At 34.7% G+C, this 72,089-nt stretch overlaps 1 protein-coding gene across 1 annotated transcript; it reads left to right on the top strand.

Annotated features, from left to right (window-relative positions):
- The first annotated feature begins 32,190 nt into the window (after positions 1–32,190).
- On the top strand, positions 32,191–34,914 carry LOC145094660 (uncharacterized). The gene is made up of 7 exons (XM_079032766.1): positions 32,191–32,341; positions 32,959–33,047; positions 33,343–33,456; positions 33,530–33,807; positions 33,873–33,987; positions 34,410–34,482; positions 34,751–34,914. The coding sequence occupies exons 2-7, from the start codon at positions 32,988–32,990 to the stop codon at positions 34,786–34,788; spliced, it is 678 nt and encodes a 225-aa protein (XP_078888892.1). The 5' UTR covers positions 32,191–32,341; positions 32,959–32,987; the 3' UTR covers positions 34,789–34,914.
- The last annotated feature ends 37,175 nt before the right edge of the window (positions 34,915–72,089 follow it).

Below are 72,089 nucleotides of genomic sequence, written 5' to 3'. Positions count from 1 at the left end.
GTGGAACACTAACTCTACTGGAACGTCTAAGAGGTAAGGACTCGTCAATCGATTCAACAGGAGTTTCCTCCTTGGATTGAGCGTCAACATTAGAGGTTAATTCATCGTTTGATTCTTGAAGCTCTTCAAGATCAATTCTTAAGGCATTATCCACAAGATTTCATCCACCCTATCTTTAGGGTTTCCTCAGCCTACTTTGCAACTATCCAATAATTACAATATCAGTCCCCTAGGTTTAATTAATATCTTTTGATCATAAAAATAATTTCTTAATTAATTCTTGACCAATATTAATTAACCAATATGATTTCTATTTTAATATATTATTTATATAATACATTAATAAACCATAATAACCTATTTCTCTATAATTCATCCAGTCAAGTTTCTCTAGTGAAGACAACCCAAAAGGACCATGCTATAATCGGGTTAAGTACATACCATATATAGTTATGGGCTTAGACACCTAATCCAACATTAATATCATAATAACTTATATTTGTTTCAATTCTAGCTCGTGGAGAGTTAGAAGCCAATGCCATTTTCACTCTATGTCCCCTTAAATGTTTAACCAAACGATATGCACCTGGTAGTGCTTTAAGTTTGCACCATCTAATAATTAGAATAATAAAAAAAAAAAACTAGATTAATATTTAGTCTAAATAAGTCAAACTTAACAACAAAGAGTGAGGCTATTAGTCATTACTGATCAAAGAACATTAGAGAAATTTCTGATAGCAAGTCTTCTTTGGATAAAGGAAGCTCATAATCCTCCACAATAGCAACTCCAGCTTCTATAGGTGTTTTCCCTATAATCTTATGAGCTTCTCTACCATCCCATTTCTTCTCATACTTCACTAAATAAACTTTCAAACTTCACTCACAATTTCATTTGTCAATATAGAGCTTTTTAACTTCCATCAACATACATGCATCAGAAAGCAAAAAAGAAGCAAACAAGGTAATAAATCGCCTACTTTCATAGAAGCTTACCTGTATTTACAAGAGTTCCATCTAAGTCAAGGATCACACATGAAACCAATTTCCTTAGGGAATTCATCATCCAATTTATTTGTTAGAATCAGAACTCTTCCAACAAATTTTAGGCTTGCATTTACAAACTTTTGCAATACCAATAGAGCTTAGTTTAGATGTGTGTGAAACTTTAAGCAAGTTACAAGGAAAATGAAAGCATAAAACTCCTTCAACTAGCAAGTTATTCAAAAATCAGTTTAATGGTAAGACTTCAGTGCCCAGATTGAAAGCTACATATTATAGCACACAAAAGATGCTACAAATTGAAAACTACAAAGACAACTACGATTACATGATATTATAGCACACAGAAAGAAGAATAGGCACTAAATATACCACTTTCAGAAATTAGATAAATAAATAAATAAAGTGATGCTAACCTTCAAATGACATTTCTTGATGCTAACTTCAGAGCCAACTTGAAAGAAAACCTTAAATTGTGATTACTGGCACTGAGAATGGTCGAATGAAGCCCTAGAGAACGATATGTTGCCAAATTATTTTATGCGAATGTGAAGATGTTGCTAATTTATTTCCGATTTGGAGGGCAATCAATTGATATGTAACCAATTTTCCTGCCTTCCGTATAGATACGAGGGCAAAATAGGAAGACGTATGGCAGGTCTTGAATAGTTGAATGGAATTTTAAAAAAATAACAAATAAATAAATAAGGATACCCTCTTGAATGAAGATATACTTTCCTTACTACAACCAAACACACATCAAACAAATGATTTAGGGATAATGTCATAAAAAGCCTTAATTTTGCAAGAAAAAATCGGTTTTACCCTCTGGCGGGTTTTTTGGGTCGTTAATGCCGCATACTTGTCTCATTTTTTGCGTTTATGCCAAATAACCGGTTGCAAGAGGGTTTACCGGTTACCCCTCCATTGTAGAAGACTTTTTCCTCCGTTTCTTAACCCCATTACCAAACGACGAAGCCGAGTATTTGAAGAAGAACACCAAAAAAATCAGATTTCTACACCAAATGACAACGTCAAAACCAAATTCAAGCTAGAGCGGCACATCAAGAAGGAAAAATAGAGAGATAATCTGATGTAGTTGTGGTGATATTTTCCCGATTTATGTTTCACGCACTCCAGAAAACCCAGGACGAAAGTTTCGTGGCTGCCCTAATTACCAGGTAATTGTTGTGATGTTTTCCCTAATTATGCTCTCTCTACTATCGTCCCTTCTTTACGTAATTTTATTCTTTTTTTTGTAGGATGAAGATGGTGGTTGTGGTCATTTCAAATGGGTTGATGAAGAAGAAGACGAATTTAGGGATTTTAAGAAGCAATTGAACCTTCAACATAGAGATATCGAATTTGTGATGTTGCTCAAACTGATTGCAGGGCTGCTAGTGAGTATTTTGGTATGTCTTGTTGTTGTGGTTATTAAGATGTAAGTTAGATGAAATGATAACAACTTTGTAGTGTAGTTTATTACATTGGTAGATGTATTGAATCTGTAAAAGTTTGAATGTTGCAATAGTATTAAAGTTTGAATAGTTATGATCTATTTTATGAATGGTTTTGTGAAAATAGTAACTACACATTTAACAGAACGCAAATGCAAAGTAAGATGCATAAAATGGTAATCCAATCATACATACTTATAAAGCTAGCATTTTTTCTTGAATCTCATGCATTTGAAACCCCCATTCTTTTTTCCTTTCACCACATTCATTTGAAACTCCCATGACTTTTCAATTTCTTTATAATAATAATAATTATAATTTGGTAATTAGGTTAAATAAATATCAAATCTAAAGTGTATTCATATAGAAACTAAATTCCAATATTAAAATAATATCTTTAATTCTATTTATAAAATTATGTTTTTTTAACTTTTAACATATCATACTTAATTTATTAGTTTTAATATATTGTTGAATGTAAACCATTATCATTTTAAAGGTATAATTTTTGAACAATTTGTATAAAATACTTAAATTATTAATTAAAATATAACATTATAGGCTCAACTTAAATATAAATTTTATTTAACTTAAACAACCCAAAGATTATTTTATAAATAATTAAAAGTGATTAATTGTAGTGTCTTTCTAATAATGATTGTAAGTTGGTTAATAAGGTTAAATAAATATCAAACCTAAAGTGTAATTATAAATAGACTAAATTTAAATTTTAAAATAATATCTTTACTTCTATTTATAAAGTTATGTCTTTAAATTTTAACATATTATACTTAATTTATTAGATTTAAAATGTTGTTGCATGTAAACCATTGTCAGTTTAAAACTATAATTTTTGAGCAGTTTGGACAAAATACTTAAATTGTTAATTTAAATATAATATTACAGTGTCAACTTAAATATAAATTTCAGTTCTACTAAAAAAACCAAATAATATTTTGTAAATAGTTAAAAGTGATAAATTATAGTGATAAATGCAAAAACTAAATTGTAATATCAGTTTAACTAAAATATTTCCTAAATATATTTATATAATCGATAAAAATTTTCAAATAAGTAGCTTAAAAAGACTTATAATAACAATAGTTAAAAATAACTCTATATAAATGATTATATTGTTACCTTTAAAATCAAAAAATAATGTTTGATGTTTTAAATAATTATAATGATAGAAATTAAAACATTAAGCAAACATAGTTTAAAAAATTAGTTAAAAATAACAACTATAAATAATATTAAACCATATATAATATTTAATTTTATTGATGTGTAACTCGTGAGTAGAAGTCATTCAAACGATTGAGATTATGACGTTATAATAGATTTATATATTATCATACAATTCAAAATAGTCAATATATTATATCAAATTAATATACGAATTATTATATCAAATTTAACAACAACGTTAGTGTTATATTTTAAAAAATATATATTTGTAAAGACTTCAACTATATTGGTGTTTCTGCGCATTACAATGTCAACTCAAATATAAATTTCAGTTCCATTTAAAAAAACAAAAGAATATTTTTTAAATAGTTAAAAGTGATAAATTATAGTGATAAAAACAAAAACTAAATTGTAATTTCAATTTAACTAAAATATTTCTTAAATATATTTTCATAATCGTTAAAAGTTTCCAAATAAATAGCTTAAAATAACTTACAATAACAATAGTTAAAAACAACTATATATAAATGATTATATTATTAGCTTTAAAATAAAAAAAACAACTATAAATAACATCAAATCATATATTATATTTAATTTTATTCATGTGTAACTCGCGGGTAGAAGTCATTTAAACGATTGAGATTAAGAAGTTATAATAAATGTATATATTATCATATAATTCAAAATAATCAATATATTATATCAATTTAGTATATACAAATTTAACAACAACGTTATTGTTATATTTAAAAAATCATATATTTGTAAAGACTTCAACTATATAGGTGTTTGCGCAACGCGCGGGCATTCACCTAGTGTGCCAATAATGGTAAACATATTCACCATAACACAAATGGGAAGTAAGATGCATAAATGGTTATCAAAGTTGACAATACTGGTAAACATATTCAACATAACATAAATGAAAATTAAGATCCTTATATGGTAATAAAAATTGACAACAATGGATAACACATTCATCATAACACAAATAAAAGGGGGTGTATTAATTGCATAAGGTTTTTTACATTTCACTAATTCGTAGCAGCCATCCAATTGTATCCAAAAGCCTAAATAAATTATCAAAAAGGAAACCAAGTTTATAACATAAAACAAGTGGATGTATGCTGCATTTAGTGGGTGGAATGACAATAATATTTAGCAAAAAAGGATCCATCTGCGCGTGTTTACCTTCCCAACTACACCCCCAAAGCACTTAACCAACTACTCCAACCTAACTGGATTGTTAGCAGATGAACCACCTCTATTTTTGTCAAACACTGTATTCTTCAACTTCTGCAAAATGATCCTTTCAGAGGGTTTTCTCAACTTTGTCACTCCAGGGACATCGCCATGACCTTCATCATCACCTCCTTCTTGTTGTTCACCTTCATCATCACCCAAGTGACCATCACCACCTCCTTCTTTTTGTTCACCATCATCATCAACCTCAATAATAGCATCATCAACAACACCATCAACATCATCAATAATAAAATCATCATCATTATCAGATGGATGATCCGACACATCTTCTATATAATGATATTGATAATTACATAAATAAGTTAAATTGGAAAAAAGTAATGAAAAACAATTACTAAAAAGTAATTTCTTACCAACTCAACGGGTGACATGTCATCTAGTTCCAGTTCTACCTCTTCCACACCTTCAATTTCTTCCATGTTATATATCCTGCTTCCAACATCAATGCAATCTATTCAGCATCCAACTTTACCTTATCTACAAGGAAATCATCATCATCTTTTCCATCATTAAACTCAACATTGGTTACATCTTCATCATTACCCCCATAATCTGATTGAGTAGCATCATAGGTTTGTGATTGTTGTTGAAAAATATCATCCCCTAATATTTCGTCCAGTCCCTGCTCAACCTCATCAGGTACTTTGTGTAGCTCTAAACCAACCCATGGAAGCAAAACATCTTCTTTTCCAACATCAACCACTTCAACTTCTTTAGCAACTCATTGAATCTGTCACACCCCAAAACCAAGAACGGCGGAAACGTTCTGGGGTGGAGGACGTCATGTACAGTATCACAACAATGTAAAGTAGCAAACAAGCAACAACATCATCCATTGCATTAATAATAGAATTATTATACAAGTGTATTCTGTCAAATTTTGATAAACACTAAAGCATAAATCAATAATGAAAGATGGGTCTTGAACAAGCTCCATCTTCTCTAGACCTTGCATCGGTACTTGTCTATGTTTGACCTGAGGATACAAGTTATTTTGAAAGAGAGTATCGGCTTGAAAGCTGGCGAGATCATAAGATGTTAGTGTATTAATATGTATGTAAGAATTTGTATGAGTAATGATTTTAAGTATTAGGAATGTATGTAAAATAATTGTACACATTGAAAAACCCTAGAAATCCCTATGATTCCTACTAATATATAAGGGTGTCTTCTACCAAGACTTAACTGATCTATATGTAGTCTTCTACCAAGACCTAACTGCTCTAGATGTAGTCTTCTACCAAGACCTAACTGCTCTGGATGTAATGGGAGAATGAGATAGTACTATGGTGTAGTGTCGAACTACGACCGTACCAATTACCTAAAGTCTAGGGTAATCTTGTAAGTACTGTAGCATTTGTAACAAATAACTACATTGGTACTCAGCTTCCTTATTTGAGTAATAAGGTATAATGTGATGTCTAGATACTAGGCTATACGCTCCCATATCAAAGGGATTTTGGGACCTACTCACGACCCCTGCATGTGTGCAAGTCGTGAGCATCCACATTACTATGACCATGTATACTCGATATAACTATCACAATTACGTTATGATTCATCAGTATAGTTAGATCCTGAACTGGGTCCATGCTATAGCACCTAATGACATCTGTTCTATGTATATGTAAGTGTACTCGTGTAAGTGTGATCTATTTGATATAGTGTCTAAGTCCATAACTTTATTTGGTATGTACTTGATCCGACCCGACATGGTCCATTTGGGTTGCATGGCATTGCAATACTTGGATAGACTAAATGAGAGAATATGGCACTTATGATTATTAATATATTATAAGTTCTAACATATTAATAATAGTGTTATTTAATTAGTATTGATCAAGTATTAATCTAGTATTAATTTGGTGATCAAAGTGAGACTAATTAAATAGATAGGGTTGATTATGACAATCATCAATTCTTTTATGGTGGATTAATGATCCATGGTTTATGGGTTATGGATGTAACCATTTGGAGCTCCATGGATAGTCCATGGGAGTTACAAACCCATGGGTCATGAGAAATGAAGAGTCATGACAATTATGGGTCTTCTTAATGAAACCCTAATTGTGACACCACTATAAAAGGAACCCTTTGGCTAGCAAAATGGTGACCTAGTGTTACAAGAGAGGGCATAACCGATTTTGAGTGATAGAAGTATTCTCCCAAGTTATTCCAAGTTTTGTGGTGTTGTGTGAAGCATTTGAGGCACAACATTTGGGGTGCTAGGCTCACAAAGTCTTGAAGGAATCCAAGCAACAACAAGGTATGTATTTCTACTAGTTTTTATGTTTCATATATTCCCCATGCCATGCTAGTTAGGAAATAACCTTGAAAAAGAAATTTGCATGTATATAGAAAAAACATAGATTCAAGGTTATTAGGGTTGCATGTACACTTAGGAAGTGTTAGAATGCTCAAAACCCATCAGTGGTATCAGAGCCTAGGATTGTTTTCTGTATACTTGATGTAAAACTGCTTGAAAATCATAAATTCTGCTCACTGTCGACTGGACTCGCCGAGTTCATGGGGAGGACTCGTCGAGTCCATGTACAAATTCATCCTACTCGTCGAGTAGGATCATGCACTCGACGAGTAGGTGCATGTTGGGCAGTCTCTTCGTGTTTTGTTGCTGGAAATGGATTAAAATCATTATCCCAATCTGTTTTGGACTTGTAAAAACTGTTTTCAAAATGATAATGATTATGTTAACCCATTTTCACATGACTTTTATCAATTTTCAAGAATTGTATATGTTAATATGATTCATGCAATTGCTTGGCATGAATTTGTGTTCTTATGAGTTTTTAGAAGATCATAGGAATTATGTGTAACCTCCATGTGTGTTTAATTCATGACCTTAATTGTAATGATGGTGTTCATAACTTGTCCTCAAGTTATGGATAACCAAAAGTCACTTCTTTAAATTATGATTAAAGAACTAAAGAGGTTTCATAAAATGAAGAGTCTTCATTTTTATGAACCATTAAAACTCATAAGTTACAAATTGAAGAGACTTGGAATAGTTTCAATTCTTGCCCCCAAGTTTGGAATTTGAAAAGTCTTACACTCTAATACTTTAATTCCAAATTAAACCTTAGATTTTTAAAAAGTTTAAAAATCAACACTTATACTATTATTATAATTTTATTATATAGATATGTATAAGAATATGTCGTTCTTACCGTTAGTAGGCCTCATTCACGAAGTCGGTCTATAAGGGGGTATAAGGTTGTTGCCTATAAAATGGTGACTTAATGAGTGTCCACTCTCACCCACCACTTCCTTGATCGGTGGAGGGTCGTTAGCCGAACGGGTAGGATATGACTTTAAATTCTCATTAAAAGTATAATGAATTATAAAGTAACTATACATTATAAATTCCCAATCTTAGTTACTTTAGGAAAATGTGAATTTGGTGCTAGCCCATAAAATTACACTTTGTACCTTACCAAGTCGTTAGTGAAGCGTGTGAAGTTAACCGACACACTAACATGGACTAGTAAGAGTGGCAAAGGGTAACTTGACTTTATTATAGATCGGTAGAGCATGTGTGGTTAACCGGCACATCGATTAGGTAATATTGTTAAGGGTACCAAGTCAATTTGTATGGTTATTCACACCTTATTTGTGATCCTCAGCATCCCAGTCACAAACTTGAGAGGGCGCATTCGAGATTCAAACATGCCATTGAAAAGTTCAATGTATCTCAAAAGATCTAGGAGTTTCAAAACCAATAAAACCTAATAATAAAATATTTCGTCTTATGGTGGAAATTGGTAAATCATCATTTACCTACCTTCAAATATTTTATAGTGTGGATTACGGCATCCCTCTTCCACCTATAAATAGTTTGGTGGATCCTAGCCTTAATATTTCATTTGGGTGACTTATTAAGGACTCTTAATCTAATGAAACTTATTTTCCTTTTATTCCAGATGTCTTCCAATAACGCTGCTGGCTCAAACCCGACAGACTCCTTTTCCCTAATGAACTTGTGTGGTAAGGTCATCTTTGATGGATCCAACTTTAATGAGTGGATCAGAAACATCAGGATGATTACCCGCTATGAGGACAAAGAATATGTCCTTGACAAGGAGCTTAAGGTTGTTAATGAAGCCACTGCTACTCCAGAAGAGCTTGCGGAGTTGATTGCACATGAAAAGGATGCCATCAAGGTGTCCTGCATCATGATGGCCACAATGACTCCGGAACTCCAAAAATCTTATGAAGATTTCTACCCCTATGAGATGCACCTAGATTTGATGGAAAGGTACCATCAGAGCGCGCATCAAGAGAGGTATGAAATCATTTCCTCCATGATAACCGCAAGGATGAAGGATGGTGAACCCATCACCGGTCACTTGCAGAAGATGCAGAGGTTCGTTGACCGGTTGCTAAAACTTAATGTTGACTTCCCTGAGGAATTGGCGATTGACATCATTCTCCATTCCTTACCTCAAAGTTATGATCAGTTTCGTATGACTTATCATATGAACAAGGAGGAAGTCACACTTAGCAAACTTCAAGGACTCTTAAGGACAGCTGAAAATGGCCTTAAGAGTAAAGCGGTTGCTACTTCTACTCCTTTAACAGCCCCTGTTCTTGCAATTGGGCAAGGGAAGGGTAAGAAGAGGAAAAGCCCTTCAAAGAGTACCAAGGGTAAGACTCTTGATGGTTCCTCGTCAAGTGGGACAAAGAAAGGTCCCATTACTCCTTCTTCGAATCCAAAGGAAGCACAGTGCTTCTATTGCCAAGATAAGGGACACTTCAAGCGAAGCTATGCCAAATATCTGCAAGATGTAAAGGATGGGAAGGTTAAACCCACCCATGCAGGTATTTACACAATATTGTCTAACAACTTATCTAATGCTAATTCTTGGGTGCTTGATACAGGGTGTGGTATTCACATTTGTACTGATTTGCAAGCACTAAGAAGAAGTGAGCAAGTGGAGCACGGGAAGATAAACTTAGTCATGGGCAACAGGAAAGCATCACATGTTACCAAGATAGGAGTTTATTCCTTATTGCTTAATAATGGGTTAATGTTAGATTTGAATAAGTGTTGTTACTCGCCCGAAATGGCGAGAAATATTATTTCTTTTCATGGCTTGTACAAACAAGGTTTTACATTTTCATTTGATAATAAAAATGGTGTTATTAATGTTTATTACAATGATGTATTTTACTTTAAAGCAATACCTTGTGATGGTGTATATGAAGCTGTGAATGTTGTAGACAATTTAGGAAATAATGTGTTGTATATTGATTCTTCTGATAGCTTGGACAAAGCATCCTTGTGGCATTGTCGTCTTGGACATGTTAACAAGAAGCGCATAGGCCAACTCCAAAAGGCTGGAGTCTTGGAATCATTTGACCTCAAGTCAGATGATAGTTGTGAGTCTTGTTTACTTGGAAAAATGACAAAGTCACCCTTCATAGGTACTTGTGATAGGGGTGAAGGTTTGTTGGACCTTGTACACACGGATGTGTGTGGGCCCTTCAGAGTTGCTACAAGGGAAGCTAATCGTTATTATGTGACTTTTACTGATGATTACAGTAGATATGGATATATTTACTTAATCAAGCATAAGTCAGAAACCTTTAAAAAGTTCAAAGAGTTTAAGCAGGAAGTTGAGAATCAATTGGGCAGGAACATCAAGATGCTCCGATCCGATCGGGGAGGAGAGTATCTTAGCATTGAGTTCCTTGACTATCTTAAGGAACGTGGGATTGTCTCACAATTGACACCTCCCAGGACACCACAGTTGAATGGTGTAGCTGAGAGGCGCAATCGAACCCTATTGGATATGGTTCGTTCCATGATGAGTCGAGCTTCGTTACCAATCTCTTTCTAGGGGTATGCCTTAGAGACTGCTGCCCATATCCTTAATCTAGTCCCTACTAAAAAGGTTGCCAAAACACCTCACGAGATGTGGACTGGGAAAGTGCCCAATTTGGACCACATCAAGATTTGGGGTTGTGAAGCTTTTATGAGGCGTGAGACTCATGACAAGCTTGAGCCCCAAAGTGAGAGGTGTATTTTCATCGGCTACCCACAGAGATCCTTTGGTTACCTCTTCTACAGACCTAGTGACAATGTGGTCTTTGTAGCAAGAAGAGGAGTCTTTCATGAGAGAGAATTCATAAGCCAAGGGGACAGTGGGAGGCAAATTGACCTTGAAGAGCTTCAAGAGTCAAGTGGTGAAGGAACCTCAAATGCTGTCAGCCAACCTGAGGAGGAAACTCCTGTTGAACCGATAGATGAGTCTGTACCTCCAAGACGTTCCACTAGGGTGAGGAACACACCTCAATTTTATTATGGTTATCACATCACCACTGAAGGTGATACATTTATCAGTGATAGTACACTGATAGATTTGGATGAACCTAAGAATTATAAGGAAGCCATGGCAGGCCCTGAGTCTGAGAAATGGAAGGAGGCTATGGACAACGAGATTCAGTCCATGTATGACAATCAAGTTTGGAACTTGGTTGACAATGTACCAGGTCGTAACACAGTTGGGTGCAAATGGATCTTCAAGAAGAAAGACCGACATGGATGGGAAAGTACACACTTATAAAGCGTGACTGGTTGCGAAGGGCTTTACTCAAACTCCGGGAGTTGACTATGATGAGACCTTCTCACCAGTAGCTAAGATTAAGTCTATTAGAGTGTTGTTATCCATAGCTGCATTTCATGACTATGAAATATGGCAAATGGATGTCAAAACCGCTTTCCTTAATGGGAAGTTGGCTGAGGATGTTTACATGGCTCAGCCAGAGGGTTTTGTCGATCCAAAATACCCTAATAGAGTGTGTAAGCTTGAAAAATCCATTTATGGATTGAAACAAGCATCTCGCAGGTGGAATCTTTGCTTTGATGAGAAAGTCAAAGAGTTTGGCTTTTCTAGGGGTGAGGATGAGTCTTGTGTGTATGTCAGGGCTAGTGGGAGCTTAGTTAGTTTCTTGGTGTTGTATGTGGATGACATAATTCTCATAGGAAACGACATCGCAACCTTGCAGGAGGTTAAGGCCTGGCTTGGGAAGTGTTTTGCTATGAAGGACCTTGGGGAAGCTGCCTATATCCTAGGGATAAGGATATTGAGAGATAGGAGTAAGAGACTAATTGGACTTAGTCAAAGTACTTATGTGGATAAGATACTGAAGAGGTTCAGTATGCAAGATTCCAAGAAAGGAGAGTTACCAATCCAGAGTAATGCCAAGCTAAGTAAGACTCAGAGTCCGAGTATAGAGGCTGAGATAGATGAGATGAGTCAGATACCATATGCTTCCGCTGTGGGCTCGATCATGTATGCTATGACCTGTACTCGCCCTGATGTAGCCTTTGCTTTGAGCATGGTCAGTAGATATCAAGGGAACCCTGGCAAGGCACACTGGACAATGGTAAAGAACATTCTCAAGTATTTGCGGAGGACTAAGGACTGGGTCCTTACCCTCGGAGGCAGTGATGACTTGAGAGTTTAAGGATATAGTGATGCTAGCTTTCAAACTGATAGGGATAATTTCCGCTCTCAGTCAGGCTGGGTCTTTATCCTAAATGGAGGAGCAATTACTTGGAAAAGTTCCAAGCAGGAGACAATGGCTGATTCGACTTGTGAATCAGAGTACATAGCAGCAAGCGAGGCAGCAAAAGAGGCGATATGGCTAAAGAACTTCATCGGAGACCTTGGAGTTGTGCCAGCTATAAAGGAGCCAATGGAAATTTTCTGTGACAGTGAAAGTGCAGTTGCTTTAGCGAAAGAACCAAGAGATCACGGGAGATCTAGGCACATTGACAGAAAATACCATTTTATCAGACATAGAATAGAAGAAGGACTCCTCGTGGCAAAGAGGGTATCATCAGATGAGAACCCGACAGATCCCCTCACGAAGGGACTGAGCAGGGTTAAGCATTTACAGCATGCAAGGTGCATTGGGCTGAAGGATGATATTAGTTTCAATAATTAGATTCCTGAAACTTGTAAAATGTAATTGACATTTGATGATAAATAAAAGTTGTTATTTATTTATGAGTAAGGTGTTACTATCTTGTGTTGATTGTTTACTATGTTTCAATTTTGCATGTTTTTACTTCCAGAATAATCATGTTATTATTCAAACCATCCACAGTCGGTCAAACTTTGGAAGTAAGTATTGATTCAAGACTGTCATGAATTTGGCTTGTATGATTTGTCTAAAGTGCTTTAGACAATGCAACGGTTGCTACAACATTCATGAGTACTCATAAGGGCTGAGTATTGGATTCAACCCACGCTCACTTGCATCACTTCATGGAATTTATCTCGAGTGATCGTGAGACGATAATATCATATAAATCTTCAAACCTAGAGATATGAGTTGTTGACTATGAGTTGGTTATTCATTGATTGTACGAAAACGCATTGGTAACTCAATGTTATAAAACGTGCCTTTGTGAGTAATTCAACGAGTAGTTAGTACAAGCATATCAGTCAAAGTTTATCTGTTCCTTCTAGAAATAGAAGCGATATCTGGGCCCCTCGATGATTTGGTTTTAACCTATGTACCGGGCCCGGTCAGAACCTAATTGATGTGTTCAATTTAGTTCTACGTCGAAACAAATCGAAGATCGAGAAACAAATGCTGGACAATAAGTAAGACCATGTTCCATGTGTTTGTCCGGCTGATATCATGAGAGCAGAGGATTATATGATCACTTATCTTAAATGGCGTATCATCATCATCTCAGTTCCAAGAGACTTTGAAAGAGCTACGATTGCTAGTCGGATTTTGAAGTCATATTTGCAAATATAGTTATTAGACTTATCCAAGTGGGAGACTGTTGGATATAGTGTCTAAGTCCATAACTTTATTTGGTATGTACTTGATCCGACCCGGCATGGTCCATTTGGGTTGCATGGCATTGCAATACTTGGATAGAATAAATAAGAGAATATGGCACTTATGATTATTAATATATTATAAGTCCTAACATATTAATAATAGTGTTATTTAATTAGTATTGATCAAGTATTAATCTAGTATTAATTTGGTGATCAAAGTGAGACTAATTAAATAGATAGGATTGATTATGACAATCATCAATTCTTTTATGGTGGATGATGTGTGTAAAACCCATTAGTTTTAAACCTACTTTTAATTATCAAATAACACACAAAAGGCAGTGAACCTATCAATTGTGGTATAGTTCAAGCAAGTAGGGTATCGAACACAGGAAACGACAAATTAAATACTAAAACCTAATTTATCTAATTTAACTAATAAGTAGGGGTTTTCTCTAGTTTTACAAGACTAGAAACTTACTAATTATTACTAACTTAAACTAGAAAACAAAGACTTGACTAGATTCAATAACGGAGAAGTACTTCTATTTAGTTCAACTTAATTGATCCTATGGTTGATTTCAAGGTAAAAGTGCAATGGATTAATTCTTTTGCTAGTTACCGATTCAATTGATTAATTCCGTATTCACTTCATTAATCCTTAGCAAATAAATCAATTTAAACAATGGCCAGTTGTCTATTTCAATTAAATTTACTAGATATAATATTCGGGTTAAGTTAGACTTGCAATAGCTAATTAATTTATCTTTTAATTAACTTCTTGTTTAATGGTCATCTCACAAGCTTGCACATAAATTTACTTGATTTTCTTATTAATCCTAGTTTCATGTTCATTACACTAGACATATGACTAAAAGTGTTCACCAAGCATATGAGATTGATAACTAATAGATGTTCATGCTAATTAATTATCTCCCTATTAACAGAAAATCAATTATCATTCATACACAAGGTTCTTTAGCAAGCTAAAATAACTAAATTAACCAACATAGAATTAATCCTACCAAGAATCAAACCATATTACCAATTTCGTATCCCTAAATAGAAGTTTAAAGAATTTAGCTCATAACTAAGGTAAATAACAGCAAACAAATAAGTTCAAGTTGCTTAATCATGTTGACAAAACAAAAGAAACAAATAGAATGGTGGAATTATGCCTTAATTACTCCCGGAATTGGATTCTAGCTTCCTTGGTCGACTTCTAGGGTTCTTCTGGCTTCTTATTCGCAGCTAAGCACTTCTGAGTCGTCCCAGAACTTCTTCTTCTCGATCTGTGGAATAATCTTTAAATAAGCGGTTCGACTCGTCGAGTCAAGTGGTGACTCGTCGAGTCCCTCTCACATTCTACGTATTGCGATAACTATCTGGGCTCCCGAGTCATTATCCTTCTGATTCCTCGACCGGACTCGTCGAGTAGATACATGACTCGACGAGTAGAAGCTTCTTTTTCAGTGTTTTCCTTCTTCATTCCACTCTCAATCTTCTAACCGCTTCTCTTGCTTCCTTTTACTTCCGAGCTTCATTTTTGGACTGAAAAACATAATTTAACACTTTTAAGTACCTTTTGTCCATAATATGCGATAATTTAGCTAATATATGAATAAAAAACTATACTAAATACACACTAAATATGCACATATCAAAATACCCCACACTTGTCTTTTGCTTGCCCCCAAGCAAAACTGAATTTTAATCATATTAGAATTATGTATAACAACTCCAATCTAACCCAGCCATTATGCCAAGACCGCAACGCATGTATTTGTGTCTAAAATTTTTCCTAAAGAACCCCCCATATTCCAAATACTCACAATCCTCATAAACATTCACCCACTCACCCCGAACTATGCTCATTTTATGCAACCCTCCGAATCCATCCGCAGAAAACCTCTTTACCCTCAAGGTATTTTTAATCGAGCAACCCAAGCATACATATTCTAGAAAATTACAATTTATCCGATACCACTATGGAATTCTTTGAATTCTTCACTTCTTCGATAATTTCATCTTTGATGTCTTTGAATTCACCAACTTGTACTAGCTTTTGGTATCTTCAACTTTTTTTTTGATTTTTGGAATTTTGATCTTTTGATCTTCACTTTGATTGCTCCAAAATTCTTACAACTCTTCTTGTAATTTTTTCTCTTTTTTTTTTCATGTATTTCTCATTTTTTTTTTTCACTCAAATCCCTACATGCTTAAGCAGGGGCGCTCAATCTCAACCTTTATTGGCTAATGATAAAAATTTTCCTGGATACATTTCAGGTTTAGGCTGCTAAACATATTGCATCCCTTAGGCCGAGCAAGGTCGTGTTTTTGTCTCATGATTTCACTAGAATAAGGAAGCCACAAATGCACTAGAACGTATATAGGCTCAACTAAACATTTGAGTCTTCATGTAATTATTAACACAATTCTAACATGGAATCCTAATTTTTACCAAAATTTTCTAATTAAATCCTAAATAATACTTTTGGTATGCAATTTTTTTTTTTTTTTAAATTGACTATTATGTAACCAACCCCCTACCCCACACTTATGTAATGCAATGCCCTCATTGCATATGATGCATGATAAAGAACAATAAAAATAAGAAGAGAATTGGAACAAACTCCCCTGGGATAGCAGTCGATAGGCTGATCACTACCAATTTAAGCTCCAACTTCAATCAACTTTAGACATGGTAACATCTCATCCATGCCTTGGGTGTCAAAACTCATGTGGGTCGCTCCAAATACGCGGAAATTAGTGTAAGATCTTCAAGAAAGGAAATGGAAGAATAAGTGAGCAAGTGGGACCAGTAGCAGCATCAAATCAGCAGTCCATCGAGATAAAAAATGATCGACTCGTCGAGTCTTATAGTGGACTCGTCGAGTACCAGCGCGCCTTCTCAGAATATGTAGAAATACAAGGCGACTCGGCGAGTCTGCTTAGTGCACTCGTCGAGTAGGCCACTGAACGAAAAATCTTGGTATTTTGCAACTGTTTTAGCTTCTAAAAACTTCGTTAACCTTTCCTCTCATTTGGACTCAATTGCTCATACCCCCTAGGACCGGACTCGACACTTTGACGTTAAAAACTCGCTTCCTTGACTCGCTCTTACTCTAGAAAACATCCATGCTTTACATCTCTAACCCATCCTAAATAAGCAAGCATAATTCAATCCTGAAAAATACTAAAGCAAACAACCATTAATCTTAAAATCTTAAAGCATACACACCAAATAAAAAAAAATAAAACAAAACAAAACAAATTAAAATTGTTTGATTAAAAACACAAAAACATCAATCTTCATCTTCCTCATCATCATTAGCGGCTCCACTTCCCCCGGCTCCGCTTCGTCTAGCAGCAATCCTCTCATCCCAAGACGGAATGAATGGGTAATTCCCACCATCAATATGTGGAATATTGAAGTGGTCAAAAAGTCGAATGTGGGATTGGTTGCTAAAATTCAGCCCTCTTGCCAATTGATCCTGCATCCGCCTCATCTCTACATTGTACCAATCCATTGGTACATCTTCATTTTCGACCGGAATCACTGGCGGCTCGTCCTCCACATCCCGTTCTCTTCTCGATCTCACCCTCCTTCCCGGTGCATCGGGACCAACAACGGGGTCATTAGGGGTGTAAACGAGCCGAGCCGAGCCCGAGCCTGACAAAGCTCGAGCTCGGCTCGTTTAATTTGAGGAAGCTCGAGCTCAAGCTCGAGCTCGATTCGAGCCTTAAAATGAAGCTCGAGCTCGGCTCATGAATAATTTAGTGGGCTCACGAGCCTAATCGAGCCTAAACGAGCCTCTATGTGTGTGTGTGTGTATATATATATATATATATATATATATGTGTGTGTGTGTGTGTGTGTATGTATGTGTGTGTGTGTGTGTATATATATATATATATATATATATATATATATATATATATAGAAGCTCGTTTAAGCTCGTTTAGGCTCGCGAGCCCATTAATTGAAGCTTGGCTCGAGCTCATTTAATAAACGAGCCTCATATTTAGGCTCGAGCTCGGCTCGGGCTCGTTTAATTCGATTTCGAGTCGAGCTTTTAACGAGTCGATCCCGAGTAGCTCACGAGTAGCTCGGCTCACTTACACCCCTAGGGGTCATCATTTGGGATGGCATAATGGCCACCACCATAGTCTTCAATTATCTGCGCTCGTCGGAAAAGAATGGGATTAAACGGGGGTGTCGGGATCATTGTCATGAAGTTCCAGGCTCCGCGGTTCATCAACCCGAATGAATTCGCCAATCGAGTGACAAACATTCCTCCATTGATACGGGATGTTTTGCGATCTTTGACCGCACCCTCCGAAAGGTATGAAGCAATACACCATGGAATGTTGCAAAAGACGCCGGGTGTTATTATGCTCCATAAGTAGAAAACATCAAGGTTGGAGACCTTGTCATCGTCTTTCCTTTGGTTGATGGTGGAGGAAATAAGGCGGTGAATGAGGCGGTGAGTCGGGGATCGGATGCTCCCTTCTTGTGCAGACTTTGGGATGTAGACTTTGTTTCCTATGGTATTCCACCAACCCGTGCTCGTGACTCCATCGGGGAACGCCATATGAGTGTTTGCCAAGAAAGCCCGAAAGATGTTTGTTGTCACTAAGGGTTGATCATAGATCCCTAGTCGGCAGGCAAGGTCCACCACCGAGCATTGACGATACTCGCCCCCAAGACAAAAAGTAAAGCTCGTCGGGTGATACACATCCACTCCCCCGGTGAAAGATACCGTGGAAAAGAATTCTAAACATAGCTCCAAATAAACCGGTTCTTGAATACGGAAGACCCGGCTCCACCCATCACACACCATGCTGTTGCCTTCATGTTGGAACTCCTTCAAAAGGTAAGGAGCTAGTTCTTCTTCATAGCTAACGCTCTGCAGCCATTCCCAATCAATTCTGTTCGGTACATACACCTCCTTCTTCTTAATATCGGAGAGCTTCTTCTTCCACTTCCTCATTGTTGAAGGGGATTCAATTTGCGGGAAGTTTAACCATGGAAACTCCCCTTGGCTACCAGTTGAAGATTGTCCTCTTCTGAACATGATTTCTGCAAAATAAACACACAAAACCCAGAATATATAATTAAAACTGGAAGGTTTCTGTAAATCGACTGGACTCGTCGAGTCCATGCCTGACTCGACGAGTCGCGTAACCTGCACGAGTCAGTCGACGGGTCGCATGAAATTGGACCTTAAAACTTGTAATTTCTGTCAAGGGTTTTTGTTCAAGGACTTCCTACTAAGTAATAAGGTCAAACTAAGCATTCAAAACAACAATATTCATGAAAAATCGAAACCCTAGAATTTCATTATTTTTCAAAAACGGGTTTTTTACATGCAATTGCAGGCATAGATGGCCTTATACTCTCATTTTCTTTAGAAATCAAGAAGAAAGTTGTTACCTTTTGAGTTTAAACCTTGAGAAATTGAAGAAGATTTGAAGATTTCTTTGAATGCTTGAGAGTGTTTGCGAATGGGGGTACCCGGCGAGTGTGATGTTGAAATTGAATTTTTAGGGTTAAAACCCTATTTACCAGATGTAAAAGTAATTTCGAAATTAATTTTTTTTTTCTGTAAATAAGACCGACTCGTCGAGTTGTGGTTAGACTCGCCGAGTCTGGTCGCGAAGTTAAATGCTTTTCTGGAATCCATGTGGACTCGTCGAGTCGTGGTCAGACTCGGCGAGTCATTTAAAAATTTGCATATTTTTCAAAATTTTTCTGTTTATTATGAATCATTTCACCCCACACTTAGGCTATGCAACTCTCAAGCAGACATGCCCGATGATTTAGAAGATTTAAGAATAAAAACGAATGGAAAATAAAACGAAAAATAAAAAGAAGACTAAAAAGTAAAAGAAAGCAAACTCTATTGAACGGGTTGCCTCCCGCCAAGCGCTTCTTTTTGAGGAGTCATTAGCTAGACTCCTTCCCATTTACGTTTTGTCATCTTCAAGCATCGGGAATGTACGCCTCACTTTTTGTGGTTTATACTTGGTCTTGTAGGCGTAAATCTTTTTCTTGTAAGCCCTCTTCAATTCGTCTCTTCTCCTTTTCATTGCTTCATCTTTAGCTGCTTGGGCTTTCCTTTTTCTCTTTTTCTGCTTTACCCTCTTCTTTTTCACCAACTCTTGAACATCTTTCTCTTTAAATTTAATGACTTCATATTTCATGATGGTCCGTGCTCTAGGTTTAGTGTTGAATTGGTGATCAGCTTCTTCCTTCCTATCCTTTATTCCTGCATCCTTTCCCGTGCTTAACCCTTCTCCAAATGGCATCGTATCAATGCATGCCACATTGGCGTGTTGCACCTCCATTCCTTTTTCCTCTTCTGCCAGTTGTTCTTCAAAAACAGTAACTGAAACCAGGGTATGTGAAGGACTATTCACAAACAGATCAGCTTTGGTCAAGTTTCTATCCAGATCGACTGGACTCGTCGAGTCCATTATGACGACTCGGCGAGTCGGATCGTGTTCGATCACTCCTGGAGTGTTTTCTGAGTTGGCTTCTTCCAGTAGCTTTTCTAGCTCCTCCAAGTCTTTGTTAGCATCTTCAACTTCTTCAAAGTGTACTGTGAACTTACTTGGGTCTTCTTTTAGTAAAATTTCAAGCTCTTTTTGTAATACCTCATCATCCAATTGGATAAATGAGATCTCTTCTCTCTTTTCTTCTTCTTGCTTGACTTCTGGAATAGCTTTAAACATCACCGACTCATCTCCCACTCTTAATGTCAATGTAGACTCACATATGTCAATTAGGGCACACGCGGTGTTTAAGAATGATCTTCCCAAAATAATTGGTATTTCGAGGTCTTCTTCCATTTCCACCACCACGAAGTCTACTGGAAAAATAAACTTGTCTACTTTGATAAGGAGGTTTTCACAAATGCCTTGTGGATTAATTATCGTTTTGTTTGCCAAATGGATTCTCATATTTACCGGCCTTGGTGCTGGTAAATTTAGCTTCTTAAAGAATGAGTAGGGCATCATATTGATGCTTGCACCTGAATCAGCCAATGCTCGTGTAGAAACTTCATTACCAAATTGGCAAGGAATTACTATGGTACCCGGATCACCCTTCTTCTCAGGCAGCTCACTCATCAATATCTCCGCGACTTCAGCCAAATCCTTCCTAGCAGCAAAAAGGCCTTTAAGCAAGTTAAAGTATTTAGGAGTTTGGAGCATTGTTTCCACAAATGGTAAATTGACTTGTAAGGCTTTAACATGCTCCATGAAGGTTCTATAGGCTTGAACTTTTTCTGCAGGCATGGCTCTGGTTGGGTATGGCAAAGGAGGGTTGTATGGCTTTAGGAAACTGACAGTGTCTTTATTCCCGACTGGACTCGTCGAGTCCATGAGAGTGACTCGGCGAGTCTGGTCGGGTTTTTCTGGTTCTGGTTTTTCTTCCTTCCCTGCCTTCTTCTTGGAGACTCTTAGTGTTTCAGTAAATTCTTCTTCACTGCTGGAGGTTATTACGCTCACGTTCTCCTTTCTTGGATTGGGCTCGGTGTTGCTCGGAAGTTGACCCGGTCTTCTTTCATTCACTTGATGTGCAAGCTGTCCCAGCTGTTTCTCAATGTTGAGAATGGAAGCTTGCTGATTCCTCAGCATGTTTCTGGTTTCTTGCATTGCTACATCGTGATCATTATGTCTTTTCTCGGACGCGGTTATGAATCTTGTGAGTATGTCTTCTAAATTTGCTTTCTTTTCCGCCACCGGCTCTTCCTTTTGATAGAATCCCCTCTCCCTCTGTTTGTATTTCTCCTCCTTAGCCTTTTTATACTCTTCGTATGGGAGCCATTCCTTCTTGGGCTTCCTCCAGTCTTCATCGTATCTGTCGCCACTGGAATAAAATACTTGAGCCTTTTTATTTCCATTCCCGTCTCGATCACATTCCTTGGTAAGATGGGGGCCGCCACAATTTTCGCATCCTACCCTAATAGCATGGATCGTTTGATCCATTTTCGTCATTCTTCGGTCTAGGCTATCGAATTTAGCTATTACTGCCGCCATGCCATCGTTCACCGAGTTTACTGCTCCACGACTCACTTCATTCCTCGGATTGTGGTATTCTCTAGAATGCTTAGAGAATTCTTCAATCAATTCCTTTATTTCCGGAGGTGGCTTTCGGGTGAGCGGGCCTTGTGAATCGAGTAGTTGCCTTGTAGTGACATTAACTCCATCATAAAAGATGGAGACCTCCTGTTGGCTATTTAGATCATGGTGTGGGCAATTTCTAAGTAGGCTCTTGTACCTTTCCCAAGCTTCATAAAGAGATTCTCCGGGTTGTTGCTCGAAGTTGGCAATGGCTTTCTTTAGCTTGGCTATCTTGGAAGGTGGGCAGAAATGGTCAATGAACTCTTCTTTCATTTTGGCCCATGTGGTGACCGATCTGGGAGGAAGTGATTTTAACCAATCTTTCGCAGCGCCTTTAAACGTGACAGGGAGCATTCGAAGAAGTTGGGTCTCGCGTGGAACATTAGGCACGTTGAAGTAGTCGGCCACATCATTTACTTCGTCCAAATGCTTGTAAGCGTCTTCATGATCTCTTCCGTAAAAAGGGATCTCCTTGAGTTGAGCGAGAATATGGCCCTTTAGCTCAAACGTAGCGGTTGCGGGAATTGCGGGTTGCACAAGTCCCGGCCCGGTGTCATCACGCATCCTTTTCTTCCACTCCCCCATGGGGACTTCATCGATGTTAGCCATAGTGATAGCTAACTCTTCTTCGGAATCGGTCTCGTACTCGCTACCTTCGTGAATTGGTTCTTCAATTGTTAATGAGGCACTGGATACTCCTGATTTGCTGCCTTTCTTCTTGCTGAAAACGGATTTCAAGTTCTTGAGTGGTGAGTTCTTTGAAGTTGCGGTTTCTCCTACGACTTTTCCCTTGCTTCTCTTTAGTGCGGATTCCGGGTCTTCCAAAGGTGGTACTAGAGGTGTGTCCGCTCCTCGGGTCATGAAACAGCTAAAAAAAAACGAAACAAAAGAAACGAAACGCGTAAAAGGAATAAAAACGAAATAAAAAAATAAAGACTGAAACAACGATGGACTCGCCGAGTCTGCTCGAATGCACTCGGCGAGTTCAAGGCAAAAACAGAAAATAAATATTTCTAGTTATTCTAAAAACGAAATTTTATTAAAACTAAATCTACTTACTGATTTGCTTTATAAATAACTTTGTGTAAGATAAATCCCACACAAAGGATCGATTAAACTAGATTTTACTATTAATTTTAGAACCGTTCCCCGGCAACGGCGCCAAAAACTTGATGTGTGTAAAACCCACTAGTTTTAAACCTACTTTTAATTATCAAATAACACACAAAAGGCAGTGAACCTATCAATTGTGGTATAGTTCAAGCAAGTAGGGTATCGAACACAGGAAACGGCAAATTAAATACTAAAACCTAATTTATCTAATTTAACTAATAAGTAGGGGTTTTCTCTAGTTTTACAAGACTAGAAACTTACTAATTATTACTAACTTAAACTAGAAAACAAAGACTTGACTAGATTCAATAACGGAGAAGTACTTCTATTTAGTTCAACTTAATTGATCCTATGGTTGATTTCAAGGTAAAAGTGCAATGGATTAATTCTTTTGCTAGTTACCGATTCAATTGATTAATTCCGTATTCACTTCATTAATCCTTAGCAAATAAATCAATTTAAACAATGGCCAGTTGTCTATTTCAATTAAATTTACTAGATATAATATTCGGGTTAAGTTAGACTTGCAATAGCTAATTAATTTATCTTTTAATTAACTTCTTGTTTAATGGTCATCTCACAAGCTTGCACATAAATTTTCTGTGACGGTGAAAGTGCAGTTGCTTTAGCGAAAGAACCAAGAGATCACGGGAGATCTAGGCACATTGACAGAAAATACCATTTTATCAGACATAGAATAGAAGAAGGACTCCTCGTGGCAAAGAGGGTATCATCAGATGAGAACCCGACAGATCCCCTCACGAAGGGACTGAGCAGGGTTAAGCATTTACAGCATGCAAGGTGCATTGGGCTGAAGGATGATATTAGTTTCAATAATTAGATTCCTGAAACTTGTAAAATGTAATTGACATTTGATGATAAATAAAAGTTGTTATTTATTTATGAGTAAGGTGTTACTATCTTGTGTTGATTGTTTACTATGTTTCAATTTTGCATGTTTTTACTTCCAGAATAATCATGTTATTATTCAAACCATCCACAGTCGGTCAAACTTTGGAAGTAAGTATTGATTCAAGACTGTCATGAATTTGGCTTGTATGATTTGTCTAAAGTGCTTTAGACAATGCAACGGTTGCTACAACATTCATGAGTACTCATAAGGGCTGAGTATTGGATTCAACCCACGCTCACTTGCATCACTTCATGGAATTTATCTCGAGTGATCGTGAGACGATAATATCATATAAATCTTCAAACCTAGAGATATGAGTTGTTGACTATGAGTTGGTTATTCATTGATTGTACGAAAACGCATTGGTAACTCAATGTTATAAAACGTGCCTTTGTGAGTAATTCAACGAGTAGTTAGTACAAGCATATCAGTCAAAGTTTATCTGTTCCTTCTAGAAATAGAAGCGATATCTGGGCCCCTCGATGATTTGGTTTTAACCTATGTACCGGGCCCGGTCAGAACCTAATTGATGTGTTCAATTTAGTTCTACGTCGAAACAAATCGAAGATCGAGAAACAAATGCTGGACAATAAGTAAGACCATGTTCCATGTGTTTGTCCGGCTGATATCATGAGAGCAGAGGATTATATGATCACTTATCTTAAATGGCGTATCATCATCATCTCAGTTCCAAGAGACTTTGAAAGAGCTACGATTGCTAGTCGGATTTTGAAGTCATATTTGCAAATATAGTTATTAGACTTATCCAAGTGGGAGACTGTTGGATATAGTGTCTAAGTCCATAACTTTATTTGGTATGTACTTGATCCGACCCGGCATGGTCCATTTGGGTTGCATGGCATTGCAATACTTGGATAGAATAAATAAGAGAATATGGCACTTATGATTATTAATATATTATAAGTCCTAACATATTAATAATAGTGTTATTTAATTAGTATTGATCAAGTATTAATCTAGTATTAATTTGGTGATCAAAGTGAGACTAATTAAATAGATAGGATTGATTATGACAATCATCAATTCTTTTATGGTGGATGATGTGTGTAAAACCCATTAGTTTTAAACCTACTTTTAATTATCAAATAACACACAAAAGGCAGTGAACCTATCAATTGTGGTATAGTTCAAGCAAGTAGGGTATCGAACACAGGAAACGACAAATTAAATACTAAAACCTAATTTATCTAATTTAACTAATAAGTAGGGGTTTTCTCTAGTTTTACAAGACTAGAAACTTACTAATTATTACTAACTTAAACTAGAAAACAAAGACTTGACTAGATTCAATAACGGAGAAGTACTTCTATTTAGTTCAACTTAATTGATCCTATGGTTGATTTCAAGGTAAAAGTGCAATGGATTAATTCTTTTGCTAGTTACCGATTCAATTGATTAATTCCGTATTCACTTCATTAATCCTTAGCAAATAAATCAATTTAAACAATGGCCAGTTGTCTATTTCAATTAAATTTACTAGATATAATATTCGGGTTAAGTTAGACTTGCAATAGCTAATTAATTTATCTTTTAATTAACTTCTTGTTTAATGGTCATCTCACAAGCTTGCACATAAATTTACTTGATTTTCTTATTAATCCTAGTTTCATGTTCATTACACTAGACATATGACTAAAAGTGTTCACCAAGCATATGAGATTGATAACTAATAGATGTTCATGCTAATTAATTATCTCCCTATTAACAGAAAATCAATTATCATTCATACACAAGGTTCTTTAGCAAGCTAAAATAACTAAATTAACCAACATAGAATTAATCCTACCAAGAATCAAACCATATTACCAATTTCGTATCCCTAAATAGAAGTTTAAAGAATTTAGCTCATAACTAAGGTAAATAACAGCAAACAAATAAGTTCAAGTTGCTTAATCATGTTGACAAAACAAAAGAAACAAATAGAATGGTGGAATTATGCCTTAATTACTCCCGGAATTGGATTCTAGCTTCCTTGGTCGACTTCTAGGGTTCTTCTGGCTTCTTATTCGCAGCTAAGCACTTCTGAATCGTCCCAGAACTTCTTCTTCTCGATCTGTGGAATAATCTTTAAATAAGCGGTTCGACTCGTCGAGTCAAGTGGTGACTCGTCGAGTCCCTCTCACATTCTACGTATTGCGATAACTATCTGGGCTCCCGAGTCATTATCCTTCTGATTCCTCGACCGGACTCGTCGAGTAGATATATGACTCGACGAGTAGAAGCTTCTTTTTTAGTGTTTTCCTTCTTCATTCCACTCTCAATCTTCTAACCGCTTCTCTTGCTTCCTTTTACTTCCGAGCTTCATTTTTGGACTGAAAAACATAATTTAACACTTTTAAGTACCTTTTGTCCATAATATGCGATAATTTAGCTAATATATGAATAAAAAACTATACTAAATACACACTAAATATGCACATATCAGTGGATTAATGATCCATGGTTTATGGGTTATGGATGTAACCATTTGGAGCTCCATGGATAGTCCATGGGAGTTACAAACCCATGGGTCATGAGAAATGAAGAGTCATGACAATTATAGGTCTTCTTAATGAAACCCTAATTGTGACACCACTATAAAAGGAACCCTTTGGCTAGCAAAATGGTGACCTAGTGTTACAAGAGAGGGCATAACCGATTTTGAGTGATAGAAGTATTCTCCCAAGTTATTCCAAGTTTTGTGGTGTTGTGTGAAGCATTTGAGGCACAACATTTGGGGTGCTAGGCTCACAAAGTCTTGAAAGAATCCAAGCAACAACAAGGTATGTATTTCTACTAGTTTTTATGTTTCATATATTCCCCATGCCATGCTAGTTAGGAAATAACCTTGAAAAAGAAATTTGCATGTATATAGAAAAAACATAGATTCAAGGTTATTAGGGTTGCATGTACACTTAGGAAGTGTTAGAATGCTCAAAACCCATCATGATCATGTAATTGTACTCATGTAAGTGTGACCATGTAAACTTATTTATGTAATAGTATAGTAATGTACTATACTGTTCTAGCTGTAAAGTGTGCTCTCTCTATCTAGCAAGTATAGTAATGTACTGTAATGTTCTAGAAAAGTATTGACTCATGAATGAACTGACTCGTTGTGTGATATCGCGTTCTAGTAATAGTTCTAATATCTTCCTAAACTACCCATATGGTAGTTTACTAGTAACCTAACTGGTACGAATGGACATGGATGTATACCCTTGCTACCCAAGGGCATTGGATGAACTGGAAGGAACTTTATGACTATATATGTACACATGATATATAACTAATATTTAAACGACCTTCGGACGGATACCCGATATCCCACCAGACTACGTCCAAATCGAGGAAAAGGAAATAGGGTGGATAGCCTTCCTAAGTCCTTTCAACATTTATTATATAACTGTACATATATAAGCATGCAATTTATAATATCAAAAGCATAAAATAAGTTTTGTAAAATCTTTGAACATAATTATTATCTAAGAAAAGATCGACTTGATGTCAATCAATAAAACAGTTTGAAGTAAAAACAGTTTGAAGTAAAACGATTTGATAACAGCTTGGGGTAAAACAGATCAAAGTAAAATGGTTTGAAAAAGGATCATACAGTGTGTAATGAACAGTTTAATAAGGATTTTGAAACATATAAAACATTTAAGAAAAATCATTTGAAGAACCTGTTTGGTAAAACGGTTAATGTGTAGTAAATCATTTGAATGCTGCATATTAATCACATGTGATTGATATAATAACTAGCATAATTCTACTTATTAATCACATGTGATTGATATAATAACTAGCATAATTCTACTTGTATCCCCCCATAAAACATTTAAAAACATTTAAAACATTGATTAAGGGGTATGAACTCACCTGTAGTAAGTGGATCGGAAGGAAGTGTCGGATAAGTGCTTGGTGTCAAGTGAAGACTTAGACACGCACAAAGATCCTAATAACATATAAGGATATATGTATATACACAATTAGTCTTTAAACAACTAATAAAAAAAGTTAAGACACTCTAGGATATGCTAAACACTTTACACAAGTGTTATAAGTCTCAAGGGTTGCATCTAAGTGTTGTAGGGAAAGGCTAGTGTGTTTGGGGTTCAAGGAACACTCTTGATATGAGTTTACTCCCTAAGGATCAACACCCCTTGAGTTTACGGTCGTAAACTCCTAACCTTTTGACCATTTGGTGATTTGGAGTCTTCTAGGCTATTCCAAGCATTCCTACTTCATGAATTAGTCTTTAGGAAGTGTTGTGTGGCATCAAAACACTCCTAAATGAAGTTTATGGTCTAAGGACCATTTCTCATGAGTTTACTACCTTAAACTCATGAGTTTACTACCTTAAACTCCTAATTTTATGGTATTTGGGGTTTTCAAGTCCTTAGCTTAATCATGGTACTAGTCTAGGTTAGATTTAGCCATAAGGAACAACCATGGGACTTTTAATGGACATTTACACACTTTTTGGGGTGTTTACGGTTTAAAGGACATCCCTAAACCGTAAACACATGAAAATGGAAGGTTTTGGTGATTTTTGGGTGATAAACTCATCAAGGGTGGATCTATACAAGTTCTTAAGGCATAAAGAAGCATCTAAACACCCTAAAGCACCCTAAGGCACCATATTTGGTGTTTATGGTTTTGGGAGCCTCCCAAAACCGTGAACACCTTGCTCTTTGTGTTCTTGGGACTTTTCCTTGGTATAAACATGTATAGATAGCTTAAAATGACTCTAGGATAGAAGTACTTACATTGTGGAAGCTTGAAATGAATTTTAAGTCCAATTACACTAGTGTGTGTTCTTGGTGTTTTGGAAAAACTAATCAAAACACAAAATGGATGGATTAAAGGTGTAAAATCACTAGATTAAGTGATATACTAACTTGAAAGGCTAGAAACACTTACTAGTTTGAAGATCTAGAATAAAAACTTGGATGATACTTGAGAGGATCTTTTGGAGTTTACTCTTTTTGACTTTTGGGGAGTAAACACAAATGACTAGTTTTTGGGGAGTAAACTCATACATAGGTATGAGTTCACGATTTTTGGATGATTTTTCAACCCAAACATAAAAGTTTGGTCAGGTGTTTCTAATACGCGAGGTGTTTGCGGTTTTCAAAAATAAAACCCGAGACGACACTTTCTTTCACCCGTTCGCTTAAAATAATATTAACAAAATCAAACGAACTTTATATTTCTTAAAAATAAGAAATAATTACATTGACTTATGCTACGAAGTGGTTGACTTTTAGGTTTTGAGCGAATGGAAATTTCGGGTTGTCACAATGCAGCCCTAAATAATTTCTTGAACTTCAACCTATGTATGCTTTCTTGGAATTGGCATAAACATGTCTGTCACATTACCTGTGCTCAACATTTGGGAGTACATCTTTTACAGCTTCAACCATCCCTACAAGACAATAACATTCAACTTAATATGCATTCCTTTTAAATTGTGTTAACATTTATATAAAATGGAGTATTGAAAACAAACCTTTTGTTGGTCAGATATCACCACCAATCCTCTGCCATCATGAAGGTCTAGACTATCTCTAAGAAGCTCAATAAAACAAGTCTAGTTAGGCTTGTTTTCAACATCAACAACAACCCATGCTATAGGATATACCTAGTTATTAGCATCCATCCAACCCAATTACTCGTCTACACCCTAATTTCCATCCATCACTTAGAGCTTTGAAACATATGTAAAATATGTGGAAGTAGTTCTTCCCATCTGGATTGACATTGACACTAGCTTTGAATGTAGAACCTAGGTTGGACCTTAATAATTCATCAGCATAATCTCATACCCTAACATAATGTTCAGTTAGTTTTCCTTCAATCAACCCAGTGGCCCATTTTTTTGCCCTATGGACTTGCCCAATGGATATTACACATCTCAACCTTCGTTTGATGTCAATAATCATGTCCCTAAGTTTCATCTTAGGTGTGTTTGCAATTTCAATAATGTAATGCCTACCTATCCATTTAGGGGAAACAAGACTTCCAAATTTGAACCTCCTACTGCAATGATGCTCTCCAACCAAAATTTTAACTTGAAATGATTTTTCATTGTACATCCATCCAACATACAATCTAAAAGGACAATCATTCATCTCTGTCCTTTTCCCACATCTTGCAACTATTCTAGTTTTATCACATTTTTCAAAGTATATCTGATATCCATTTGACACCCCATAATTTTGAATACAAAACTTAAGTTGTGCAGGAGACTCAAACATATCACCTACCTTAGGTTCCATCTTATCCCATGGTGTGTTTAGATCATGAATTTTGTACTTATTCTTCACCGCCTCTTGTTCACCTTCTTCATCACTTTGTCATTCATTAGCATGATAAACTTGTGCTCTGATTTCAGCAGCCATGCTTGAATTCCTTAAGTTTTCATCACTAAATAGAACATTGAGAAAGACGTCCCTACATTTATCAAGTGCAATCACAAACTCATGCTCTGGTTCATGATCCATATAAATACCATGGAGCTCATAATCCATCTCATTTAGTCCAGAGAGGGGCTCGTATATACTAGCAAAGAGTTCTTTCAAAATATCTTCTGATGAAGCCATTACAGTTACCTGCAAAATCAAACAAATTTTACAAACAAAATCGAAGAATTTTAAGTAGATAACTACTTTAATCATGGATTTGAGATACTTACTGGTTCAACAACTCAACGTGACTATCACCCAACTTTCTTCCTGTTTAAACAACGATACCAACAGTGTAGACATAATCCTCTTCAAATACCCAAATTTCGTGATGATTCCCTCCCAAAAGTCCAAGATTTTTCTCAATAGAGTACAATTTACTAAGATTGAGTGACGTTTCAGAGAGAGGGTGTGGAGCTCTATGTCTAATGTTTACCAAACGGGGTTAATTTTGTCGTTGGTTAAGAAACGGAGGGAAAAGTCTTCTACAGTTGAGGGGTAAGTGGAGGGGTAACCGGTAAACCCTCTTGCAACCGGTTATTTGGCATAAACGCAAAAAATGAGACCGTCATTAACGACCCAAAAACCCGCCGGAGGGTAAAACCGACTTTTTCTTGCAAAATTAAGGCTTTTATGACATTATCCCAGTGATTTATTCCTTTCTTGCCTTAATTACCCCCTACCAAACACGTCCTAATGAAACCATACCCTTCAATTGTCCTTTTTTAATTCCTAACATTACATATGTGGTCAACAAGAACGATTTAATACAGTAGATAAAAAAACATTGAAAACTTTTAAAAGTACATTAATATAGACAAAATAACAGAATGGGCTTGAGCCTTGAAACAAGGCCTAAAAAGGATTTGCCTTGTCTATTGAGAATACTCGCATACTCGTTTCAAGTTTATCACTAGGGGTGAGCAAACCCAAACCACAAACCGAGAAACCGACTAAAACCGACGAAACCGAAATCGAAAAAACCGAAACCGAAGCAAAACCGACGGTTAGGGTTTGAATTTTTTAAAAACCGAAAAGTCAGGTTCGGTTTCGGTTTTTACCCAGAAACCGACCCATCCAACCCGAGGAACTGACCCACACTTAAAACTGACAAACCGCCCCAAGAAACCGACCCATCCAACCCGAGAAACCGACTAATACTTGATTGTTTTTTTGTTATAATAGACTATTTCGGGCTTTGGTTATAACTTGTATTAGACTATTTGGTTGTAAGACTCATATTTATTAAAGTATTTAACTTCAATTTGGTGTTTTTGAAGTATTTAACTTATCTCATTTCTGGAAAATGGGTTAAAACCCAAAAACCATGTGTTTAAAACCATAACCCATGAGTGTATGGGTTGAACCAAAGAAACCGAAAAACCGACCAAACCGACCTCAGAACCCAAGAAACCGAACCGATCAGAAACCGATCCTATTTGGTTCTAAAAACCAGAAACCGAATATTTATGGGTTGGGTTGGGTTTGGGTCCAAAACCAACCCAAACCGACCCATGCACAACCCTATTTATCACGTCTAACTCTTATGATTATACTCACATTAATTTAGTACATATATTTTTAATGAACCATATACCGGTTTTCATTGTATTAAAAAGGCTTTATCGATATAGTTATGATTTTGTGATTTTGTTAGAACTTACAAGTGGAAGTGGAAGTGGATGTGGTTTGGGCTTTTTTATTCATCTGTTTTAAATAAATACTTTTAAGTTTTAATAGACTGTTTTGTTTGCCCATATCTAATATGGGCTTGTCTGTTTTAACACCTTAACTATTTTGACCCATTTACTGAACCCAACAAAGTATTGTTTCGCATCTTCCATGGAGCTGAAGCTATGAATCCCTTACTGCGAAGACTCTTGGTCGCCGGCTTTTAGGGTTTATTACGAGCGTTGCGTTTTAGGGTTTTTCCGATTACGGATACGGCGACAGATTCTTCATCAATCGAAGTTCTGTAAGGTATGCTCTTTCCTTTTATTGATAATCTACATGATGTATTTGTTCATTTTTTGTGAATATCTTTACGTAAATTTGAGGAATGCGTTTTATCTTGGATTGAACATGTTCTTTAGGAATGATTAATTTTTCTTCACCTTTTTTTTGTCCATTTCAAACCATTTTTAAATGTAGATTTCATATTTTGTTTATTCGCATACTTCAAATTTTCACAATTTCTAAGCTTATGAGGCTATATGTTAGATTACTCACTGTCTTTAAGTAGAATTAGAATTAGTGAAACAAATCGTGAAATTTTCTTTGATATGTAATTGTTTGTAGAGTAAATTACTAAAATCGTCCCTATGGTTTGGTCAAAATTGCACGTTTGGTCCCTAACTTTTAACTTTTATTTTGCATTCGGATGGTCCCTGTGGTTTGATTTTGTTGTGTTTTTCATCCCTATGGTTTGGTCAAAATTGCACGTTTGGTCCCTAACTTTATGTAAGGGACGGAAAACGCAACAAAATCAAACCACAAGGACCATCCAAGTGCAAAATAAAAGTTAGGGACCAAACATGCAATTTTGACCAAACCATAAGGACGATTTCAGTAATTTACTCTTGTTCGTATGACTTTAGGAAAACACCAACACCAGTGCTTTAGAGATATGAATACTGAGACAAATGGAGGTGGCTCTTTGGTTCTGATAAAGCAAGGAGCAGAAGCTGTGAGATTAATTCTTTTTTTTTACATGTAATTGAAATTCCTAAATGGGACCCACATATTATAATATGGTTAATTCTTTTTTTTACATAGTTTATATAATTAAAATTCCTAAATGGGACCCACATATTATAATATGGTTAATTCTTTTTTTTTTTACATAGTTTATGTAATTGAAATTCCTAAATGGGACCCATATATTATAATATGGTTAATTCTTATTTTTACATAGTTTATGTAATTGAAATTCCTAAATGGGACCCACATATTATAATATTGTTAATTTTTATTTTTCGTAGAGAGTGTTTGAGTCGACATTTGGTGGAAGAAAGTCGATTGTGAAGGAAAGATTCTCAAAGAAGTACAGACATCAAACTTTAGATTCAAAGCTCACACTCAAGCGCTTAAATGCGGTTTGTTGACAAGTATTTGATTTTAATGTTCAAAGATTTTGATTTTTTGTTTCCTGATTGATGTATTTTATAGGAGGCAAGGTGTATGACAAAAGCTAGAAAACTTGGAGTTTCTACTCCTGTGCTTTATGCAGTAGACCCTGTATCACATACCCTAACTTTTGAGTATGTGAAAGGTTCATTCATCAAAGACATATTCCTTGAATTTGGATTAAAAGGTGTTGTAGAAGAAAAGATGGATGACATTGCCTTTCAAATTGGAGATACAATTGGGAAATTACATGATGGTGGAGTCATTCATGGCGACTTAACCACATCTAATATGTTATGGCGTAGTCACACAAACCAGCTTGGTAGTATTATTTATTTCCTTTTTGATTTAAAAAAAAAAATTAATTTGTTTATATTTTGTCACAGGTATTAATCGATTTTGGTCTGAGCTTTGTGTCCACGCATCCGGAAGACAAAGGTGTTGATTTATATGTTTTGGAACGGGCTTTGCTTTCTATGCATTCATCATGTGGAAATGTGGTAAGTAAGATAATTGGAAGAGTAAATTACACGAATGGTCCCTACGGTTTAGGGTAATTTGCATGTTTGGTCCCTAACTTATTTTTTTAACTCGGAAGGTCCTTACTGTTTGTTTTTGTTACGCGCTTGGTCCCTGTCTTACCTAAAAAACTATTTTTCCCTATTTAAATAATAGTCTTTTTAGGTAAGACAGGACCAAACGCATAACAAAAACAAACAGTAGGGACCAAGGGCGTAATAGAAACAAACAGTAGGGATTTTCCGAGTTAAAAAAATAAATTAGGGACCAAACACGCAAACTACCCCAAACCATAGGGACCATTCGTGTAATTTACTCTAATTGGAAATTTTGTATCTAAAATTTAAAATATGCGTTTTTTTTAATTTTAATGAAACTAAATGACTATTTTGCCCTTGAGTAGATGGATAAGATACTTTCAGCATATAGGAAGTCTACAAAGCAATGGTCATCCACATTTAACAAACTTGGTCAAGGTACTATAATCTTAACTAATCTATTGTATTCTTTTATGTAAAAATTCATCAACTTGGGTAATATTTTTTTATTGCTAATGGATCAAAAGTGTGTAATAAAAAAACTTGGCTAAAAAGGGAATAAAAAAGCAAAGGTTTTACAACCTTGTAAATGTAAAACGTTTTCTTAGACTAGTGGAATCGTGATATTAATAAAAGTAATAATATGTTATATATAATAATTGTTTATATGATATATAATATAATGTTGCATGTTAACTTGTGATAGTGAGACTACGAGGCAGAAAGCGAACCATGGTTGGATAAATGCATTGGGATAAAAAAGAAGTGAAAGATTTCATATGATGTTTTTGTTTTCTTTCAAAAACATTATTTTTGGTGATTTGTGTTTTAATTGATGAAAAGGTTAAATAGTTTATTTAGTTATTGCAATTTCAAGCGTATGATGAAATTCAATCAAATACTAATCAGTCGTAAAAAAAAAAAAAAGCTTTCATGATGCTTTAAGGATAGTTAAGAAATTGACTATTATCACATCAACTTTTAAAACACACATCCAAATATTTTTCATTTCTGATTTTTACTTACATGGTTGCTACCGTTGTCATTATTAAAATTGATAGGTCCAATCTTCTTCTTTTCATATCCTTAATTTTTTCGATTTTTACTTTCCAAGAGATTATGAATGAAGTGAATTTTAATGAATTTAATTTAGGGTCTAATAAGCGAAATGCCGTATATCTCATTTTGAAACATAAAAATATCGTATTTTGAAGAATCGATGTTTGATGTTTTAATAGTGAAAATTAGATTTTTTTTTTTTTTTTTTTTTTAAATATTGCTCAAGTGAAACTTCAAAATTATCTTGTGGTCATACATAAACATGAAGAGGAGATCGATATGCTTGAAATAATAAATGTTATAACTTTAACCTTTGTGTACAATGGATTTATTAGTATAACATGGCTATCTAAGCTATTGAGTAGTGACATTAGAAACTTGGAAGTAGTTAAAGTCTTTGTTCCAAACTTGTTTACACATACTAAAAGGTTATTGGATTTTAACATATTACTTATGTATATGAAGTCCAATAACAAAAGCAGTGAAGTCATATAAAAAAATCCAATTCAAAAATAACATTTTTTTTATATATTAGCACACCCAATAACAATAGAACTAAAGAGAACATATGGATGTGTCTTTATAAAATGAAATGTAAAAGATGTGGAAAAAAAGTTTACATAAATTTATCAAACATTTCAACAAAAAGTATTTATGTAGAAATAATGATTTATGATGAGAAACCTAACCTTATGGTCACCAAAAGTAATGTCTTTACTATCCATACGCAAAATAGTTTTTAATATTTCAAATCCAACACTCTTTCTACGTAACTATAAAAATGTAAATTATATCAAATAAAACAACCTCTATTTCTCAAACTTGTTTTGCATAAATGAACTTCACTTATAAAGGGAACCTCACAAATAAACTTGCATAATAAATGTCACGTTTCAATAGGATTTTTTTATACCTTAAGTAATACTCCGTATCTGTTAAACTTTCTAATTAGTTGCAACAACTATATAATTCTACACAACTCATAATCCATAATTTTAATATGGTGATTTTTGATTTTGTTCACAATTTGACATATATGCTTTGTATCCTATCCTCCCATCATGAATGGTGTTGTATTTTTCATCCAATTACATGATTATTAAACATTTAATGGGTTTGGACTGAAAAGCAAACCCATAAACTCCTTTTATTGAAGCTTTACGTGAAGAAGGGATTTAAATATATGATTTTTTTTTGATTAAGCTCTTCATCCATTATGATGTTCTTATTACATTATAAGTAGGTATGTGTATCTAGTTTCATCCATCCATCTCTCTCTCTCTCTCTCTCTCTCACACACACACAGAGTAAAACCTGATTTTTATTTCTTCCTCACCACAATCGACCCAATAAAGCTGATATCACCAACAAAATATGAATAATTGATCTATACAGAACTGGGTTCCTAACAATATTGCCTTCGCTTCTTTGTTTCTCGTGTGTTGATTTCATTCTCTAGTCTTCTTTTTATATCCATATTTTCTTCGAACTTTACTTTACTTTCTGAGAGATTATGAATGGAGAATCGCATTTTGACTTCTTCTAAATTGAAAAATATTAGTTATCTTGTAGTCGAGACTGGTTAAAATTGATTTTCAAATCATTAGGTTTTTAATTACTTTCATCAAAGTTAATAACCGGATTTTCAATGAAGTCATTAGAACTCCATTCATTAACACTATCTTCAACATATTTGCAACTTTTACCATTTCTTTAATTATCTTGATTATCTATCATTCTAGAGATATAAGATTGGTAATAATAGCTAAAAGAAAATTAGATGCTAAATGTCAATAAATATACCATTTAAAAACAAAAAATTGATAAAATATAAAAGTTATTCTCCCTTTCAAGTTTTTTTCGATTTGGAATGTATCAACCATTTGACTCTATGTGGATTGTTTAAAGATATTTGATAATGAGTTGATAGTTTTATTTCCCTTTCTCATTTGATGTGTTGTAAAATGAGATTGTATTAATGACTTTATGTCCATTAAATTAAAATCAAGTAATTTAACATAAATTTCACATTTAAATATCAAGACAATGAAAAAGATGATAAAATTATGACCCGTTTGATTAAAAATGGATGGATTTATTATGTTTACATCCAACATGTCAAATTCACTTAAATAAAATGAATAATTTCATCGATATCATTGTAAACTTTCATAATTACGTTTATATCTTTGTAGAACTTTAAATGACATGTATATCTTTATAAAAACTATATATATATATATATATATATATATATATATATATATATATATATATATATATATATATATATATATATCCAAATACTTGATTATATTAGATTATAAATAATTACTAAAATACTCATTTCCAATCATTCCCACAATCGATCCTCTTATTTTACGACCAGATTAAATCGATTAGCAAAACCTGATGATTACATATTCATAATCGATTGCCAACCAATATATATTTCATCTCTTACAATCGATTTTAGAGGCATGTGATTATACTTCTCTAAACAATTTTGTTATGAAATGAATATTTAATTGATGGTTATTATACATTTGGGATTTGCAGCTACAAATAGGTGAATTCAAACGACCTGATATTGAAGACCAAAATTTCAGAAGTACCTCTTAATGTCAGATAGTAAATTTTGGTTGATGACAACTCCGTGTCGGATCTTGAATTTGGGACCTATTCTGTCCGGTCTGTCGATATTATTGGTCGAGTTCACAAAGGAGATATCGACCCTACCTCTGTTAATTATTGATCGGCTACATTTAGATTTCTATTGAATTTTTGGGAGAATTAATATGCAATGTTACAAGTTAATTAGTTTTTAATAATACGCAATCAATTTAAAGATAGTGTTTTTAATTTTAAAATAGATTAATTATGATTTAATTAAGTATTTTGATTTATATGTGAGTTTATAGGTTTTATAGGGATATACATGTAGGGGAGAGATCAGTACCGAACTGCAAATACGGAAAACCAAATTATCCAAATTGTTGGTGCCAAATCCCAAACCAAATATGGAAAACAAGTACTTCAAAGTACCATTTCCCATTAGTACCAAATTTTTAACAAGACCGACCAACCATGTTTGAAGGTTTGTAACTCAGCCAAAACTTATCGAATCATGTTGACTCCATAACCTAAATTGCAGCAAAGATAGAGACGAATAAGCAAGAGAAAAGATCGGCGCTCGTACAAGGGAGTTATGGTTGTCCAAAGATGCAGAAAAAAACTACACTAACTTAAAATGCGGAAAAAAGCAACATAAGCCTATGTTTAGGGTACTATAACCCAACCCGGTTAATAATTATCCAAATAAGTTATTAGTCAATCAAGATTTACGAATTATTATAGACTATTCATTAGTAAAATGGAATGACTCAAGTCTCTAATAATTCGTAAAGAGTTTATGGGGGTCGCTCTCCCTCCATATTTCCGGTTACCGGAATGGTTAAGACGCAACATTGAATACTGATAGTATTATACAAGTTGTTAACATTAATTAGGGCTAAATGCAAGAAAATACAATGTACATTATATTTTATTGCATTGTACTTTCATTGTTCCTTATTATAGCATTTGTATTTAGAAACAAACTATTTCTCATTTAGGATAGTTTATTTTAAAGTTGTTTTTTACTCTATTATGACAATGAACTCTACTAATTTGAAAATTATATAGTCCAATTGCAGCAGCTCAATTTACAAAAAGGGTGTGGTTTTAAGTGAGCTAAGTAGTAAATCTAGTAAACAAACAGAATGAGTTTGTGTAATTTGACCAAAAACACTTGTATCAGTAGATTGTGAAATTTAATTCCACAATTTTGGCAGATGGAAACCACGAGTCAAAGATGACATTTTCAAAAGCAACACCTACAAAATATTTTGCCCTAATTTTTATACATACCAGAACAACCTGCCCTATTATTGCCTTTTGAACATGTTGAATATTCTACAAGCATTTGAAATTGAATTATTATACTACCAAGTGAAGTGACCAATATGCCATATAAAAAAAATAATGAAGATTTCAAAAAGCATACCGGGGGGGGGGGGGGTTAGAGAGATGATTTGTAGGGTGTCTAAATGAAAAAAAACAATGCAAATTTAACCAATAAAAAAACCTAGCCTACAAGCATTTGAAAAGTGAATTATTATACCAATTAAGGGACAAACATGATAATTGGTATAAAACAAAAAAACAAAAATTAATGAAAACATACAAGGGGAGGGGAGGGTAGAGAGAAGATTTGTAAACACTTCTAGCATAGTCCAGTTCTTTTTCCTAATTTGTTTCTTCAACACTCTGCCAAAATGCAAACCTCAACACTACACTTACATAAACAAGAAGATTTGTTAATTTCTATTTGGATATTTTGTTTTAATTTCATTTTCAGAAATAGGGTTAATAATGACCTGGATTGATTCCAGAGGCATTTCTTGGGATTAAAAAACATTAATAATTATGTTTCAAGTCCAATGTATCCTATTATTGTCCCCTACACAAATACGATCCCCAATCAAACATTGGTCTTCTTCATCATTTTGTGGGAGAAACAATAGATTTTTTTTGAATAAATTACACATTTGGTCCATTTTTTAAAGCGTCCTTAAGTTATGGATTTGGTCAACATGCTTTATGCAAAATCTCAACTTTGGTATGATGTTATTTCTTTTAATACTTATATTCTGTTTTCAAATGGACTAAAATCTGTAATGATGCAAACGTGAAGACGAATTTGGGAAGATTTCAAAAACTCGACCAAATTTGCGATTTTGAGGAAAGCATAGGGACCAATTTGTAATTTACTCTATTTTTATAATATTGTTATAATCCGTATAATAGGCTATCTTAAAAGGGACAAATCAAGATCAAGACATGAGAAAGGAGAGGAAACACAAATGCCTGCTTTCGTTTGGTTCTTCATTGTCCGCTTCCTTCTATATATCCCAAAGCAATTGGATTAGGTATTCTTTAAAAGGCTTTATATGGGTTTTAATGGGTTGGCGGGCTTAAATTACTTTAGCTGTTTATTGCGTTATTTAATCTAATTATATATGTAAGTTATTTATTTTACTTTAACACGATTTGTGTGGTAAATTATTTTATTATTATTTATTGCTAGTTTATCTGTTTTATGTTTATAAATATTTACTATTATATAAAGCATATTCAATGTTTCTTGAAATTTAAGAGGTATCACTATGTGAACATAATGTACAATAATATTAAGCTTACAATATACACGTATCTAAATCTATCTTACGGTACCTAAATGTATTTTGCTGTATTACCTTCTCTCTCTAGATGTTACCCTAATCTCCTCTACACACATGACACAACAGCCGCCATCAAAACACATCTCATTCGTCTATTTCCTTGGTTTCTTTAGTCTCCGGCAGCCCTCTGTTACCTCCAACTTCTTCACCCTCACGACATCAACTAGATGTTCTTCCCTCTCAAATGGACGACCAATGCTTTAGAAATCCTCTACAGTTATCGGAGTCTGCCACCCCCTTTGTTATAAACACCGCCATCTCCTCTCACCATAAAAAACCGTAACCCTAACCCTAATTCTCCTCCACCATTGCCACCTGACTCCGGAAACATCACACACCATTCAACAGAAATAAGCCCCAAATCAAGAGCCAACAACAGACCACCACCTGCCTTCATCGTCATTACTCCTCCAGCATAATCGCATCAGATAGCCATCTCCACCATCTATCTTCCTTTGCACCACTTTTCCAGAAAAAAACAAAAAGATACCAAATTGGCTTTGCTTTAGGTAAGACCAAACCGACTTCATCCATTTGATTCAGATTAGGTCAACCACTCTCTATTCCTTTTGTCTTTCTACTAGAATTCAATAACATTTTCTTAGGTAAAACTGCAATAAAGTCCCTACATATTGGCCCCATAATCGATTTAGTCCCTATACATTTTTTTATTCAATTAAGTCCCAAATATCGGTAATCGTATTTAATTTAACCCTTTAACCCGTTCAACAAGTCATCCAACTTTCAAAAATTACTTTTTTGGCCCAGATTTCAAAGTTTAATACAAATTTGGTCCAAAATTTACACTTTTGGCCCAGATTTTAAATTTTGTTACAAATTTGGTCAAAACTTTACCCTTTTTGCCCAAATGTTAGCTATTTATTATGAATTTATTCTAACTTTAGTTTTTTTACAACTTTTTTTTCTCAAAGAATTGTTTCTAATACGTTTTTTCTTTATAAAATATATTCATACCAAAAAACACGTATTTTCATATAAAAATCTTATATTTTCTATATAAGAACTTTTTTGTATATGAAATATCTAGTTATAGAAATAGGTATTTATTAAGTATATAAATATATACAAATCCGTTTTTATAAAAAAAATGTATACAAAAACATATTTTAATATATATATATATATATATATATATATATATATATATATATATATATATTGTAAAATCGTGTTTGTTTACATTTTTTTTTATAAAAACGTGTTTTAATAATTTTTTATATAATACATGTTTGTATACATTTTATAAAATGTATACAAACACATATTATTTAAAAAATTATTCAAACACGTTTTCATAAAATGCATACAAACACGATTTTATAAAATATATACAAACACATATTATATAAAAAATTATTCAAACAAGTTTTTATAAAAAAAATATAAACAAACACGATTTTAACAAAAAATTTAGATACACACCTATTTGTGTGCATATATATATATATATATATATATATATATATATATATATATATATATATATATATATATAGGTGATTGGTGTTTGTATACATTTTTTTTGTAAAATACGTTTTTGTATACATTTTTTTTATAAAAACGGATTTGTATATATTTAGATACTTAATAAATACCTATTTTTATAACTAGATATTTCATATACAAAAAACTTTTTAAAAAAGCTTTTATATAGAAAATATAAGATTTTTATGTGAAAATACATTTTTTTTTGTATAAATATGATTTTATAAAGAAAAAACATATTAGAAACAATTCTTTGAGAAAAAAGGTTGTAAAAAAAACTAAAGTTAGGATGAATTCATAATAAAATTCTAAAATTTAGGCAAAAAGGGTAAAGTTTGGACCAAATTTGTAACAAAATTTAAAACATGGGCCAACAGTGTAAATTTTGCACCAAATTTGTAACAAATTTTGAAATCTGGGCCAAAAATGTAATTTTTGAAAGTTGGATGACCTGTTGACCGGGTCAAAGGGTTAAATTGAATATGATTACCGGTATTTGGGACTTAATTGAAAAAAAAATATATAGGGACTAAATCGATTATAAGGCCAATATGTAGGGACTTTATTGCAGTTTTCCCCATTTTCTTATGCACTCAGTCACTCTTTCATATTTCTCATTATGGTTTGCCCCCACCATCCTTGTCCACCCTCGCTTACACCACCACTCACAAACTCAAACGCACACCACGCTAGTCGCTTACCTCCATAAACCCTATTCGCCGCCACGATCGCCACCCAACGCCGCCACCACTGTTTGCAGCCCCCAACAAAAACCATCACGACTAACTACTAACAAAGCCATCAATTTCAAATGGTGTTTGCTTCGCAAAGACTGTTGGATCTAGCAGGTATACCTTTTCCCTCCTCAATCCGTCGCTTTCTTATTCTTTTAGCTTATACAATTCTTAGTTTTTGAATTCTCTTTTTCTAATGTATATTTTTCAAAATTACTTACAATTATTGAAGTATCTATGGTTTGTGTATTCATTTTCAAAAAATGTGCAAGTGTGCTTATCTATTTGTGTTGTGTTAGTGTTTGTATGTATCCTTTTGTATAGTCATGTGCTTTTATATGTATTTGTTTGTGAAGATATTGGACTGAAGAAGGAAATAACAATGATCATTTATCTCTTTCTCTTGACAGGTTTCTAAGTTGTGGCTGAGATGTAAATTTCAAAGTCATAGGGTTGCTGCCATGCTCTAGGAACTTTGGATGTAACAATGAGCCCTGTTTTGAATTTCTATAAATATGCTCTTTATGTCTAACTTGTTATTGATTGTATACAATTGTAATATGACACTTCATAAAATGTTTTTTTCATGATTGTTTCTTAAAATGGGTACCCTATTAATACACACTTCTTAAAAAGTTTTATTTATTTATTTATAAATATGCTCTTACTTATGCATCTTTTCAAAGGTGGTTTACTAATGGGATCACTTTAGTGGCTTGGCTGTTGAAAAAGATTATTAATGGTTTGACTGTTCAATCTATTTTTTGTTTAGGAGCATGCTTGCTAATAGATGATATTGAAGCCTTACCCATTATAAGCCACTCGCTTATTCTGCTAATTGGAAGAAATAACAAGGTACTTTCATTTATTTGTTTATATGGAAAAAAAATATTGTGTCATTTTTACCGATTTACCCTTTGTATGACATAATTTTTGGTTTTGAATCTAAAAAATGATATGCAAGTGCCCACGATATTAATTCCGTGAAAAAACCCTGTTATAGTAGCTTATGTGTGTTTTACATTCCAATTATATATGCAAGTATGTGTGTGTTTTGATTTTGTGAAAGATTCTTGTTCAAAATCGTCAGAACACTATCTCTGGCGACAAGTAAGATTTGGGTTTTGATTTTGCTATTTCATTATTTTTCTTATTTCACTTTGTCTAACTATGTTGTTTTACGATTTTACAGGTTCTGATCTCCAAAGAAAACTCGATAATTCTAACATATAGGTACATAAAACACTATGTATTTCCTTATTTGATCAAATGTGTATCTAAGTTTTTTTAATCAAATCTCGATAGATTAGAGTTCTTAATGAGGTAATTGGTTGATGAAAATGATAATAATGATTTATTTTACTGGTTACCAGATTTGGCTTGAGAAGAGTTTTAAGATTTAGATTGAAAAACATGTTTAGATGAAAAAAGGTTTTCAAAGATCTGTCTGAGAAAGAGATTTCGGGTTTAGATCCGCATATACGAAAAAATGAATGTAGTTCTGACATGGATCCACGAAACAAAGGCAGATCTTAGGTGAAACCAATATTTGTGGTTGATTAAGCATTTATGCATCATATTTGCAAGACAAGCTTTTTCTGTTTTGGTGTTACATATATTCATTTAAATATAATTAATATTTATTTTATTATAGTTTTTTTTATAGGAAATTGAGAAGTTTTTAAACTGATCAAAGGAAAAAGATATAATCAACACCAATCTCGCTATAATTGTGTGTGTGTGTGTGTTATGGGTTTTAAAATTGGTGTTTCACTCTGTATGGTTACGCAAGTCCTGAAAGTTGTATGTTCATTGGATTTTTTTAATCATGAAGGTTTTCATGCCAAGTAAAATAAAATTTAAATTAAGTTTTTTTTGAATAAAATGTAGAATATGTTTTGAAACTTAAGGCTTTTTGTTTGCTTTTGATTCTAAAATTAGGTGATGAATGTGTCGATTTTTGTTTATGTAAATTGTTCTTTATTTTTTTTTATTTTTAAAGTAATATGGTGTTTTAATGTTTGATTATTTGGATTATCTAGGTAAAAGAAAATAAAATAGTACAAAGAGGTAGCACGATATGGTGTTGCAATCTACAATTACTTAAACAAAAAGTTGTTGATACAGTCAAAATCAATAAATGGTATTGATATTTTACGTTAAAATAATAAAGTAAATCTTTTTTGTGTTGTATAAAAAATCAACATAATAGATTATGATCAACATTAAAATTCGATCAATTACTATTTAATAGTAGTAAGATATGTACCTTTTTTTTTTTCTTTAAAGACGTCCAAAATGTCCCTTTTAATGGGCATAATAAAGGTGAATTTTTGTTTTATATTTGTGCTGGATTTTTATTCCTTCAACTGAATCATTTTCTCCAAAATAATGTTTTTTACCCGAAGAATAAAATTGTTTGTTTTGTTTACCGTTGTTGATGAAATGATCAAATTGGGTATTTTGGACTTAAAAGGAGTGCTTGTAAAGTATTACTTTGGACTTGATTTCATTAGAAATACCATGCTTTATCTTGCATTTATGCCAATCTTTTATCTCAATCGATTTCTCATTGTTCTCATTACGTATTGGTTGGATAAAGTGCCTTATAGATTATTTATATGATGTCTTATACATCCGACATGAAACGAAGAAAGGCCTCAGGCGTATACCAATGCATAAGTGAAGAACAATACCGTTTACAAGTTAAAAAATAGCGTTTGAACCCCCTAAACGGTTACAATGCCCGGAAAATACCTTAGCCCATGGTGTAGTCATGAGTTTTACTTATTTTCCCTCCCTATTGTATAAATATGCACTTAGCTAGAAACTATCTGTTAAGATGAACTACTCGACACAAAACAGTCCGCCAAAAGGCCACAAGGAACTAGCTTGCGCTTAAAGAAAACTAATTGTCTTTAGAAACTAATTTTTGAAAAAACTATTTGCACCCGTTGCTTGGTGCGGGTAAACGACTAGTTTGTTATTAAAGAATTTCTTTCGTTTAAAATAAAGTTTGCCATTTTGATTATGCGCTTTTAAAAGTTAAAGTAAACTTACTTGTCAACCACAAAAAAAGCTTGTATCAATGTGATAAAATTTGTTTAATATTTATGCATAAAAAATGTTTTTATATTAAAATAAAGTAATTAAATTAAATTAGAAAAAAATCAAATATAAAAAATTATGTGTTAGGAATGCTACTACTCCCTACCAAATTCTAAGATTGGGTGTTAAATGGTCAAAAATGAGGTGACACTCCAAAATCTGACGTGACAAGGTGTTAGGAATGTTACCACTCCCCTTAGCCTTAGGGGTTTATTACTATTTTTGATGTAGGATTGTCGGGGATAATTTAGTAAATTCGCTTAGAGGGGACAAGAGAAATATTTTTAAGGGATATTGAGTAATCTAATCCTTTTTTTTTTCAAAATGACCGCTTGGTTCGGAACGGAGCGTTCCAGACCTGATTTCAAATTCGGTTAAACATGTAAATAATTCTAATATGATAATCTGGTACTCTTACAAATACCATTTAACTCATTGCAGACTAGATTTAGACATCCCTTGTTTCGGATTACCCTACATCCCATTATGGACATCTCTAAACTGAAATGTCTTCTGATAGTAGTGAAAAAATGCACTTTTTATTTATAAGTTTCAAATTTGTTTCTAATTAAATTCATTTATTTTAGATTATACGTTAAAAAATGTTTAGTTTACACAATTTTTATAGGATTTTTTTGTGAATTTTAATCGTGTTAAGGCAATTATAGGATTACATGGACTTTTACATTTATACTGCATGATACATTGTTATCAGAAACCCTAATTTTCGCTAGTCTGAAATGTATCCGAAATCCGAAAATCATGTCCGAAATACAATGACTTGGGTCTGGAACTTTGGTCCAGAACTAGGTCTGAACCATACCTACAAAAATCCTAATTCTAGAATACAATCAAAAACCCTAATTCTGCTTCGAAATATACATACAAAAATCTCTAATTAATAATTCATCTGATTGTAGTATGATAGAACATATGAAGTGGTTGTTACTCCAACTTACAGACGTGAACTTGGGCGCGAAACCATGGCGTGCTTACAAAACTGACCAGTTTGTGGGGCGATGTTTAGGCAATCATGTTTTGGTGATTACGTGAACATGCCGATAGGTGTCGAATGTCACCCTTTACTATGTCACTATCTTATGTGCAAGGAAGTTGCTACTTTTGATTCAGTTGACCTAGAAGAGCTTCAATTTCCGGTTGGCGACTATCGGGTGTGATTTGACAGGAAAGCATTCTGCTTGGCCACCGACTTGTGGTTCAGGGATTATTTCCATCTCAATTCTAGTTTTACAACATTCAGAGAATGTGTGTTTTCATTTGTGCCGCTTTGCATGTTTGGTGGGTGTAGCTGACCTCACGCATGTGTTCAGTAACTTACTTCATCAATTAAGTAATGAAGACGTGGTGAGAGTCTCCCTACTATATATGCTAAAGAAATGATTTTTATGGAAATACCATCGATAGTCAGTTACTAATGAACGTATGACACTCGTTTCTAATTTACAAGAGTTTAACAGGTATACAGTTTTTACCCACATTATATCAAAATGATACATATACTTATTAAGTGTAATTTTTGACATAGGTACCCATGGGACAGATTGATGTAGGATTTCACTTACACACATATGTGTACTTTGTTTGATAAGATTGAGAACCATTTGAACCCAAATACGCCACGAATCGGCAGTAGACATACATATACTCTGCAGGGACTTGTCTATGCATTTAAGGTATGTACTATGTTTATTAAGAGTTTTTAAACAAGTATTATAATTTTTTTTAACTTGGTAAGATGTTTTTCATCTTAATTTTGTAGGTTTGGATCTTGGATACATTTCCCAACAATAGTATTGATAATTCCCCTATGTCGGGTGTTATCCCTCATGTAGTTGCATACCTTAGGTTGAGGCGTTTGCATGTACCTGATTGTCAACGTATTATTGATGTTACTAATGTATATAGTTTAGTCCACCGTATAATTTATAAGTTGAAATGACATAAATAACTTATGATTAACCTTTATATATATTGTTTTTTATGCATCGTCCCCCTAACGAGTTCTTGCAGCCTACTGCGTAGGAGCGTGCTGCTAGGTGATCTATTGAGAGTGTCCAGTGGATATATGCTTCATATTATGCTAATGTTTTAGTTATGATTTTCTTTGTCAATTTTTAAAACAACTTCCTTTTGAAGATGTAGCAAAAACAAGATTATCATTCCGAACATTATTTTGTAGATTATTATGACATCATACAACCATCACTACGGGTTTTTTAAATCAATAGTATCATATTATTGGCTACCTTTTTTACTAGTGTGTCTACTCTTAGAATTAACATTACTTTTACCACTTAAATTTGTCCTACTTGAAGTGTAACGCCCATTTTCCAGGATGGATCGATTTATGGTTACAAGGAGTTAAAAGGTTGAATTTTGGAAGGAATGGGGTCTTACGACCTGACCTTTGATTGGTCACGATGTTAGGAGAGTTAATCTGTGAATTTTGTTCTAGATTGATTCACAACATAAGGCATAAAGGCTCACGAGGTGAGAGCTGATGCAACCCAATCCTATGATCTTAGAGAAATGTGCTAATTACAAGGTGATATTATAATTGGTTGTTTTCTCAAAGTACAATGCTTAGGTACTGTTTGGTTCGCATAATGTTTTTAAAGGAATTGGAATTGAAATTGGAAAATGAATCTGTCCGGAATTTGAATCCAATTAGATATCTTGTTTGGTTGGCAAGAAATAGAATCAGAAATAATTTCAGAATCTGTTTGGTCAGGAAATAGAATTGGAGTCCATGTAAAATGATAGAATTACCCTTTTTGTCTCTTTTGCTTAATTTTACTTTATTTTCTCACTTATATGTAAAGATACATTATATAAACTATAAAATAGTAAAATCTAGGCAATGGCGGCGGTAGCGGTGACGGAGATGGATGTAGTAATGGTGGTGGTGGCGGAGGCGGTGGAGGTGGCAGCGGCGATGGTAATGGTAGTAAGTGGTGGTAATGATGGTGGAGGCGGTGGTTGTTGATGGCGGTGGTTATTGGTGGCGGGTGATGATAGTGATGGTGGCTGGTGGCGGGGGTGATGGTGGCGATGGTGGTGGTGCAACGTGTTGGTGGCAATGATGCTCTGTAGCACTAGTGGTGAGTGTTGGTTTTCTGATAAGTAAAGGGGGTATTTTCGTAATTTGTCACTTTCGTTGATGAGAAAGTGCCATACTTTAATTAGGTTGACTATTTAAAGAGAAAATTCCTTATTTAAAAAAAAAAAACTGAAAGTACAAAGCTATAATTGGTAGATTTTTCAAAGTAAAATGCCGAGTAACCTCTTGACATTTTTAATTGGTTGATTTTTCATAAAAAAATGTGCTTATAATAAGAAAATTACAAGTATAACGATATTATTGGTAGATTTTTCAAAGTAAAATACCTAACAAAGAATAAAATGCAAAGACTTCTTGAAGTAAAATGTCATGATATGGAAAAAAAGTTGTTAAGAGAAAGTAAACAAAAAACTGCAATACTTTAACTGGGATGACTTTTCATAGGGAAATGTGCTTGTCAAAGGAAAACTAAAAGTAAAATGCTATAAATAATAGATTTTTCAAAGTAAATACAAAGTTGTAACATAAAGTAAAGGAAAAAGAGCAATTCTTTGATGGGCCCTGCTACAATTAGGTTGACTTTGTAAATAGAAATGTCTTCATAAAATAAAATTTTAAAAAATACAAAGTTGTAACAGAAAGAAATATGGTAATAATAAAAAGACTAAAACTACAATGATATAAATCACAGGTTTTTCAAAGCAAAATGCCAAGAGAAGAAAAAACATGTAAAAATTATTTAAAGTAAAATGCTTCATAAGAATAAATTTGAGAAATTCAAAGTTGTAACAAAATGAAAATGGAAAAATGCAATGCTTGAATTGGGTTGAATTTTAAAAAAGAGTTGTGTTTATAATAAGAACACCCAAAGGAAAATGCTATAGTTGGAAGATTTTTCGAAATAAAATGCCTACATAACAATAAAAACTAAAGACTTCTTTAAAGAAAATGTAATGAAAAGAAAAAAATATCAAAAATACAAAGTTGTAACAGAAAGAAAACAAAAAATGAAATGCTTTAATTTTGTTGATTTTTCATAGAGATATGTGCTAATAAAAAAACTGAAAGAACAATGCTACCATGGATGGTTTTTCAAAGTAAAATGCCTAGATCAGATAAAAAAAATGGGAAAGTTTTTTCAAAGTAAAAAGTGTTAATAAGAAAATATTTGAAAAACACATAAGTTGTAGCAAAAATATGGAAAAGTAAAATGCTTCAATTGGGTTGACTTTTTATAAAAATTATACTGAAAGTCGAATGCTATAATTGGTAGATTTTTCAAAGTAAAATTCCTAGATTGGAAAAAATTGTAAAGATTTTTAAAAGTAAAATGTATTGATATGAAAAATTATGAGAAATACAAAGTTGAAACAGAAAGAAAATGGAAAAGTGCAATACTTTAGTTGGTAGATTTTTCAACTTAAAAGGCCTTCAAAATTTGATAGATTTTTTTAAAGTAGAATTCCTTAATAAGAATAATATATATAGATTTTTTAGGTAAAATGTCATGATAAGAAAAACTAGAAATTAAAAAATACAAAATTATAACAGAAAGAAAACAGAAATGTGCAATGCTTTCATTGGATTAATTTTCCAAAGAGAAATGTACATATAGTAAGAAAATTAAAGTACAATGCTATGATTTGTAGTGTAGATACGAAGAAGAAAAAGGTAAAAATTTCTTAACAGATGCTATATTTAGTTGATTTTTCAAAGTATATTGCCTAGAGTTGAATAAAATATAATGATTTTTTCAAGTAAAATTTCTTGATACTAAATTGTAGCCGGAAGTAAGAGAAAAAGTGCAATGCTTATACTTGGGTTAAATTTTCATAGCAAAATGTGTTAAAAAAAGAAAACTAAAAGTACAATGCTATACAATAGTAAATTTTTTCAGATTAAATGTCTGGTTGGTTTGATGAATAATACAAATTTAAATAGATAGAAAACAAAAAAGTGCAATGCTTGCATTGGTTGGTGTTTCATAAGGAAATGCGCTTATAAAAAGAAATTTATAAGTACAATGCCATAATTGGTAGATTTATCAAAGTAAAATGGCTTGATATGAAAAAATGTAAAGTTTATTTAAAATAAAATGACTTGATTAGAAATAAACTTGAAAAATACAAAGTTGTAACAAAATGGAAAAGTGCATTGCTTTAATTGGGTTAAATATTTAAAGAGAATTTAGCTTATAAAAATTCAAAAGTACAATGCTATAATCGGTACATTTCGTGACAACCCAAAGATTTCCGTTAGTTTTAACGTCGAAATTAATTACGTCAAAAATTAGCCAAATTTATCCCGAAAATATTTTTGACCGGATTTAAACCTGTTGGAATATTTTAAATAATATTCGTCAAGCAAACCAAAATTAAGGCGGTATAATTTTAAAATTTGCCGTGATTAAGATAGTCGTGAAAAACACCGTTCGCGGTTGGTGTCAGGAGAACCCCAACCAGGTTATAAACTCCACCCTATATAAGGGTTGAGTGGGTTTCATTCCCAGCTTTTTCCCACTTTAGACACACACTCTCTCTACTCTCTCTCTCTACAAAACGGGTTTTGGTCAAAAATCGCCCCTTCAAGCTTCAAATCGGTAAGTTAACCTTACTAGCTTGTTGTTTAACTCATTTGACTTGCAAATTCGGGGCTTAAACATCCAAAAACCCCAAGAACAAGAGTTTACGGTCTTGGGAGCATCCCAAAACCGTAAACACCTTGAAAGAGGGTTTTGGTGCCCAAAAACCCTTCCAAACCACTTCTAATGCTTAGCAATGACTTAGAGGCTTGCATGAAAGGACTTAGAACACCAAAATCGTAGAAAATGGGGAGTAAACATGAGTTTACGGTCTAAGAACATTCTTAGACCGTAAACCCATCTTCAAGGACCATAAACACCTTTTAAGGTGTTAAACTACCCCTTAAACACCTCCAAGAGCTTCTATGAACTTCCTTGAGTGCATAGAACCTTATATTCCTTCTTGAGATGCACCAAAGCATACACAAGTAAGTAACACTTGAGTTTATGGCCCAAGAAGGTTCTTGGACCGTAAACACCCTTTCTTAGACCATAAACATCCCCAAAGGGTGTTAAAGTTCCCTTAACACTTTGTATGGCTTGGAATTGGACCTAGAACTTCGTATGCTTAACCTACAACCACCAAAACACATGATTCATGGACTAACATGAGTTTACTGCCGTAAACTCATGTGTTTAAGGTAGTAAACTCCCCAAGAACATCTTCATAGACCGTAAACACCTTTCCAAGGTGTTTAAGTGCCTTTAACACCTTCCTATGCTCATATAAGTGACTAGAACCTTGCGTGCATGAGTTAGAACCACCAAACAACAAAAGAAATGGACTAACATGAGTTTACTACCGTAAACTCATGTGTTTACGGTCGTAAACTCCTCAAGGAGTGGTCAATGGACCGTAAACTCCCTATTGTGTCCATTTTGAGCCCCAATCACTTCCATAGCCCTTGATTCGACTCTAGCATGATTCTATGAGTGAGATAAGACCTTTAAACATCCCATGACACCATTACCATGAGTTTACGGCCATAAACTCATGGGGGAAGTGGTATTGAAACCGTAAACACCCATAAGGGCCTTCATTTGAAGAGTAAACTCCAATGTGAGTCCATACATACCTTCTATGCAACCCTTGATACTTCTAGCACTTGTAGCAAAGTGTTTTTATGTAATAAGACATCATTACTTGCTTAATTAGTTATTAAATGACTAATTAGATACTTAAATGTATCATTACATGTTAAATAGGATTCGCGTGTGTGGTCAAGTCCTCACTTGACACTTAGCATCCTATACCGTCTATTCATCCGAAATGCCAATGTCAGGTGAGTTCATACCCCTGAATTAACCTTTTAAATGTTTTTACATGCTTTTAGGGGGGGGGGGGGAATACAAGTTAAAACATGCCAGTTATCATATCAATCATATGTGATTGATAACCCGCATGCACAAGGATTTATTACACTACCAGCTGCTTTACCAAGTATGATACTATAAATGGTTTTGCCAAAACATTTTTACTTGTTTAAATCTTTTCTCAAATTATCTCTCGTGCTGTATGTTTTACTTCAAAACCAGTTACAGCAGTATTTTAAACAAAGTTTTTCCTTACTTATATTGTTTTATCAAAGTTATATATTCAAAACTTGTTTATGAAAGGTTTTCAAGGATTTCCAAAGGTCTTCAAACTTATTTTACAAAAGGATAACAAGTCACAATTTTCTTAAGTGTAAAGGTTTTCCAAAGTTTTTGTCAAAATTTTCTTCTATGCTTCTACGATTCTACTTCGTTAAACGCTTCTACTTCGTTAAATGCTTCTACTTCGTTAAACGCTTCTACTTCGTTAAATGTTTCTACTTCGTTAAATGCATGCCTGTACTTGTATAGTTATATAAATAAAGTTTAAAGGACTTAGGAAGGCTAGTTCGCCCTATTTCATTTTCCTCGTTTGGATGTGGTCTGGTGGGATCGGATATCCGTCCGAAGGTCGTTTAATCATTAATTATATATCATGTATACATGTATAGACATAAAGGTTTACATCGACCAGTTCATTTCCCTTGGGTAGCAAGGGCATTCTTCCACTCATCATTCATAGATCGGAGACACTAGTAACTATTATAGCAATAGTTAGGAGGTTTTATTCACTCTTTCTAGTACGAGAATTCCACAGGAGTCAATTTATACGCGAGTCTATATCATTTCTCCAGCGCCTCTAATAGAATTCAGATTATAAGATGCATCTTCAAGACACTGATCTCCCCGTCGTCGAGTTGGTAACCAGAGTCTCCTGTAGGGAGAGCGGGCATTGTGTGTATAAATCTATACGGGACTGACACTCCTGCACCCTGACTGCTAGCTATAGTCCACGACCTACCAAGCCAAGGGGTGACAAATGTCACATTTATTCCGACGCTTGTAGGGCGTCAAGTACTCTAGTGTCAATCAGTATGGTTACGAGTATCTCCATGTTTACCTTATAATTCATGGCCTTAAGGTAATGAGAATTAACACTGTATTTTGGAAACAACACTCTTAGAATTACTCTTTGTTTTAAACCTTGCTAGCTGTATCTTTCATTTGATACTGTCTGGGGTCTGTGTTTCTTTGTGTTAGACCTTGCTAGCTGTATCTTTCATTTGATACTGTCTGGGGTCTTTGTTTCATTGTTTTAGACCTTGCTAGTCGTATCGTACATTTGATACCGTCTGGGGTCTGAGTTTCTTTTGTTAGACTGAGCCAGGCGTATCATTCATTTGATACTCTCCTGGAGTCTATGATTTCTTTGCCTTAGTCAGCAATATTTTCTGCTGAGGCATATGTTATTTTCCCTTAGTACTTTTACTAGTGATATTCTCCTACTTTCTTTATAGTCAAATACCGTATTTTGGTAATGATAGCATATCCAGGAAAATTTCTCTTTAAAACATAACACTGTCGAGTCTTGGTAGAAGACTGCTTTTATTTAGAAAATATAGGATTTTTTGGAAAGGACTCTAATATACTGTAGACTCTAAACTACTACTTTTTATAAAGTTATTTTGGATAAAATGCTTACTTACACAAATGACACTAAATACGTATGAACTCACCAGCATTTATAAAAATGCTGATACTCGCTTTCAAAATAACTTGTATTCTCAGGTCAGTAATAGACAGGTACATCCCAGGAGCTTTTGGTGAAGACAGTTTAGTACCAAGCTGCACCTATATTATTACTTGTATTACTTTGATGTTGCTATGAAATGTAACTTATATAAAACTATTACTATTAATGCAATGGTTGTTGTACTTTGATTACTATACTGCATATGTTGTGATACTTGACATGACGTCATCCACCCCATAACGTTTCCGCCGTTCCGGTTTTGAGGTGTGACACATTTCTCAAAGCAAAATGCCTAGATTAGAAAATAATGTGAAGAACTTTTAATAGTAAAATATCTTGATAAGAAAAAATTTGAAAAAAAAAAATCAAAGTTCATACAAAAAGGAAACAGCAAAGTGCAATGCTTAAATTGAGCTGATTTTTAAAAAGAAAATTATGTTTATAAGAAGAAAAATAAAAGTACATTGCTATCTATAATTGACAGATTTTTGAAGGTAAAATGTCCAGATACAGGAAAAAAAAAGTAAATATTTTTTAAAGTAAAATATCTTGATAAGAAAAGATTTGAAAAATACAAAGTTGTAATTGAAAGAATACATAAAGTGAAGTGTTTTAATTGGTGGTTTTTACAAAATAAAATGCATTGATATGAAAAAATTGTAAACATTTTTCATAATAAAATGACTTAAATAGAAAAAAAATTTATAAATACAAAGTTGTAACAAAAAGGAAAATGGAAAAGTGCAATGTCTTAAATGGGTTGACTTATATAGAGAAATGAGCCTATAATAAAATAATCTTTTATTAAAAAAACATTACTTATCATTAAATTTATTAAATGAAATGACAACCTTATCCTTTTGTTGCATTTAATTTCATCATTTGTTGCATTTAATGCAATGGTAGATGGGGAGTATTTTGGTAAAAGAGATATTTATTTTCAAAAGTAAACTATTATTTTGGAACAAACCAAAAGGAAACGTGGACTATTAATTTGGGACGGAGGGAGTAAAATAAAATAAAATAAATTAAAAAATAAATAAATAAAAGTGAAAGTACAATGCTGTAATTGGTACATTTTCAAAGTAAAATACCAAAAGAAGAATAAAATGGATAAAAAACCTTGAAGTTAAATGTCTTGATATGAAAAAAAATTGAAAACAAAAACATAGCTGTAATAGAAAATAAATGAAAAAAATGCAATGCTTAAATTTGGTTGATTTTTCATTGAGAAATGTGTTTATAAAGAGAAACCTAAAAGCACAATGCTATAACTAAAAGGCTTTTCAAATGCAAAATGTCTAGATTACTAGATAAGAAAATAATGTAAATATTTTTATGGTAAAATGTCTTTTTAAGAAAAAAAAATTGAAAATTATAAAGTTATAACATAAAGAAATCGGAAAAGTGTAATGCTTTAACTAGATTGAGTTTCAAAGAAAAATTTGCTTATATTAAGAAAAATAAAGGTACAACGCTATAAATGGTAATTTTTTTATAATATAATGCCTTGTTAAGAATAAAATGTGAAGACTTTTTTTTATGTAAAGTGTCTTGATAAGAAAACTTCTGAAAAATACAAAGTTGTAACAGAAAGAAAATGGAAAAGTGCAATGCTTTAAATAGGTTAACTTTTTATAGAAAAATGTGGTTATTAAAAGAAAACATAAATTACAATATGCTATAATAATTGGAAGATTATTAAAAGCAAAATGTCTTGATAAGAAATTTTTTGAAAGATACAAAGTTGTAATAATAATAAAACAGAAAAAAGCACTGCTTTAATTAGATTGATTTTTCAAAGATAAATGTGCTTATAATAAGTGCATTGCTATAATTGGTAGATTTTTTAATTGTACAATGCCTAGAGAAGAAAAAAAATGTAAAGATTTGTTGAAGTAAAATGTCATGATATGAAAATTTATGATAAAAAACATAGTTGTAATAGAAAGATAATGAAAAAGTGCAGTTAATTGGATTGATTTTTCATAAGAAAATGTGCTTACAAAAAGAAAACTAAAAGTAGCATGCTATAATTGGTAGATTTTTCATAGTAAAATGTCTAGATAAGAAAGCAAAATTTCTTGATAACAATTTCTTTTGAAAAATACAAAGTTGTAACAAAGAATAAACCAAAAAGTGCAATATTTTACTAAGGTTGACTTTTTAAGGAGAAAAGTCATTATAATAAAAAGCTGAAAGTACAATGCTATAAATGGTAGATCTTTCGGATTAAATGCTTGGACAAGAAAAAAATATACAAATTTTTCAAAGTAAAATGTATTAATCAAGGTTGTAAAAATCGCTTGACGGTAGCTCAACAGTCGACTGGTGTTAAGGGATTAATCGGTCTTGGCGGGGATTAATCGGGGACCATAGATTATTAATAAAATATTAAAATTAATTAAATATTAATATATCTTACGAAAAACAAGTACTTCAAAATTAGAAAATAAGAAAAATTGTAATTTGGAAATTTAAAAATACGAAAATATAAACATTTTGGTATAATATTTGAAAATTTTGGAGTAAAAAAGGAAAGTTGGTTTTTTGAATTTTTAAATTTTTTTTGACATTTTTTGACTTTTTTCGATTTTTTTGACTTTTGTTGACCGATTAATCTCGCCAAGGCTGATTAATTCCGCCAAACCCGATTAATCATAAATTTTCGATTAATGCCCTAATCCTCGATGGTTGGAGAACGTCAAACGATTAATCCACGATTAATCGCCGATTAATCTCAATTTCTACAACCATGATATTAATAAGAAAAAACTTAAGAACTACAAAGTCATAATAAGTAAAATGAGTGCAATGCTCTAATAGTAGATTTATAAAAGTGAAATGACTAGAAAAGAATAAAAAAGAGTTTCTTAAGTAAAATGTGTTGATAATAAAAATACAAAGTTGTAACAAAAGCGAAATAGAAAAGTGCAATGTTTTAATTGAGTTATTTTTTAATGGGAAGTGAGCATATAATAATAATAATAATAATAATAATAATAATAATAATAATAAAACTAAAAGTATAATGCTATAATTGGTAGATTTTTCAGAGTAAATGTCTGTAATGTTGTATACGAGTTAACTTTTTTAAAAGAAATGTAATTATAACATGAAAACATAAAAAATGCTATAATTGATAGATTTTTTGAAATAAAATGTCTAAAGAAGAGAAAATAATGTAAGGAATTTTCAACGTGAAATATCTAGAAAAGAAGAAATTTGAATAATACAAAATTATAAAAAAAAAGTACAAGAAAAGTACAATGCTTTATATGGATAAAGTTTTTAAAGAGAAATGAGATTATAAGAAGAAAACTGAAATACAATGCTACAACTAGAAGTTTTTTCAAAATAAAATGCCCAAAAGAGAATAAAATGTAAATTTTTTTAAAGTAAAATGTATTGATAAGAAAAAAATAGAAAAATACAAAGTTTAACCGAAAGAAAAAAAGAAGAAAGAAAAGAAAAAAGAAATTGCAATGCTTTAGTTGGGTTAATATTTTATAAAGAAATGTGCTTAAAAAGGAAAAACTCTTGAAATTTTTATTTTATTTTTAAAAAATCAAATTTTCATAAAAAACAAAATGGAATAGTGCAATGCTTTATTTGGGTTGATATTTTATAGAGAAATGTGCTTAAAAAGAAAACTAAAAGAACAATACTAAATATGGTAGATTTTTTAAAGTAAGATGTCTAGATTAGAAAAAAAATGTAAAGATTTTTTACAGTAAAATATTTTGATAACAAAAAAGACTGAATGTGTACAGTTTAACAAGTTGAAGAGGTAAATGTAGAATAAAAATAAACTCAGTGACCAAATATGTATGAATCAAAAAATATATTACACTTTTAAGTTATTATCCCTAATAATAATAATAATAATAATAATAATAATAATAATAATAATAATTAAATTATTAAATAAATGATATAATAGCAAACCAATAATTGATCATGATAATTTAGGTAGATGCTGGGAAACAAAAGAATGAGAAATGTCTTCGCAAATCTCAAAAAAGACTCTTGCAGCAAGGCTTTTGCAAGCCTCATTATTTTCTTTAGTATTAAAAAAAATTATTGCATTTCCACTTGTTATGGAATTCTCCATCATCTCATCCTAACACCAAAACATGTGTTGATAACCTTGATACACTATATTCTTTGTAGAATCATGATATATAGATATTTTCCCACTTGTTATTAATTTGCTATTCGCATTTTCTTGATTTTATATGGAAAACATTCCATTTGACGCGACTTCACATTATCTTTTGCCTGTCACTTCTCCATAAACTTGTTTCCCCTTTATATGATAGAGAGAATAACCTACATAACTTTTTTGTATCTATTCTTATAATTACAGATAAAAGATAACAAAACGACTTAATTTTGTTTAAGAAAATATGCAATATATTTCTACTTTCGTATTTCTATCTTCAGTACTCTTGCCTTATCATTTTCATAATACCTATTTCAATGACTATCATGTCGTTGCTTACCACTTAAATGACAGGTGGGCGAAAAGAATTAGAAAATATATATATATATATATATATATATATATATATATATATATATATATATATATATATATATATATATATATATATATATATATATATATTTGATTGCAACAAGAAAATGTATGAGGCAAACTATTGATTCTTTGTTTGAAAAATTAAAAAGTGCAACTGTGCGAGCTCAACTAGAGATGTAAAATCACATGCAAAGAAAACAATACGGAAACAATAATGAATGGAAACCCACCAACATCAAATCAGAGAGAGAGAGAGAGAGAGAGAGAGAGAGAGAGAGAGAGAGAGAGAGAGAGAGAGAGAGAGAGAGAGAGAGAGAGAGAGAGAGAGAGAGAGAGAGAGAGAGAGAGAGAGAGAGAGAGAGAGAGAGAGAGAGAGAGAGAGAGAGAGAGAGAGAGAGAGAGAGAGAGAGAGAGAGAGAGAGAGAGAGAGAGAGAGAGAGAGAGAGAGGGAGAGTCTCCACACATGTTGAAGTCGATACGTTAATTTATGATCACTTGGAAATATAACACTGGTCATGAAAGAGTATTTAATCTTAACGAAAATATCGTAGTTTTGACAGCTATATAGGTTCTATATACAAATACATGAGCCTTTCATACTCGCTATATATATTATACAAAAGAAAGCTAACGACCGAATGTGTTTTCCTTTTTTTATATCTCACCAGTGAATGTATAGGGTATTTATATACATAAGATATAACAGTACTCCTAAATACAAGGATCCACTATTTTTCTATTTGACTAGACTTGGTCTATTGACACATGCTGAATAATACATTTGATTTTAGAGAACCCTTATTATCCCCCGACAAGCTCATGTGCGGGACGAACTTGAAGATTGTGACATATCTGATGAAAGCGATCTTTATGTAAGGGTTTTGTGAAGATGTCAGTTGTTTGATCAACAGATGAGACATAACTGATGTGAAGCGCTTTGGATTCAACTTGTTCTTTAACAAAGTGAAAGTCTAAAGCAATATGTTTGGAGCGGGTGCGAATGACCGAATTTTTGGTCATAAAGATTGAACCAAGATTGTCACATAGGAGAAGAGGAGAACACATAACAGGGGCATGTAGTTCAAGAAGTAGTTGTTTAAGCCACAGTAATTTAGCTGCAGTGTAAGCTAATGCTCAGTATTCAGCTTCTGTACTTGAGTGAGCTACAACTTTTTGTTTCCTAGATGTCCAAGTAATGAGTTTAGGACCATGATAGATGGCAAAACCATATTGAGAGCGGCTATCATCTCTATCGGAAACCCATCCTGCATCTGAGTAGGCTAGAAGAGAAGTCTTTTTAGTTGGGGAGAAGTGTAGAGCATGAGTGATAGTGCCTTGTAGATATCATAAGATGCGTTTAACAGCCTGCCAGTGAAGGGTGGTGGGAGCATGCATGTATTGGCATACACGGTTGACAGCAAATGAGATGTCGGGACGAGTAATTGTGGATTATTGTAGCAAACCAACTACTTGTTTGTAGAGCTTGGGATCAGAGAATGGTTCTCCATGAAGCAAAAGGCGAGATGTAACATCAGCGAAAGTAGAGATGGGGGTTGCAGAGCTCATATGGGTGCGATCACAGATGTCTCTGATGTAATTTTCTTGACTGAGAATGAGAGCAGATGGTGAACGTGTGATGCTGATACCTAGAAAATATTTTAGTGAGCCCAAATCCTTGAGTGCAAACATGTGGTCCAATTGTTGAATAAACCTTTGGATGAAGGACTCATTTGTGCCTGTAATGATGAGATCATCCACATATACCATAACATAAATAAGCTCTAAATTGGACATGTAACAAAAAAAGATGTATCAGAGTGGCATGCACGAAAGCCTTGTGTGACCAGATATGATATGATCTTGGTAAACCAAGCTCTTGGAGCTTGTTTTAGGTCATAGATGGCTTTGTGGAGCCGACTGACATGTGTTGGATAGGTAGCATCTTCAAAACCACGAGGTTGTTGCATGTAGACATGTTCGTGTAGATCACCATTTAGAAAGGCGTTATTGATGTCCAGTTGGCGAATGCACCAGCCATTGGAGATTGAAAGCGAGAGGACCAAGAGGATGGTCGTAGGTTTGATAACTGGACTAAATGTGTCAAAATAGTCCACACCTTCCTCCTGACTGAAGCCTTGTGCGACTAGGCGCGCCTCCTATCGATGAATAGTGACATCCGGGTGTCTTTTGATCCTGTAAAGCCACTTACAACCCACAAGATTAATATTAGGAGGACAAGGGACAAGGGACCACGTCTTATTATTCATAAGGGCATCGTATTCATCTTGCCTAGCATCTTGCCAACACTTATGTTTAATTGCTTGAGTGAAATGACGAGGCTCATTGAATAACATAGAGGAGAGTGCTTTCGGTTTTAAGGAGTTAGTCTGAGCACGAGTAACCATGGAGTGATGGCTGCTATCAGCCCTACGAAAGTGACAGGGGATGCTGGGAGATTGATGGGCTCAAGAGCTAACAGTAGAGTTGTGATAACGGGGGCTAGAAGGCATAGGGGAAGTTGGTGGAGTAGGAACAATGGAAGTTTCGGGAAGAGGGGAAGAGGGGGACTTAGTGTAGGAAGTGGCAAGACAGAGGGGATTATAGCAGCTTGGGCCAAGAGAGTTGGGTTGGTGTCCACCTGATCAGATTGGGCTGTAGGCACAGTTGTAGACACCAGAGGAAGCGATTGAGAGAAAAGGAAGACATCTTCATTAAATATGACATGACAGGTTATGTAAATCCGTTTTGAAGGCATATAGTAGCATAGATAACCTTTGTGCGTGGGACGATAGCCTATGAAAACACACAGAAGAGAGCGGAAGTCAACTTTATGGTTATTATATGGTCGTAGGAACGGGTAGCAAAGACATCCAAATCTCCTAAGAAAGGCATAATCAGGAATTTTGGAATTCAGTTTTTGATATGGGGACAAAAATTTCAGAACAGGTGTAATGGTCCTGTTATGAAGATATGTTGCAGTCTTGAATGCATGTTCCCACAATTCATTTGGAAGGAAGGATTGAGCAAGGAGAGTAAGGCCTTTCTCAATGATGATGTGGTTGCGGCGTTCAACCGCACCATTTTGTTAAGGTGTGTGTGGACAAGATATTCGATGGGTGATACCATGATTGTGTAGAAATATCAAGACATTACGGTATTCCCCACCCCAGTCAGTTTGAAGGCTTTTGGTAGTACAATTGAATTGAGTGTGAATCATATTGTGAAATTGAAAAAAGGTACTAAAAACCTGAGATTTGTGAGATAGAAAGTATATCCAAACATATTTAGTGTAATCATCCACAAACAACACAAAATATTTATTTCCATTTATAGAAAAAGAGGGTGCAAGACCCCACACATCTAAATAAATCAAGTCAAAAGGCTTTAAAGATGGAACATGAGTGTGAGTAAAAGGTAGGCAGTGACTTTTGCCTAATTGACATGATTCACAGACAGTGGGAAATATGTTTGAAAAAGTAGGAAGCTTGAAGTGCGAAAAGAGACACCGAAGGAGAGAAGCGTGTGGATGAGAGAGCCTTTTGTGCCAGCCATGTAGAGTGGTTCTGACCCCAGTGAGAGCCATGGTGCAAGCAACTTTATTGGAGAGTGAAGGAATACGATATAGTCCCTGATCAATGTCCCCGTTGATTAGAATATTTCCATGTAAAGACTTGACAGTAAAGTGAGTGGGCCAAAATTCCATATACACATTATTGTCATTGGTGAGTTTGGAGACACTAAGAAGATTTTTGGTTATATGAGGGAACAACAAGAATAGAAGGCAGTTTTAGTGAATGCAAGGATGAAGATCCAATATGAGTAATAGGAAGATGGTTACCATTGCCAACTTGTAGTTTGTCTGAACCATTGTATTCATTAGTGAGATGTAGTTTCCGAAGGTCCGGTGTAACATGGTCTGTAGCTCCGGTATCAAAGTACCACGAGGGATCAACAGTAGACGGATTGTGAAGCTGGGCTAAATTAGCATGAGGTTGAGATGTTCTTGGATTGGTCTTTCTGGATGGAAAGTCTGTTTGATTGTTGCGCTGCCAGCAGTCGATGGCCTCATGATCGGGCTTTTGGCATATCTGACATTGGGGATGAGGCCGACGACGATTCTCATTAGAGCGAGATCCTGATGATGACCCAAGATTGGGGTTGGGTCGTGGTGAGAAAGTCCGTTTGATTTCAGCGCTTCCAGCAGTCGATGGCCTCATGACTGGACTTTTGGCATATCTGACATTGGGGACGAGGCCGACGACGATTCTCATTAGAGTGAGATCCTGATGAAGACCCATGATTGGGGTTGGGTCGTGGTGAGGACCGATTGAGATGGAGAGCCAAGGTGGTGTTCGTAGTGAGAGCCACAAAGGATAGTTGTGCTGATCAAGCTTGATACTTATTGGGGGGATTTGGAAATTTAGGGGCGCAAAGCTGGCAGCAAGGCCAAGAAGGAGTGAACTGTTATTGGTCATTGAGTCGATGGATAATGAGTACTCAATTTGTGCTCTGATACCATATACAAAAGAAAGCTAACGACTAAATGTGCTTTCCTTTTTTTATATATCACCAGTGAATGTACAGGGTATTTATATACATAAGATACAACAGTACTCCTAAATACAAGGATCCACTATTTTTCTATTTGACTAGACTTGGTCTATTGACACATGCTGAATAATACATTTGATTTTTGAGAACCGTTATTATATATCTACTAGGTTACAACTTGTGGAAACCATGGGTAAAAAAGAAAAATAATATTGATTAGTTAAAATTAATAATTACATTGTTATGAATATCATGATTTTATAAAATGCAATATAAATATGAATAGAATGAAAAAATCACAATTAATCATGGAAATGATATTTCTATATAACAAATTAAAAATGTTATAATAAACATATATAAATACAACATAATACATTATAATTATATTCAATTAGTAGTCATATGCTTTGTTTCCTTGATCATCCGGATTTAGCAAATGAGGTTGGTATAACATATTGTTTTTGGCGACATTTTATGAAACAATATATGAACGAGTTATTTGTAACTACATTGGTTGGTCGGCAAAAAATGAAATTTGGCTTTCTCAGTTCTTTTTACAAGATCTTTTTCTTATTTTTTTTTATTTTTTTATTATTTTTTGTAACACCCATAAAATTCGAGCAAATTTAAAACTTTTTAAATCATTTGAAACCCTTCAATTATTACAATTTGTTTTTAAAATAGTTAATATATCATAGTTCCCTGAAATCATAATCATTAATCGAGGAAGTGTACGGTCACGCCTTCACCTTCCCGCGACCATCCGCTGAACCTGAAGCAATAAACTGAAACTGTAAGCCCGAAAGCTTAGTGAATTACCCCCAAAATACCTATACACACAATAATACACATACAATAACAAACAACATAATATGGGTCCAGTCAACCATCGGGTTGGAATACCCCAGGCCTTCAACCAACCGGTTGCAATGCCAACATACTATGGGTCCAATCATCCTCGGGATAGAATACCCCAGGCCCACAACCAACAGGTTGGAATGACCACATACTATGAGTCCAATCATCCTCGGGATGGAATACTCACGGCCCACAACCAACATGTTGGAATACCCAGGTCTATTGGCTTTCGCACAAAACAGATAAGCCTCAACTGCCAAAAAAACATGTGCACCGTTAACAGTCTATAGACAGACAAACCGATCTAACAGATCATAACAACATAACATCTTATCTACCAGGATACTGATCTGACGGATCATAGCAACATATAACATCCTGTCGACCATGATACTAATCTAACGGATCATAGCAGCATATAACATCCTATCTACTAGGATATTGATCTAACTGATCATAACAACACATATCATCCTATCTACCATGATACCGATCTAACAGATCATAACAACATATAACATCCTATCTACTAGGATCCTAATCTAACAGATCATAACAACATAACAACATCCTATCCACCAGGATACTGATCTAACAGATCATAACAACATATAATATCAAGATAACAATCCAAAAAGGGTCGGCCTTGGTGCCTTAGACCCTTGAGTATAGTGAGGATAACTCACCTCGCAACTGACGCAATGAAGAGATAAGCTCAACTCTCGGATCACCGTCATAAAATCCACCACCTATATCCACCATAGAACCATATCCATAAATTTCCAATTTCCCAAAATGCACTAGAAGTCCAAAAGTCATCCTTGTCCAAAGTCAAAGTCAACGGTCAAGGTCAACATTCCATGTTGACCCGACTCGTAGAGTACAACCGGCTACTCGCCGAGTTCCTTGCATAACTCGCCAAGTCGCCGAGTCACTTGAGTGACTCGTCGAGTTCCTAATGTGTGCGGCCAAAAACTCCTTGGCCAACTCGTCGAGTTTCCCTTGCAACTCGCCAAGTTCATGCATGCTAAAAGCCGGGAAAACCCTAACTGACTCGCCGAGTCCATGACAATCTTCATCGGACTCGCTGAGTTGACCATGCAACTCGCTGAGTCCCTTCAGTCCGTTATCCATTCAGATGCTTTTTAAGCCATCTTAAGGTTCCATATTGCAGATCCAGCTTCCCAAGGCATGTTTATCACGTAAAGTTGCAAACTTTACGTGCATGCAAGACTCTAAAGTCTTATAATGGCAAAACCAAGCTTGTAATGGAGTTTTACACATAAGGAGAGGTTCATTCTTGCCAAAGCTGATAACTTCATGGATTTAGAGACCAAGGAGACTTCAGATCTGAAGTTACTACTTTAGATCTGAGCTCATACCCAAGAATAGCTTCCTAATATGCTAGAAAAGCCCAAATCTTTAACCAAATGAGATCTAGAATGAAATGAGGTCAAAGTAAGGACTTGATACCTTCCAAAAGATGTCATTTGAGGTAGATATCAAATCCCCACATGTTCTTTGCTCCTAACCACTTTCTCTTCAATTTCTTCTTACAAAGATACACCTTCCAAAGCTTTAAAACACACAAATGGAGCACACTCACACGAATTAGGGTTTATGGACTATCAAGATGCTGTAAGGGGAGGCTGAGAAGGCCAATGATCCTTTAAATAGGGTGAAAAACCCTAGAAATTAGAGTTTCATCCTCTAGCTCCTACTCGTCGAGTCCCTCTTTAGACTCGGCGAGTAGGTCACTTAACCACGTGGACCAACCCGCTGCTACTCGACGAATCGAGTAACCAATTTGTCGAGTAGACCTTGAAACCACAAATATCTTATAACAACATAAATCAATAACTGGGAATCGAGGCGTTACATTTTTGATTTTGTAAATTCATCGAATCATTTTAAATTGAAATAAAATTTGTCATTACTTGTAACACCCCAATTTTCATATATAGATTATATAACAAATAATCGTTCCAAGTTCCAACATCTCCCAAGATCAATTAGGAACTTACTTACAAACTAAACTACAACGGAAGCAAAATAAAATAAAATAAAGTCTTCAACTGAAGAGCTTCGGGTGCTACGTCTTTGCGGAAATCCTTTGTTATCTTGTTGATCAATCCTTCTCCCTAGCCTTCTTACTGCCACTTGTTAAATAGTTCCCTGGGTTGCGCACATTTAAAGTTTCTAAATGGGTAAGCCTAGGGCCTAGTGAGTTCGTGTTGCACATATATGTCCATCAATTAAAAAAACAAAAGGTTTTATCATATAGTTTCAATAAATCATACAACACACATATCATGCAATGTCATAATTTAGGGGAACGATTAATTATCCAGAGAAAGAACCAAAGGTTCATTTCCCTTCTCCTTGAGACAACTAATCATCCATTGTACTCAAGTATTTTAAATATCCAAGAAAATGAGTATGATTCTCAATTCCCATCCCTGCCGATCACACACATCCGTCATGCTCACGACGATTAAACACCCACCCGTTCCCACTAAACATGTCACCCAAAAAAACGCACAAAAGATAAACAACTTGAAATAACATTTGTATGCAACCATACTTATCATAAAACATACTGTCAATAAATAAATAAAAACCACATAATAAACGCATGACAAACATTTATGTGCGAGCAACCACAGAACACGAAAAACTCACCTTGATGGCGTTAGTCTTAACCGGATGTCGTCACGCTACCCGCAGACATGCACCCTACGTTTAACCAACATTTATTTTCTAAGGCTTAATCCTATAAACATCTTATGTGTTTGTTTTGGTTCCATCACACATATGTCTCCTTCGGCCAACCAATAATTATTTCATCATATTAATTAGAATGTGCGTAACAACTTTAATAAAAATATTATTATCTTTTTCTTCATTTTCTTTTCATGTCGTCATTCCCATTTAATGAGGTTTTACCTGTAAACGATTTAATACTGTCAAAATAACTAAACCTTAAAACAAAGACTTTGTTTGAATAATAACAATAAGTAATATTAACATCAATATAAAGTAGAAAATTTAAAATAACAATCATTTATGTGATGGTGTACAGAACTAAAAATTGTCAAATTATAAAAACTGGAGGGGCTATTTTTATATCTTTTGTTATGATACACAAGTAACACATTTGTTGCCTATTTGTGAAAACTAAAATTGCCAACTTATCAACAATAGTGGGACCATTTATGTAAATATCATTTTTATCATTTGAAACATCAAGAAAACCATTTCAACAAAAGATCGAGATTCTTTTCTTCTTTACTCGAACAATAAAAACGTTTTCGACCATTTTATCACAGTAAAACTTAAAAACTGTTGCCAAATAAAATTTATAAAACCACCATTAATCATCTCCATTTGATACTAACATATTTATATTCTAAATCTTGAATAACTTATTACAAAGCAAGTTTATATTCACCATTTCCTTTACCAAAACATAACATTTGTTTTTCACCAAATTCGATTATTCCTTGGCCGAAAAGAGACATAGGATTGAACCAAAATACATACTCAAATCCTATAAACCTACTCAAACAACTTAATCAAACTCAAATCGAAGAGACATACCTTAATTTCTAAAATAGCTTTGAAAACCTTCACGAAATTCAAACCCCGATTTCTCTTTTGTTTCCCCAACCTTTCTTGCACTTTTTTTGTGGGCATTACACTCTATTTCCCATGCCTTTTATAATGCCCAAGTTTGTAACCTTTCTAGTTAACCAAAAAGTTCAAATTTATGACACTAATCAAAGTGATGGGTTTTGGAATTAAAATTCCATAATTTCTCTATTTACTCCTAGTTAATCACCATTATATTATTTTAATAATATAGTTAAATTATATATATTTATACATTTTTTTTTAGTTTGAGTTATCACAAACTTCCCCCCTTCGAAAAATTCCGTCCTCGGAATTTGAACTAAAAAAACAAATAAGGGTATTTGGTCTTATTATCTCATACGTTTCCCCATGTCGTTACTTTCATTGTGCTTTCATGAGTTATATCTCCACATTCATTAACTTCATGAACAGATAATCCATTTCTCGTTGTAAACTCTTCTAAAATGATGATATAAAATTAAGGTGCTGGTCATAAATAGACAATTGAACCATCTTATCAACATACAACTTAACTAACTTTTCCGTCACGTATATTTCACCCGATGACACAGTTTAGGGGAGCATTTTATATATCCAGAGAAAGAACCAATGGTCCGCTTCCCTTGCCGCTTGGCACAACCCGTCCGTTGTGCTCAAGCATTTAAATATCCAAGGAAATGATTAACGTCTCAATTTCCTATCTCCTGCCGGTCACACCACACCCGTTATGTTCCCGGCTATCATACACCCATGTCCTCATTAAGCGTGTCATCATATATTAGGAAAACAATTCTAAAAAACTTTCTACTTCTCCTCTACCGAGGATTCTTCCGACTCCTCTTCAGTCCTCCCAATACACCGAAGGTTACATCAATCCTCATCAAATAAATCTAACTTGGTTCCTTCCTTATGTAACGACCCAATTTTCACGTCCAAAAATTTCGTTATAAAACATTACATGAAAGCATTAATAGTTAAAACATTGTTTGATTAAACCATTTCACATCAAAAACCAAATTGAAAACCACAACATTCGATCAATCAAATATCAGAGTATCAATCCCAGAATAAACTCGTAACTGCGGAAACAAGAGAGTGTGTGTGTGTGTGTGACATGCTGCTACCGCGCCGGCTCCTTTCCCCTAGCTGAGGAGGTACCTGAAACCAAAACAGAAAACTGTAAGCACGAAGCTTAGTGAGTTCCCCCACTATACCACATACCATATAATCTCATAACATACATATATTGTCAGGCATATCTGGGTGCCCGACCTACCCCTTCGGCCCTCTCGGCCGGATATTGCCTAGCATATCTGGGTGCTGGCCTCCCCTTCGGTCCTCTCAACCGGATATTGCCTAGCATATCTGGGTGCTGGCCTCCCCTTCGGTCCTCTCGACCGGATACTGGGGAACTATTCCTCCCCTCCACTACTACCACATAACATGCATCACAATATCAGAATCTATCTAACATGGCTGGGTATGACTACCCCTTCGGCCCTACCGACCGGATACCTCGGGGACTATCTCCCCCTACTGTCACTAGCACATAACATCATATCACACTAGCACATAAACATAACACAGGTAGTAGTAATCCCTAGATGAATATCACAGAGACAATCATCTACATACAACTCCTATTGGTGGGCCAGCATTGTGGCTATAGAACCACCGCTACTGGAAGGTAACTCACCTCGAACTAGCTACTGATCTGATCGGGAACTGACTGTCTAGTGCTGCTGCTGCTGCTCCGGAAATCCTCCGGCTGCAATTCCCACAGCATACTCAATCAAACACTGCTAACTGTCCTTTGGGTAAAATGACCATTTTACCCCTGATCATGCCCTAAGTCAAAGTCAGAGTCAACTTTTAGTTGACCCGACTCGCCGAGTTGGCTTTCCAACTCGCCGAGTCCCTACCCAAACAATTGTCCTGAATCCCGTTTGTACTCGTCGAGTTAGGCGACGACTCGAAGAGTTCTCCTTCTAAACTGATATTCAAGTCCTTCATCCTACTCGCCGAGTTGTATGAACAACTCGTCGAGTTCATCTTCATCCGATGAACACTTATGCTAAGACTCATCGGGTTGTATGAACAGCTCGCCGAGTTCATCTTCATCCGAAGAACACTTATGCTGCGACTCGCCGAGTTGTATGAACAACTCGCCGAGTCTGTTCTTGATCTAAGGAGATTGCCTTGAACTCGCCGAGTCAGGGCATTGACTCGCCGAGTTCCTCCATAGATGAGTTCAGCTTCCGACTCACTGAGTCACACCCCGTGACTCACTGCTCACTCGACACTGTGAAAAGGGGACAAACTCGGAGACTCGCGAACCGACTCGCCGAGTCAGATGAACGACTCGCCGAGTCAGATGAACGACTCGCCGAGTCGTTGCCATGCAACCACTAACTACACGGATTTGCTCGATTCCAGTCCATGCCATTCACATATATGGGTTCCTAGAGCATGAATCACACGTAAAGTTTCCAACTTTACGTGTAGATATTCACCAATAAGGGTTTTAGGGTTCAAAATGCACCCAAAAGGGTAGATCTAGGGTCTTCATGCAATGAGGGTCCATAAAGGCAACAGATCTGAGCTCCTGGAGCTCAATCATGCCTAGATCTAAGGGCCAATCAACTTATTACGAAATAATTTACACATACAAGCTTGGGGATTGGCTCAAGAATGACTTAAATGAAGTAATAAGCATAGAAACAAGGGGAAAACGGGTTATACCTCAAAGGAACTACTGAGAGAGCACAAAGATGCTTGGATTCCTTCCCTTCCTCTTGATCTACTTCCCTTTTGCCTCAAAACCTTCAAGAAAACACAACAATTGCTTCAAACTCTCTATGAATAGCTTAGAACGAGGGTTGGAAGCTTTGGGGGGTGAATGGGGGCTGGCTTGGGGCGGATATGTTGTTTAAATAGGGTGCAAACCCCTGAAACTTAGGGTTTCATCCAACAACGGTGACTCGCCGAGTCCGGAATATGGACTCGCCGAGTCACCAACTTAAACGTGTCCCGGGGTCCCGTCTCTACTCGACGAGTCGGACCTATGACTCATCGAGTCCAAGGCTAAAAATGGAAAAATACACAAAGAAGATTTACGTACCAGGAACCAGGTGCTACAAATCTCCCCCACTTATTTTAGACTTCGTCCTCGAAGTCTGCTGCTCGATCCTGAACAGCTCGGGGTAATGCTCCATCATCTCGTCCACCGGCTCCCAAGTGCATTCCGAACCCTTGCCGTGCTGCCATTGCACCTTCACTAGCTCCACCCTCTTGTTCCTCAAATCCTTCGACTTCCTGTCGAGGATTGCGATTGGGCGCTCAATGTAATTCAGGCTGTCATCAACCTGAATATCCTCTAACGACACTACTGCTGAGTCGTCCACTAGGCACTTCCGCAGCTGAGAAACATGGAAAGTGATGTGGATCTCGCTGAGCTCGGCTGGCAGATCCAGCCTATACGCCACCTTGCCCACCCGGGCTACGACCCTGAACGGTCCGATGAATCTCGGGCCCAACTTGCCCCGCTTCCTGAATCGAATGACGCCTTTCCAAGACGACACCTTCAGGAGAACCATATCCCCGACTTGGAACTCCAAGTCGGATCGATGCTTGTCGGCGTAACTCTTCTGTCGACTCTGAGCAGTTTGAAGCCTGCTCCGAACCTGTTGGATCCTCTCGGTCGTCTTGAGCACCACCTCGGTGCTCCCCATGACTCTCTGACCAACTTCACCCCAGCATATCGGGGTCCTGCACCTCCGACCGTACAACATATCGAATGGGGGACGGTCAATACTTGCGTGGTAGCTGTTGTTGTAGGAGAACTCGACCAAGGGAAGATAGGTATCCCAGCTACCACCGAAGTCTAACACACACGCCTGCAACATATCCTCCAAGGTCTGGATGGTCCGCTCGCTCTGACCATCCGTCTGCGGGTGAAAGGCGGTGCTAAAATGCAAACGAGTGCCCAACTCATCATGAAATATCTTCCAAAATCTGGAAGTAAAATGCACATCCCTG

The sequence above is a fragment of the Lactuca serriola genome, chromosome 3, assembly GCF_051521515.1.
Source record: "Lactuca serriola cultivar US96UC23 chromosome 3, Lser_US96UC23_V15, whole genome shotgun sequence".
Lineage (NCBI taxonomy): Eukaryota > Viridiplantae > Streptophyta > Magnoliopsida > Asterales > Asteraceae > Lactuca > Lactuca serriola.
Note: the sequence above shows the minus strand (reverse complement) of the source record. Positions and strands in the feature narration are given on the sequence as shown.

What these genes read in the sequence shown, in the direction of transcription:
- LOC145094660 (XM_079032766.1), top strand. Translation starts at nt 32,988, where the DNA reads ATGAATACTGAGACAAATGGAGGTGGCTCTTTGGTTCTGATAAAGCAA. An exon ending in TAAAGCAAGGAGCAGAAGCT is followed by an intron (nt 33,048 to 33,342) that starts GTGAGATTAATT and finishes TATTTTTCGTAG; the next exon opens with AGAGTGTTTGAGTCGACATT. An exon ending in CACTCAAGCGCTTAAATGCG is followed by an intron (nt 33,457 to 33,529) that starts GTTTGTTGACAA and finishes TGTATTTTATAG; the next exon opens with GAGGCAAGGTGTATGACAAA.